The sequence below is a fragment of the Cervus canadensis genome, chromosome 18, assembly GCF_019320065.1.
Source record: "Cervus canadensis isolate Bull #8, Minnesota chromosome 18, ASM1932006v1, whole genome shotgun sequence".
NCBI classification, from domain to species: domain Eukaryota; kingdom Metazoa; phylum Chordata; class Mammalia; order Artiodactyla; family Cervidae; genus Cervus; species Cervus canadensis.
The window spans coordinates 16,668,499-16,737,524 of NC_057403.1; the positions used below are offsets into that span (position 1 = coordinate 16,668,499).

Consider the following 69,026-nt stretch of genomic DNA (forward strand, 5'->3'; position numbering starts at 1 on the left):
CAAGCATGTGTACCTCTCCTCTTCCACCCACAGAGCCCCAGCCAGGGACATCCAGCCTTGACCATGTGAATGACAAAAGGATGGCCCGGGTCTCCCTAAATCACCATATGGAGATTACCTGCCAACCTGAAACACCCCCACCTTGGACTATCATGTGAGTGAGAAACAAAATCCTTGTGTGTCTGAGCCTGCACGTCATAGGGTCTGTGATAAAATACGTGGAAACCACACTGAACTATGCACTTAGTAAACATTAATTATCGTGGGAACAGTGATCCTAAGGTTTCCCCAAGAAGGAGCCTGGGGATGGTGAAGTAAATGTCCAGGCGCATGCCTCACATACTTGAGCTTACACACACACACACAGACGCATGCCCCACACACTTAAGCTTACATACATGCATATATACACACAAACACACCCCAAAGGCACACTGGACTGACACACAGAATTTGGCTTTTATTCTGGCCTTCACATGTCTACTGCTAAGACGACACAGATTAGAGGTACCCCATCCCCTTGACCACCCCAGTGTCCCCACTTCCTCCCACCCCACCCGCCCCACCCCACCCCTCTACCAGGCGCCCCGGGTGGGGCTCTGCCTACACCTCCCCGCGGGCATGCAGCATGAAGTGCCCGTGCAGCTCCCCGAGGCTGTCAAAGGAATCTTCACACTCTGTGCAGTGGTAGGTGCCCTCCTCCTCCTCCTCTTCCTCCTCCTCATCCCTCCCGGTGGGTCGGCCCTCCCCAGCCCGAGGCGCCCCCCCCTCTTCCTCCCCGAGGGCCCGGCTTTCAGGGGCTGGTGCTTCTTGGGGGGCTACCGCAGGGCAGCAGAGCCGGCAAGGTGGGGTGCCCGGCGGGGCCTCCCCGAGGGGTGAGCGGCCACAGAGCTGGCAGGGCTGGGCTGGGGGGCCAGGAGGCTGGGCCGCACGGGGGGCCCGCCGGGACGGGCCCCCACGGCCCCCACCCAGGCGCTGCTTCACCTTGTAGCCGGGGTCATATTCGGGATCGTCAGTGGTCTCCTCCTCCTCCTCTTCCTCCTCGTCTTCCTCCTCGGAGTCTGGCTCTGAGAGAGTGTATTCCGAGTCAGAGGAATGCTCAGGGCCTGCGGCGGCGGTGGGGAAGGAGACAGTGCGTCACCGGACAGCGGGCTGCGCCTGGCTGTCCCCTCGCGGAGACCCAGGCAGACTCGCTGCAGTATTGGGCCCAACCCTGCTCTCCTCACCAATGAACCCTCATCGCACAAAACAGTCCGGCACACCAGAGGTGCTAGGAATCTGTGCATCAAGCAAATGCACATCTTTTAAGAACTGCATCTTAGGGGGTTAAAAAGAACAAAGTAGGAGAAGTAGGAGTAATAAAAACAACAGTGATAGTGTCCACTGCTATTTTAAGAACTTTGGGGGTTTTTTTGGCCATGCCATGCAGCATGCCGGATCTTAGTTCGTCAACCAGGGATCGAACCTATGCCCCCTGCAATGGAAGCACTGAGTCTTAACCACTATACTACCAGGGTATTCCCAAGAACCTTATTTTTTGTAAATACTAACTCAACTCATCTTTACAACAACCCTGAGGGAGTTACTATTATTATCCCTAAGTGACAAATGGGGAAACTGAGGCATGGAGGTGCGGTGACTCACCGGCCTCCAGTCACACAGCTAAAAGGGAGAGCTAAATGTGGGTGATGGCCTAGCATGGCTCATTTTAGGGAGGCAAACACTCAAGCAGCTATTTCAGCAAATTAAAACACATACATATACATACTTTGAAATACATGGTTTTATATTAATATATATGCATCAGGGCATGCTCAGTCACTTAAGTTGTGTCTGTCTCTGCGACCCCGTGGCCTGTAGCCCGCCAGGCTCCTCTGTCCATGGGGCTCTCTAGGCAAGAAAACTGGAGAAGATTGCCATGCCCTCTCCAGGGGATCTTACTGACCCAGGGATAGAATCACATCTCCTGCATTGTAGGCAGATTCCTTACCACTGAGCCTCTGGGAAGCCCAAGAATACTGGAGTAGGCAGCCTATCCCTTTTCCAGGGGATCTTCCATACCCAGGGATCGAACCCACATCTCCTGCACTGCAGGCAGATTTTTTACTGCTGAGCCACCAGGAAGCCCTTTAAAATATATATATATAAGCCCTTGATATACACATACATATATATATGTATCTATGTATACAAAAGACATCTAGTAAAGTGAGTTAAAATATTTGTAAAAATAGGTGTATTACTGTGATTTCATGGGTATGAAGGACATACCTAGGACAAATTTTACGTTTAAGTAAAGTAAGAAGTGTAAAGTGGATATACAGGGGAGGGCGACACCAACAGCTGTTATGGGGGGTGTGGACCCCAGCCCCAGAGGGAGCCCCTACTGTGGTAGCGATGGCAGTGTGGGAAATACCGGCTGCTTTAGGAGTGGTGGCCTGAGCCTGCCGAGGACATCTCCTAAGACTGCGACAGCTCAGCCCTGCATCCATGGCCCTCCGCCTTAGTTTCCCCCAGCAGCGTACGGGGGCCCCGTTACAACTGGGCCAGCCACATTCCTCACATCCCTCAACACCCAGGCCAGACCCCAGCTCAGGGCCTTCGCCTCCCTTTCTGCAGATGAACTAAGGCTTGATCCCTCCCTTCTGTCACATCTCTGCTCAGGTGGCAGCTCGGTGAACACCTGGTCAGTGAGTCTGACTGGCACTCCCTCCCGAGCACTCCCTACACCCCTCACTCAGCTTTATCTGTCTCCTCAATTTACTGCATGCAACTCCTGCTATGTGTTTACTGCCTGTCCCTGAGAGCAGGGGCTTTGTCTCATACATGGCTGTGCCCCTAGCATCTAGAACACTTTCCTTGTGCCTGGCATTCAATTTGACAGCCTTTTCTGTGGCTTTCCCATGTGCTGGGAATGTCTCCTGTTAGCCTTTAGGACCTTCCTCTCTGATGAGGGCACCCCAGATCTCCTGATCCCAGGCAGCCAGTCACTTCTGCCCTCTGGCTATCCCAGTCCTGAACCCTCAGGGAGGTGCCCATCCGAAGTTCTTCCCCACTGATCAGCGGACAGGCCTGGGCTGACTCACTGCTGGGTCCCCAGCATCACCCAGCTTGGCAGCCCAGGTTATGAATGTCTATCCCTCCCTGCGGCTCCCTCCGTCTCTTACTTGTTCCTGCCTCTGTCCTGCTGCCTCTCTGTCACGTAAAGAGCCTTGGCATGGGCTGGTCCCTCGGCCTGGAACGCTGTTCCCACTCTGTCTGCCTGGCGACCTCCTGCTCATCCTCAGGGCCCGGCACAGGCTCCGTCCTCCTTGAAGTCACCACCCTGATGACTTCAGGTGGGGTCTGCCCTCCTCCCTCCACCCTGGCCCCACCTCCCCATCACCGTCCTAAAGGCTGCAGCCGTCTGGGCCCCAGAATGTCTCCCCCATCAGGCTAGGAAGCCCTTGGGGCAGGGCTGACTCATCTGGGGTCCTCAATAGGACGCGTGGGTGGGATGAACAAGGGCCGCCCTGCTCTCTCCTCCAGGCCTTTGCCTCTGCTCCCCTCCCACCTGGGAAGACCCTTTCCTTCTTGGCTAGCAAACTCCTGCTCCTCTTTAAGGCCCCAGCTCCACCGTGAGGGCCTCCCGGACTGCCCAGGTGGTCAGTGCCTCTCTCGTCTGGGCTCCCTTTGCTCCCAACATACCCTGACCTCCTGGCCTTGGCAGTGACCATCTGGGTGTGGAGACTGGAAACTCCTGGAAGGCAGGACCTGGGTCTCATCCCTCTCTGCATCCTCTCCTTATCCTGAGCATAAGGCAGCCTGAGGAGGCATATGCTGGAGAGCTGGGAAGCACACTTCCAGCTTTGGGCTGGGGCCCCACTGGGGCCCCACCCCTCTTTCTCCTCCCACCTCTGACTTCACACCACCCCTCCAGGGTCTTCACTGCCCACTGTGACTTCACGAAGTTGGCTTGAGCAAGGCAATCAGGTAGTAACCTGTGGCTACCAGGCCTTTTGTGTCCACCGTGACTTCCAGGCCCACGAGCCCTTTCACGGCCACCATGCCTTCTCCACCTACGAGAGCCCCAAAGCCCAGCACGTCTCCGGCACCCACTGGACCCCCGATGCCCGCAGCGTCTCCCAAGCCTCCCACCTCCTTGAAGACCCCCAAATCGGCAGTGCCCAACAGCCCCTCGGCATCCACCAAACCATCCACAGCCCCCAACTCGGTCACAAGCCCAAGCAGTTCCAAATCTCCCAAATGGGCGAAGACCAAGACAGCCCCTTCTAACCAGCCCAGCCACAAGTCACGAGTCCACAGCCAGGCACGCACGCCCAGCAAAGCCAGCACCGACACCCGGGCCAGCACCGACACCAGGGTCAGCAAGGCCAGCAAGGCCAGTGGGGTAAGACGCCCCCAGCACCAAGGCACCCGCAGCCGGGGCAGAACTCCTGGCAGAAAGGGAAGCCGCAGCTCCAAGCGGTCAGCCAACAGGGCCAGCACGCCAAGCAGGATACGAACTCACGGTGCCAGACCAGGCATGCCCAGCAAGGTGAGAACTCCTACTGCCCAGCAAAAACAGGGTCAGGGGAAGAGTTACAGCCGGCCTAGAACCAACAACCAGGAAAGGAGTGAGAGCCAGCCTAGAAGTGTGAGCCAAAAGAAGAGCTACAGCCCCCCAGGAACCTCTGATATGGGAAAGAGTTCCAGCCCGGCTGCAACCCCCAGCAGGGCAAAGAGTTACAGCCCCACTCGAACTCCCTTCCAGGAGACAGGTTACAGCCAGTCTCCCTCATCGTCGAGGAGGGTGAAGAGTTACAGTCAGATGATTACCCCCAGCAGGGAATGGAGTTACAGCCCGACTGAAGTGTTCAGCAGGGTCGAGAGTCACAACCAGGGCAGTATGCCCAGCCGGCCCCAAAGTCACAGCAGGTCTAGCAGCCCCAGCCAGCCCCAAAGTCACAGCAGGTCTAGAACGCCCAGAAGGGCAAGAAGTCACAGCCGGGAGAGGGCCCACAGCAGGGTGAGAAGTCACAGCTGGAAAAGAAACCACAGCAGGGCAAGAAGTCGGACCCGCAAGGGAACTCCCAGTCAGACGGGAAGACAGAGTCCGTCAAGAATCCGCAGCAAGGGGAAAAATTATACCCAATCTAGAACCCCCAGAAAGGAGAGAAGTCACAGCCAGTCTAGAAGCCACAGCAAGGAGAGAGGTTACAGGCGATCTAGAACCCACAGCAAGGAGAGAGGTGACATATGGTCTAGAACCCCCAGCAAGGAGAGAGACCACAGCCGATCTAGGACCCCCAGTGAGGAGAGAGACCACAGTCGATCCAGAACCCCCAGCAAGGAGAGAGAGTACAGCCAAACTAGAACCCTCAGCAAGGGAAGATATTACAGCCGATCTAGAACCCCCAGAAGAGAGAGAGATCACAGACGATCTCAAACCTCCAGCAAGGGGAGAGATCACAGCCAACCTAGAACCTCCAGCAAGGAGAGAGATCACAGCCAAACTAGAACCCCCAGCAAGGAGAGAGATCACAGCCAATCTACAATCCTCAGCAAGGAAAGAGATCACAGTCAAACCAGAAACTCCAGAAAAGAGAGAGATCACAGTCGATCTCGAACCTCCAGCAAGGGGAGAGATCACAGCCAAACCAGAACCTCCAGAAAAGAGAGAGATTACAGCCGATCTCGAACCTCCAGCAAGGGGAGAGATCACAGCCAACCTAGAACCCCCAGCAAGGAGAGAGATCACAGCCGATCTACAACCCTCAGCAAGGAAAGAGATCACAGTCAAACCAGAACCTCCAGAAAAGAGAGAGATTACAGCCGATCTCGAACCTCCAGCAAGGGGAGAGATCACAGCCAAACTAGAACCTCCAGCAAGGAGAGAGATCACAGCCAAACTAGAACTCCCAGCAAGGAGAGAAATCACAGCCGATCTACAACCCTCAGCAAGGAGAGAGATCACAGCCAAACCAGGACCTCCAGAAAAGAGAGAGATCACAGCCGATCTCGAACCTCCAGCAAGGGGAGAGATCATGGCCGATCTAGAACTCCTGGAAAGAAGAGAGACCACAGCCGAACCAGCACGTCCAACCAAGAAAGTGACCCCAACAAGGAGAGCAATTCCAGTCAATCTACAACCCCCAGCAATCTCAGCAGGAAGGGATCCCCTAGCAGAGCACAGAGTCCTAATGAGAACAGAACACCTAGCGAGACAATGAACCACTCGTGGTCAGGATTTCTTAGCAGAGCCCCAGGCCCAAACCAGGATGATACACAAGCCGACACTACCGCCTCTAAGCCCATCTCACCTGGAGAAAGGTCCTCATCGTCTTCTTCCAAGCTGGCGTAGCCCCCAGTCTCAGCTGGCTCACGGGTCTCTGTCATGGCCGGGGGAGGGGACAGGAGACAGGAGCAGAGCAGAAGCTGGGCAGTGTCCCTCGCTGGCCAGCTTTCCACAGCCACACCTCGGCCACAGGTCCTCTAATGCGGATGTCGGCTCGTAGAGAGGGATACTGGACCGGGAAGGAGAGACCTGTGGCGACAATAAATTTTTACATAGCATCTGCCTCCCCAGGGCTCCGAGTGCTCAGTGTGGGTAAGGCAAAGATGATCCCAGCTCTGTCCTAGGCTGTCTACAGGGCCGTGACTGCAGGCTCTGTCCCTCTTGTAGGCTTTACGTTCCCCATCTGGTTCTCATTCAATGGGTATTCAATGAAAGGGTAATATTCCAAATTATTTAAAAAGGAGTACTAACACAAGCACCAATCAGGACTGAGAGTGGAACACGGGCCTCTTGCCAGGCATTAATCCTTTACTTGCTGGGCTCTGGGTAAGCCTGGAGTTGGAAGAAGACTCCAAATTGGCAAGCAGGGGTAGGGATTACTTGGTATACTGGTAATACACCAACCAGTCTAGAAGTCATTCTGTATTTAAACAACTAGTATGGCTGCGCTGAATTTGTGACTGTCAGCCCTAATTCTTTATCAGTTTACACCTTGGCAAGAGGATGTCTAGGTCTGAATCCTAAATCTGCCACATTCTAATTGTGCAGCTTCAAGCAAAGGGCCTACTTTCTCTAGTCTATTTCCTCCTAGGTACAAAAAAAATCTTCCAGAGCTTAATTTATGTACTTGTAACCATACTGAGACAGATTACTATCTCCTTTGTACAGATGAGGAAACTGAAGCACAAAGAGGATTAACAAGTAGCCCAAGGTCAAATCATGGGTGGGTGAACTAGGATTTAAAGCCATGTCATCCTACCTCTCAAAAAATGATCCTTGAGCTGAAGAGATTTTTTGAAAATTCAGTAGATTCATTGTATCAAATGCTGATAGGTGGCAGGTACTCCATTAATGGTGGCTATTACTATCTCCACCCCCAACCCTCTATAAACTCCAGTCATTTCAGACTCTCACCTCTCCCTGTGAACACCAAGATTTTTCACAACTGTGTCCTTAGTCACTCAGTTGTGTCCAGCTCTTTGTGACCCATGGACTGTAGTATGCCAGGCTCCTCTGTCCATGGGGATTCTCCAGGCAAGAATACTGGAGTGGGTTGCCATGTCCTCCTCCAGGGGATCTTCCCAACCCAGGGATCGAACTCAGGTCTCCCGCATTGTAGGCGGATTCTTTACCAGCTGAGCTACCAGGGAAGCCCCTACTTCACAACTGTGGGGCTTAGTAATCCTGCAGTTGCTGTCTAGAATGGGCTCCTTCCCGACTCTCTGCCTGGAGAACTCTTAATCTCTCTCTGAACCCACCTCAAATACAAGAACCTCTATACTTCTCCCCAGCCAAACACCACCTCAGCCTCTTTGAAGACACCTTCTGACTCTTCTACTTTCTCTCCCTCTTCATCAATACTACACACATACACACGGCACTTCTTTTGTCTCTCACTGTGCTTCTTGACAGCAGAGTGCCAGGCTGAGCAAATTATGAAGGGGCTGGCAGCCTCAGCTGCACCTCTTACATGCCAAGGCCTGTGCTGGGTATTGGGTAATATGGTGGAAAATACATGATCCCTTCAAAGCCTAAAGGGTCATGTTTAATGCTGGGGACTAAGGAGAAAAAGATTAAGATTGACGCCTGGAGGAGGCTGGGGAATGGTAAAGCTGGCATCAGTGGCAGGTGAGCTTTCTAAAGACACCTGGATTGGGCTTTAAGGACAGAAAGAATTCATAAATGGCAGAGAAGAGTTCTTTTTTTTTTTTTTAAAAGAAGAGTTCTTATAATACTCTATTGCCTATAGTGTTAGGCGCTCAGTCGTGTCCTACTCTTCACTACCCCATGGACTGTAGCCCACTACGCTCCTCTGTCCATGGAATTCTCCGGGCAAGAATACTGGATTGCCATTTCCTTCTCCAGGGGATCTCCCCAACCCAGGAATTGAACCTGGATCTCCTGCATTGCAGGCGGATGATTTTTTTTTTTTTTTCCCCATCTGAGCCACCAGAGACGCCCACTGCCTATAAGGGCCCCATTTAATTTGGGAATTCTACTTCATGCCAGGGTAGGTTGCCAGATTTAGTAAATGAAAATATACAACACCCAGTTAAATTTCATAACATAAACAGATGGTCTTTTAGAAATGTACATCTCAAATACTGCATGGAACATAGGTATATTAATCAATTCTTTCTTGTTTATCTGAAATTCAAATCTAACTGGGTGGTCTATATTTTAACTGGGAACCATACACCAGGGACAATCAGCTTCCTATGGGATTACCAAGAGACATTGCTCAGCAGTCCTGCCTACCCTTCCCCAAGCCCACAGCACACTAAGCCCCTTCCAGAGTATTCCAGATGTCAGATGGAAACATTCCTCGGTGCTCAAGTCCCATTCCTACAATGACAATGGGGGGCCAGACTGACTTCCACAATCTTAGAAGGGAATAAATGAGACTCCCTCACTACCATAACACAGTGCTGGAGACCCCACAATGTCCAACTCCCAAGACGCCAAGCGCGAACATAATGGGCACCTGTTCCCACAATGCCAGGGAGAGGAAACAAGAGCAAAACCTTAGGACTATAAGGACCAGTCCCCACAGAGCCCTGCTACTGCAATTTCTCCCAGGATGCCTTGGGCCTGTAACGACCACCTTCCAAGGCGTTCTCCGTCAAAGCACTCCAAGCTCCCAGGACGCTCAGAGGAAGGTGTGTGACAAAAGAGACGGTTCCCCGCAAGAAGCTAGGATAATCCCAGAATGCTCCAGACCCATTAACGACTAGTAGCCAAACTCCCACAATGCTTTAGGGCACGGCGTCCGGTTTTCCCAGGATGCCCCCAGAGCGGCACAGAGCAGCGTGGGGGTAGAAAAGGGAGCCTGGGTCTCGCCCTCGAATCATCACGGCCCAAGACCGCTGCCGACTCCTCGGTGACGGGAGCCGTCACTCCCATCATGCAGCGCTGCCGTAGTGCCCGCTTCCCAGCATGCCCCGCGCACCTCCATCCCGGACACTCACCGGCGCTGGCGGCCCCAGTTCTGGCTCGGCGGCAGCGGCTGCACGCCCAGGCTCTGCGCCTGCGCTGCGAGTGGGGTAGGAGGGAGTGCGAGGGGCGTGAAGAGCCTAGGGCGCTTGCGCGACGAGATAGACCATTCCTGTCGCAGAGTGGGAAAGGGGGCTCTCTGGGTCGGGCCATCGATGAGGCTCACGCAGGGGGTTCCGGGCTTTGCCCCTCGCTGTCCGGGTTTACTTGGTACAGTCTGCAGCCGGACCAAACTAGAAAAACGGCAAGGCTCGCGCGTGCATGAGCGCTCGCATGAACGCGCCTACGGATAATAGGATGCTGCGAGAGTGGGGTGGGGGTGCCGGCTCGGCCCGGATCCAGGACCTGAGGCCTGCTCATTTGCATAATCTTAGTGTGGGACAGTGGGAGGCTAGGGCGACAATGGGAGGCCTAGGGCGCTGGAGGGGTTGGTTTGCATATTCCCCTGAGGGGCCATACTCCGGAGCGCAGAGATTAGCATATGCGGGGTGTGATGGGGTGGGCATGGGGCGGGGCGGGGAGGGGGAGGGAAACTGACTCTAGCGCGTGCGCAGAGGGACTGCGGACTAGCGCGAAGCGGGCATCCTCGGTGTAATTGGGATCAGTTTGCATTCGGTGTCTGGGCACAAGGGACGAGACCCTTACCAACCCTCACAACCCTCCCTTCCCACAAGCAGGATAAACATTTATTGTTCTCTTGTGCTAGAGGGCACTATGGTTTCCGCAGCGAGCGTACCCAGCATCTATGCTGACGGCCTCCCAATCAAAGGAAGGAGATTCACATATAATCAGGATCACAACTGAGGGCTTAGACTTGGGATGAGGTAGAGCAGAGGAAGCTGTGGGAGTCACCGGAGGCCCACACCCCAGGGAGTCTTTGGCACAGGGAAGAGCAAGGACAAAGGCCTAGAGGCAAATTAAAAAAAAAAAACAAAAAACGCGGAATGGTTTGAGGAAGTGAAAGCAGTTTAGTATGCCTGGAACACAGTCACGGAAGGGAAGTTCCTCCAGGTGAAGTTAAGAGCTCAGACTTTACGTTGAGAGTATAGGAAGCTATTGCAGCATTCTTAAGTCTTCCTCAGAATGACTCACTTTCCAATTGAAAACTCTCCAATGAGATCCCATTACACTTGGAAAGAAAATCAAAGGCTTTATCAGGTCCCTGGGGCTTCCCTGGCGGCTCAGAAGTTAAGAAATCTGCATGCAATGAGGAGACTTAGGTTCGATCCCAAGGTCAGGAAGATCCCCTGGAGAAGGGAATGAAAACCCACTCCAGTATTCGTGCCTAGAGAATTCCATGGACAGAGGAGCCTGGTAGGCTTCAGTCCATAGCATTGCAAAGAGTCGGACCGGACTGAGCCACAAACACTTTCACTTCCCTGGTAGCTCAGCTGGTAAAGAATCCATCTACAATGAAGGAGACCCCGGTTTGATTCTTGGGTTGGGAAGATCCCCTGGAGAAGGGATACGCAACCCACTCTGGTATTCTTGGGCTTCCCTGGTAGCTCATCTGGTAAAGAATCTGCCTGCAATGTGGGAGACCTGGGTTTGATCCCTGGGTTGGGAAGAACCCCTGGAGTAGAAATGGCTGGAGAATTCCATGGAGTGGGGTCTCAAAGAGTCTGACAGGACTGAGCAACTTTCACTTCTCAGGGGCTATACACCTTGTCTAACCCCACTCATCTCTGACTTCACCCCCATCCCCTCCTCTATCCACTGGGGTCCTGTCTACCTGAGCCTTACCACCTTAGGCACTTGCCGTTGCTGTTCCCTTTGCCTGAAAATGCTTTCTCCTCTGATCTTTGAATAACTGTTTGCTCATCATTCATATCCTGGCAGAGGTGTCAATCTGAGAGGTTTTCTCTGATGTTTCTGAGATAGCACCTCCAGATTGACTCTAGAGAAGTGAGTGGGTTATGAATAAAGCAGGATTGGCTCTCAGAGCCAGTGAGATGATTGCTGAAGCTGGGATTGACAGATGCATGGGGCTTAATTGTCCTGTTCCACTTTTGTATGTTTGATGTTTTCTATAGTAAGTTAAAAGAAAACAGTACCCCATATCCCCTTACTCTGCCTTTTATCTTAATAGTACTTGTGTGTGTGTGTGTGTGTGTGTGCATGTGTACTCAGTCATGTTCAACTCTTTGCCACCCCCTTTGACTGTAACCCCACCAGGCTTCTCTGTCCATGGAATTTTCCAGGCAAGACTACTGGTGTGGGTTGCCCTTTCCTACTCCAGCCGACCCAGAGATCTAACCTGCCACCTCTTGGTGTCTCCTGCAGGCAGATTCTTTACCATTGCGCCACCTAGGAAACCCAGCAGTACTTATGGCAACCTGAAATTGAGTTTTGTTTGTTCTGCTTCCTTGCTGGAATGTTTTCCTCATAAAAGGAAAGAAGGCAGGAATGGAGTCACTCTTTTTCACTTTGGGTGCTCAGTGCCTAGAACAGGATCAAGTCTGTGGTTAGCACTAAGCTGTCTGGAACATCTAGCTTTTGCTTGTTTTATTCACCGTGGCATCTCCAGCCCTTTGAGCAGCACTTTGTACAAAGTAAGGTTAATATATTTTTTACTTGAAAATAAGAATCACTTGTTTAAAATTTAGATGAATGAATGAGGGGCCAGGAATGCCAGGCTCAGGAGCTTTGACTTGGTCTAGAGGTGAACGGAGAGCTGGCAGGGACAGGTTTTGACAGGGCAAAATGTCAGTAATTGAAAGGTCCTCTGGAGATTGATGTCAGGGGCGGAGATAAGGCAGGGGAAGTGTCCAGGCTATTGGGTGGGGATAGGGTAGCTCAGTGGCTACTGAAGGGACAAGACAGTGCTTTTTGGCTGAAAGACTGACCAGAAAAAACCCAGGTTTCTTGGGAGGGTGGAGGTGTCCTTGGAGATGTAAGGACCCTCTCCTGACCTATACAGTCCACCAGCAATCATCACCCTTCCTCCCCCTCCCTTAGTCCAACACCCCTCCCACATGGTGCAGGTCTGGGCAGAGGGACAGACACACAGCCACCCCAAAAACTTGTTCTCTCCTCAGTTTAATGGTGGTTAGTGGGATTGCCAAACCCCCTCCCCTTCCCCCTCCCCGCCCCGTACAAAATGTGTTTTTTTGTTTTTTTTTTTTAAACAAGAAAAAGGGGGCAAAAGCCAGGAATGGGGGGAGGGGGTGCAATCTGATATTTTCATACAGATTTTTTATTTTTTTAATATATTATATATAAAACCATAGAGAGCAATGCACCCTCCCCCCAGACTCCTTTCCCCCTCCCCGGGGGGCCTGGAGGAGAGATGGGGAAGGCCCCCCCAGGAGTGGGTGGACAGAGACAAAGATGGATGGGACAGATGTGGGGGGGGAGGGGAGGGGAGGAGAGCCCAGGAGCTGGGGAAGGGGGACTGGAGCAAAGTTGGGGCTGTCTCCCTCACCGCCCCCATCAAAGTTATGACACAAAGACACAGAATCCCTGTTTCCATGCCCTCCCCCCACCCTTACCCCCACCGTGCAAACATGGCTTTGCAAAGAGGTGCCCAGAGCTCTGTGGAACTCCTACAATGGCTGGCATGGGGTCTGGAACCCCCAAAGAAATCTCTGTTCCCCTTCCCTGCCCACCCCACCCTTCCCAGAATCTGACCCCTCCCCACAAGACCTGGGACTGCAGCCTAGGGGCCTTGGCCTTCCCCCAGTTATCTTACCCTAACCCAATCCCTACCGCCCTCCCTGGACTTAGGGGGTCTGGACCTTTGGCCCTTGCCCCCACATCGGGGGACCCAGACCTCTGGGCCCTTGCTTCTGGCCCTTGTAGAGACCCAGGCAGCCAACACCCCCATCCCTGTCCAAGCGTCTGAGGTGTTAGTGGTGGGGGGAGAAGCCCACCATCCCAGACTCTGGTAAATGTCTTTGCAGCTGGCAGTGGGGTGGACCCCAGCCCAGGCCCAGGCCTGGGGTGGAGGTGGGGTCAGATGAAGAATTCTTCTTTCCTCTTGTGTCCATCGCTGCCATTGAGAAAGGCTTCTCTCGCTTCTCCCTGCTCATCTAGGCCACTGGCCTCATGGGTCAGATAGGAGCCTGAGGGGTGACAGACCCCCCCCCCGGCAGAGGCCACAGATACGTGTGGACCCAGGAGTTGGACGGGGAGGCAGACAAAATACATCAGATGAAGAGGGAGAGATGGAACATACAGGTTGAGGGTCAAGTCCAGTGAAGAGCAAAACGGGCAGAGAAAGAGAGAAAAGCAGAATTAGGAGGACTTCACAAGTTCACTGAAAGATCAACCCTTATCCGTCCTCTAGGTAGTATCCCCTTGCTCCGCTCCCACCGAATTCGCCAATTAGGAATTCTTTATTCAGCTCCAACCCTTCACCCCTTTTAGGATCCTGGACCGAAAGACCCGCCCCTTACGGGATCTGGGTCTCAAGTTTCCAATCCTGGGTCTAGGCTCCGCCCCCTTGCCCTGACTCTACGCCCGCCCTCTGTCAAATCGGGCTCTAGGCCCCACCCCCTTCTGGACGCCACAACCAACCACACCCGTCGCTGAATTTGACCCCGCCCCCACTCACCCTTCTGCCGTACCGAGCACCAGACCATGCCCACCAGCACACAGATGATCAGAAACACCAGTAGCGCCAGGATGCCGCCCACAATGGCGTAGGGCACCGACGTCTGAGCCTCTACCACCGCACCAGGGTCTGCCAGAGGGACAGGGCGCAGGCCCAGGTCATTAGAGGACGGTCCCAGCCCGGGCCCATAGCTGGCAATGTCTTAAACCATTCTGCACGCCACGTCCAACCGCGCCCCCTTATGTGCCACGCCTCGCAAATTACCGCCACCTGGTGGGCCCTTCCCCTGGCGCCTTTTTTTTTTTTTTCCAATTAGCAATAATTGCGCCTCAGATAAACCTCATTGGCTACAACACTGCCACTGAGCAAAGCTCCTGGCGCCATTCTTGATGTTCCACTTCTTCAAGGAATGCGTGTTGGTTTGTACACTGCCTGACTTGGGCCCCAGTCATTTCGCTAATACCTACCTGCCTCCTCCCCCCAGAGAAAAAGAAATAGCACATCCTTTTTCTTTGACTTCAGACCTAAGTCTCTTCGCATCTTGTTTAAAACGCTCCAGGTATTTAAACCGCTGATCTAGGGCCCATCCACTCCAAAATTCCTGCCGCACCGTCATAGGAGCTAAATACATAACACTTCTTTGTGCTAGCGACCTCCAACTGCTTTCTATATTTAGCTCAAAATTTTTTACAACAACCCTATGAGGTAGGTGCTGTTGTTTATTTACACTTTACCGATGAGGAAACTAAGGCACAAAGTTACCTGCAACAGGACGCTGCATAACTGAATCTGAACCCAATCAGTCTGGTCCCAGAACTATAAGAACTCTGTGGGCTTTTGACCCCCTGGAATCATTCTTTGCATAGGTTGGAGCCTCAAACACCATCCAATCCATCCTGCCTGTTCCCAAGGCCCAGTCCCACCCAGGACGGCGAGGAGACCCCGGGAGGCCTCGTCCCTACGCTGAGCCCTGCCCTCAGGTCCTCACCGTAGACCACGAGCACATAGAGCGCCCTCGCGTGGCCGTGCTTGTTCGACGCCTCGCAGGTGTAGGTGCCATTATCCGCGGATACCAGGCCGGGCAGCGTAAGCGTCTCCCCGACTGCCTCCGCCCGCTCGGGCAAAGACTCATTACCGCGGTTCCAGCGGATCTGGTTAGGCCTGGGCGGGGATATAATGAGAGGTAGGGACGCAGGTGTCAGCACCCAATTCTGACGTCTCAGAAATCTAGATATGCGACATCTCCAAATAAGAGAATCCTTACTAGACCTTTCCTTCCTTGAAAACCAAGAGTCCCGAGCCCAACTTCCACCCATCAGCAAGATCTCAGGAAGCCTAGCCCCATCCCCACCCCCAGCCTCTTCCACCCTGAGAACCCAGGAGACTGGGGACCCACAGCCTCCTTCCTCACCATCTAGCCCCAAATCCCTTCTTTCTCAGGATTCAGAAGGCTGGGTCTCAGCCCCCTCTGTTCTTCCAGCTTCAGGTGTCCAGGTCACCTATTCTCCGCAGGACCCAGGAATCTCGGACCCCAAAGCTCACCTGGGGTTCCCCGTCACAGCACACGTCAGCACCAGTGTGTCTCCCTCCCTCACCACAGCTTGGGAGGCATGGATCCGGGCCGTCGGGGAGTCTGTGGGCAGGAGTGAGATGGGAAAGTGGTTATCTGGGTTATGCAGGACTAGGAATTCTTCCGGGGACAGGTGGCAGGCGCACTGGAACCCTCTTTCCCCGCCGGGCGCTGGCCTGCCAGGCACTTACACTGCACGTCCAGCACGTACTGCGTCTGCTTGCTGTGTCCGGAGGGTAGCGCCTGGTTCTGCGCTTCGCAGATGACGATACCGCCATCGTCCTTGCGGTCTACACGAAACCGCACTGTGCTTGCCACGCTCCAGACCTTGCCATTTTCCTGGCCGCTGGTCACTCCTGCCAAGCCCCGCCCAGAAACCGTCAAGTCAGGGCTATGGCTCCGCCCACTGAAGGCACAACCTCCCACCTGGCCAATTCTAAAGCAGGCTATTTGCCAAGCTCCACCCCTTACCCACAGCCTCGCCTCTAGTCCTCCGAACCACGCCCCTCTCCAAATCAAGCCCACAACCCCGTGTCTCTTCCCAAAGCTCCTCGCTCTCTCACCCTACGCCCTCTCATCTAATAATTCATTCAATGGGTATGTACTGAGTGGTGGTTTAGTCGCTAAGTCATGTCCGAATCTTGCAAGCCCATGGACTGTTAGCCCGCCAGACTCCTCTGTCCATGGGATTTTCCAGGCAAGAAGAATGGAGTGGGTTGCCATTTCCTTCTCCAGGAGATCTTCCCAACCCAGGGATTGAACTTGGGTCTCCTGAGCTGTAGGTGTTCTCCTGCGTTACAGGCAATTTCTTTACCGACTGAGCCACCAGGGAAGCCCAATATATTGAGCAGTAGTGTCCGCCAAACCCATGCACTCTTCCTCAAGCCCCATCCATATATAAACAAGCCTTTCCCAAGCCACACCTCCGGGAACCCTGTCTCGTAAGTCTCGCCCCTCTCCAGCCCACTCCCATCCCCACCGCCAGGTTGTACCTTTCAGTTCCTTTCGGTCCCGGTACCAGCGCAGGAGAGCAGCCGGGCGGGACCGTGGAACAAGACAGCTGAGCTCCACCTCGCCGCCCTCCACCGCCTGTTCCCGGACCTCCACTATAGGATTCTCTGGGGCCACTGCCACAGGGAGAAGGGGACAAGAGGGAGGTCAAGAGAGGGACCAAGGTGGGCTCAGAGTGACCAAACTGCAGGATTCCAGGGAGCAAGGGGAACAAAGCGTCAAACACAGAGGCAGAGGGTCAGGGAAACCGGCCATATTTACTGGGAGCAGATGTCCAGGAGGTTAAAAACAGCCAGGGTCAAGTCTCAGGATAAGGGATGAGCAAAGGAGAAAGGAGACAGGATGGATCTGAGGCGGGGCAGGACGTTACCCAGTACAGTGAGCGTGGCAATCTGGTGGTGGGTGTCCTCTGTGTAGAGCTGGCAGAAGTAGCCCCCTTCGTCCTCCAGGCGAGCATCTGAGAGCCGGATCCGTACCCGGCGCGGGGAGAACTCCTCAAGTTGGAAACGCTCATCCTTCAGGGCTAGAGAGTGAAGAGGTGGGAGTGAACTTGGGGAATCCATACCTCAGAAGTCCCACCTTTCCTCCAGGAGCTTACAGTTCGGCCCTCTCTTTTCTCCAACCACACCCAGGTGTCTAAGGTGCCCACCTAGTTACTCTCTTGGGTACCCAGAATGTTTCAGCCCCTCTCACCCAAGGAGTCCAGGCCCCAGCCTCCTCCTCCCTCAGATCCAGGAGACCAGAGTCTCAGCTCTGTCTTCAGTCAGTCCCAGCCCTCTCCTCTTCCAAGACTCAGGCTCTGGAACCCCAGCACGCACCTCGGGTACCATTGAAGAAGAGGGTCTGCCGGGCGGGGTTCTGAATGACAACTATGGATCCATCATACTGGTGCAGTCGGCAGGTTATCTCGGCCACCCCGCCCTCAGCCACTGTCACATTCTCCGTCTGTACTTCCTGTCCTGCCCCTGGACCAGAAGACAGAGAAACAGGGTTTCAGTCTTTGCTCTCTCCCTCGGATCCTCACCCATCCAATCTTCCAATACCTCTCCTTCCCCTCCCATGCAGTTCATTACACCCAACATTTCCTGTGGGCTGGAATCCAGGAGACGGATAAAACCTGCCCCCTGCTCTAGAGGAGCTGCAGTCAAGATCCAGTGGCTCTAAGGAGTGGGTGAGTGGGGGAGCACAGGTCACACTGGGAGCCCAGAGGAAGTGGAGACTAAGACCACCCAGGGAGATGAGTGATCAGAGAAGATTCTAGAAGAAAGCTCCACTGGATCCACATTTTAAAGAGTAAGCAAATAAATAAATAAATAAAGAGCGAGCAATCCACCGGCTATGGGAAACTGTTGTGTGTTCACCAAACCCCATCTTTCACACCTGAGCACATGTTTTAACTTGTCTGCAGAGATGGATGAGATATTCTTCCCATCCCTGTAGAGTTAGGTTTGCTGCTCTTCCCGTTTTGGTTTTTTTTTTTTTTTTTTTTTAAGTCTGTGTAGCACAGCTTGTGGGATCTTAGTCCCCCAAACAGGGACTGAACCCCCACACTCCGGAAGTGGAAGTGTAGAATCTTAACCACAACCACTGAACCACTAGGCAAATTCCTGCTGCTCTTCCCGTTAACAAAGCACTCTGACCCTGTGAATCTGGGGAGGGCTTGTGACTTGCTTTGATCAACAAGCAAGTTGCTTCTAGAATTTGCTAGAAGTGATATTGAATGAGTTCTGGAGCCTAGATCTCAAGAGACCTCACAGCTTCCACTCATGCCCTTTTGCTGCTCTTACAGTGTTGGGTGAAGATGCCCGGGCCAGCCTCCTTGAGGATGAGAGACCACATGGAGAGAGAGAAGCCCAGCACCAAATGCCAGCCACGGGAGTCAGGCCATTCTGGACTATCCAGCCCCCGTGGCATCACCGGGTGACTGCAGCCACATGAGTGACCCCAGTTGAGACCAAGAGAAGAAGTGCCCAGTTGATCCAATCCAAACTGCTGACTCCCAGAGTCATTAGCAAAAGACATAATTGCTGTTCAAAGTCACAATGTTTTGGAGGGACTTCCCTGGTGGCTCAGATGGTAAAAGCATCTGCCTACAATGCAAGAGACCTGGGTTCGATCCCTGGGTTGGGAAGATCCCCTGGAGAAGGAAATGGCAACCCGCTCCAGTATTCTTGCCTGGAAAATTCCACGGACAGAGGAGCCTGGTAGGCTACAGTCCATGGGGTTGCAAAGAGTCGGACATGACTGAGTGACTTCACTTCACTTCACTTAACGTGGCTAAAGTTAACTGGTACAACACACTGAAGTAAAAGTCACTAAGTCATGTCCAGCTCTTTGTGACCCCATGGACTATATAGAATTGAATTCTCCAGGCCAGAATACTGGAATGGGTAGCCGTACCCACTCCAGGGGAATCTTCCCAACCCAGGGTTCAAACCCAGGTCTTTCACATTGCAGGCAGATTCTTTACCAGTTGAGCCTCCACGGAAGCCCTCAAGGGACAACACATTATTAGGCTACATTTCCTAGGATCCCTTGTGCTTCCGCGGGGCCCCATGACTGATTTCTGGCCAATAGGCTGTAGGCAGAAGAAAAACACCTCCTCCAGCCTGGTTCATCTCACCCGCAATCCTTCATGCTGGCAGAATGGGGAGGACCCCTAGGAGCCCAGAGGAGAATAGGATTATGAGCTGGAAGGAGTCCAAGGCCCTGACCCGCCCCGTGTTACCTGCCTGCAGAGGACTTGTAGCATGAGCGAGAAATACATTTTTTGGTTAAGCCATTGAGATTTCAGGTCTGTTGTTACAGCAGTTAACTTACTCTGATTAATCCATCAGAGGAATGAAGTAAGGGATTAGTAAGGGGGTGTTCCCAGCCAAGTAAACAGTGCAGAGTGAAGCTCAAAGCTGAGATTAATCATCATCAGCATCATCAATGTCGCTGTCATCTTCAAAATAACAATAACCATCATAGCAACTGTTTATTAGGCAATTTCTGTTCCAGGCTTTGTGCTAAGGTCATTACCTATATAATTTCCACTTAATCATCACAATACCTGAATAAGGGAGGCACTATTATCAATCCCCACTTTTTTTTTCCAGTTCTCATTTTTTAGATGAGAAAATTTGTTCCAGAGTGAGAAAATGACTTGGCCAAGGTCACAGCCTGAGAGTGGCAGAGGCAGGATCTGCCTCGAGGTCTCTCAATTCTGCATCCTGCACCCTCACCCACTCCTGCTTGTCTGGGTGAAATGTGTCCAGCATTGGTGAGGATTGTGGCATGTGCTTGTGAAGGGTCTCAGCCAAGCTACAAGATCAGCTTTTATCCTGAAGGCCAGGAACTGAAGCAGGAAAGGGCCATGATCAAATTTGATTATTCACTTTTTTTCTTTTTTTTGGCCATGTCATGCAGCACATGGGATCTTAGTTCCTTGACCAGGGATCAAACTCATACCCCCTGCACTGGAAGCAGGGAGTCTTAATCACCAGATCACCAGGGAAGTCCCTGGTTATTCACCTTTAAATTCTGGATAACTATTCTTTCATATCTCTTACATTCTGTCTCATTCATTCATTTGTGCTGCAGGGAGGTTTTCAGGGGCTGGGTGCCCAGAGATGAGTCAGATGAGGTCCCTGTCCTGGAAGGCCTTCAAGATTTATGGGGAGGTAGACATAAATCCCATCAGAAGTGTTTCACTCCCTGTAAGAGGGATAGGTAACCTGATTTGGGGGCTGAAGGGTGGAAAAGATTAATTCCGGAGAGCAGGGAGAAAGCAGAGACAGCTAGCTTCCTAGCAGTATACACTCTTCCCTTTCTCTTTAGTAAAAGGATCCTGAATGTATTTTATGGTTGCCCTGTGCTGTGTTCATCAGCTAAGTCATGTTCGACTCTTTGCAACCCCACACCATGGACTGTCCAGCCCACCAGGCTCCTCAGTCCATGGGATTTTCCAGACTAGAATACTGGAGTGGGTTGCCATTTCCTCCTCCAGGGGACCTTCCCAACCCAGGGATCGAACCCACATCTCCTGTGTCTCCTGCATTGACTGGTGGATTCTTTACCACTGAGCCACCCGGGAAGCCCTTAAACGGTTGCCCTACATCCAGCAGAAAGAGAAATTCCCCAGACTCCCTTGCAGCTAAGTGAGGCCGTGTGATAAAGTTTTGTCTGACTAGATATCAGGAAGTGTGTCCTGTGATCATTTGAGGGGACTTAAAAATTTTTTTTTTGCTATGCCAGGTCTTAGTTGCAGCATGTCAACTCGTAGTTGTGGCATGTGGGATCTAGCCCCCAGACCAGGGATCAAACCCAGGCTCCCTGCATCAGGAGCACGGAGTCTCCGCCACTGGATCACCATGGAAGTTGCAAGCGGACTTTTTAAAGAAAGGGGACAAGTCCTTTTTCCGCCTGGTCACCTTTGTGCTGCCTGAAACTAGGATGTGATGGAGTTCGGGAACTGAGAACTGGAAGATGCCTGGGTCTCTGGTGATGATGTGGAGCTGTCATAAAAGCCTCGGATACCAACTTCTGGCTTCTTTTATCTTTGAATGTAATGTTTTGTGAATTTAAGGCCCTCTTAGGGGTTTATCTAGCACTTTCCTGAATAGCAATCTTAATATGTCCAGTCCTGGCACCAAACATTTTCCTTCCCATGTTTTCTCAGTCTCAGTAAATGTCACAACCTGGTTTCTCAGGCCAAAAACACCTAAAAATCATCCACGTTTTCACCCTTTCCCTCATCTCTAATACCCACTATATCAGTAAGATCTATCCATTCTGCTTCTAAAATATATCCCAAACCTGTTCACCTTTGTCACATCATTCAGTGACACTATCTCTGACCTGGTCCTTCAAGAGCTACTTGTGAGTCTCCCTACTTCCACATCTGCCTCCCGGCAAGACCAGTCTTAACACATCAGCTGGATAGCTGCAGTGCGTGGGCTTTTCCTGTGGTGGAGCACAGGCTCTAGAGTGCGCAGGCTCAGTAGTCACAGCTCATGGGCTTAGTTGCCCCGAGGCATGTGGGACCTTCACTTAGACCAGGGATCAGACCCAGACCTCCTGCATTGGGAGCGTGGACCACCATTAGCCACTGGACCACCAGGGAAGTCCCCAGAACTCTTTCTATTTCATCACCACTGTTTTATATCCTGTATGGAACTTTCACTGAAATTGTTTTATTCATTTGCACACTTGTTGGTTGTCCCCCATTACTCGAATATACACCCCACGAAGGCAGGATTGTAATCTCTTGGGTTTGTTGCTGCACCCTAGTGCATGGAAGTGTGCTTGACCCTTGATAAATGTCTGGGGAAACTGATGCCTGAATCTCACGTGCTAGGCATTTCAGCCTCATGATAACTTTGTGACATGACATTATTCTCATCTTAAACACTTGGGTTGATCCCAGCTGGACCACTTGCCATCTGTGTGACCTGGGACAAATGGCTTAAATTTCCTGAGCCTCAGATGCCCCGTCTGTAAAGTGGGGATGACGCCAGGGCCTGATTCACAAGAATCAGCCCAGAACCTGAGGCTCAGGGAGCCCTCTGTGCTGCTGTTATTACAACCTCCAGAAACATGCTTATTCCTGTGAAAACCAAACTGGCCTGTTTGCACATCCGGGCACTTTTTAAAAAAACATCCCGAAGGCTACCCGTGGATCCTGGTCCTCAGGACTAGCCCTAGGGCTAGCCCCCCATTTTACAGATGAAGAGAATGAGGCTCAGGGGTCCCAGGCAAGTCAGTGGCAGAAACTCAACATCTCTTGGGAGCCCTCAGGACCTCTGGGTCTGCAACCCACCCCCCAAACGTATCCCCTGCTCTCTGCTTGAGGGAGCACATGGGGTAAGGGTGGGGGGCTTTTGTTTTATTCCCTCCCCCTCCTGAGGAGTCAGTAACCAACAGTGTCTGTGCCTGGAATATTAATGTCCCAGGAGCTTTTGTTTCGGGGTTGGGGGGTGGTGAGGCAAGACTTTCTGGTCAGCGAGGGGTTGAGCTTTGGTGACTGGGGCACTGGCCCTTTAAACTGCCTGGAAAAAAGGGACTAGGGAGGGTTTGGGAAAGAGTGGCTGAGCAGGTGATGTGTAGAGACCCAGAATCCAACACTCTCCTCCTTTAGACCCAGGAATCCAGCCCCCCAACTGCCTCCTCTCCCAGGATCCGGGAGTCCCAGGTCCTAGCTTCCTTCTCCATCAGGATCAGGAATCTGGGTTCTCAGCATCTTCCCTCAAATCCAGAAGTCGCAAGCCCCCAGCCTTCTCCCTCCTCAAACCCAGGATTCTGGGCCCTCAGCCCCCTCTTCCTTCAGGAACCAGGGGTCCAGACTACACAGCTGGTGGATGCTTCCACGGAGACTAAAGAGAGTGGGGGGAGCACTTCCTGGGTCCTGAGTCAGCGAATACCCAAGGGAGTCTCAAGGTCACAGTTCCGGGAAGGTCACAGCCGCCCCCTCCATAGCCTCTCCCCAGGGGGCTCATGGCATCCTGCCTCCTCCCCCCCATCCTCCCCTAGGGAGGTGGTACATCCCTGCGTCCTGACCGAACCCCCCCCAGCCCCCCATCAATGGCGGAGTCCGAACATCCTCACACAAAGCATCGATTCTTCCCCAGCTCAGCCTTGTGAAGGCGCCTGTATTCGCAGGACCTAGGCATCAGGGTCCCAGCCCCTCCTCCCTCAGAAACCTGGAGTGGGACCCCCGCCCAAGACTTCCTCTCTCAGGACTCAGGAGTCTGCACTCGCGCCCCACCCTCCATCAAGACCCAGGAGTCTGGGATCCCAGTGCCCATCTCCCTCTGGACCCAGGAGTTCAAGCCCCCCAGCCCCCTCCTCCCTCAGACCCAGAGTCCAAGACCCAGCCCCTCCTCACCCTAACACAGAACCCCTAGACTTCTGCTCCCTCAGACCCAGGACTCTAGGCCCCTGGCTCCAGGATCTCCTGGGAACTTTTGGCTCCAGGGCCACAGCCGTCAGCCCCCAGAGCCACAGCCCTGACTCCCCAGGCCTCTTGTCCCCCTTCCCTCTGTGAGGCAAGCATCAGGTGGGGGCGTCGGGGTGAGTCAGCAGCCTCGCATACAAAGTTCCCCCTGTGGCCCCCACGTTCCTGGGATATTCAGAACTCCCTGGATTCCGGGCCTCCAGCCCAGTCAGGGGGTGGGGGAGTCCTCCGGAGGTTCCCCCTGGGTGTGGGGTCAGGGGAAGAATTCCTGTGCTCCGGGAAGGGTGCACTGAGCCCTCGCTGTCTTCTCTTCCACCCCCAGCACCCTCTATATTCACCCCCGTCCAGAAGAACCCGGGCTCTGCCACCGCCCTCTTTCCCCACTGGGTGTCTGCTCAGGCGCCTCTGCGCCTGGTTCCTCTAGAGGACCTACGGGCCTGGGGTCTGCACAGGCGGGAGCCAGTGGGTGCTCGGGTCATGCTGCCACAGGCCACTGGGCACTGGCGAGTCCGGCCCCCCACCCCCACCCCACCCAGAGAGAGAAAGCTGCCTTTGTGTTCCCCAAGACGGGGACAGGCCAGGCTCGCACGACATTAACCCACCCCAGGCCCCAGCCCTGCTGCGTCTAAGGTCTTGGAATCCCTCGGGGAACCTGACCCCCTGCTCTGGGGACGCAGGCATCCAGCTCATGGGCGGGTGAAGGCCAGAGGCAGAACCCTGCTTCTCAGAGTGGCCGGCCCAAACTTTAGGAGGCGGGGAAGAGCGAGTCCCTGGGAAGGGAAACATTATTCGGGATTAACAAACTCTCCCTCCATCAGCCCACCCCCCCCCACACACACACACACACTCTTAATAGCCTCTTCATCTTTTCCTTGGATCTGGAGGTCTGTTTCCCGTGCTCCCTTCTGAGCCATCCAGTCCCTGGCCTGTGGGTCTCTGTTTCTGCCTGCCTGCATCTCTGGGCAGGCAACCCATCCGTCTCTCAATCCCTCTCGCCCGCCCACCCTGGACCCTTCTTTCTATTGGCATACATCTCATCATCCTTTTCTGATATTCCTGGTAGATGAGGGAGCCAGGGAGAAGAGAATACATTTTTGAAATGGTGTAAATGAACCCCAGCTCCTGTCCCCACTCCTGCTGGCTGGCCAAGGTGAGAGGGGAAGGGGAGTGACAAAGAGGGGAAGGTGAGGACCACGGACACCTCCAAGAATCCGGTGGCCAAAGCCATTCAGAAATAGCCAATGAAAAGGAAAGCAGGCAGGGCCCCCTGGAATCAGATACTTCAGCTGCCTACCCCACGCTTTACAGGAGGGGAAGTGAAGCTCAGAGTGGGATGGGGCAGGGGCAGACCCAGAACTACACCCGAGCCAGTTCCAGAGTGCTTCCCATGACACCTAGCTCTCTCCCAACTGGTAAAGTCCCCCGTCATTTCATCTAGAGAAAGTTGACAGAAGGGATTAGGGCACCAGGAAGCAGAGACTTTAAAACCACAGGAGGACAAGCCTGGAGAGCTCCCTCCGAGAAGAGCTGGCGAAAAGATTCTGGACCTGGGGAGGTGGTCCTCTTAGGCAGTATTCGGATTCTGAGAACCCAATCTCCCACGATTCTAGACCTCAGAGGTGTCAAGATTCAGGATCTCCGAGAGGTAAAGGTTTCAGAGTTTTGAAGGTGTCAGGAGGCTAGAATGCAAATGCCAGCGAGGCTCTAGAATTTTAAAGGTGTCAAGAGTCTAAAGACTTTGGGCTTCTGGAAGCCAGTGGTTCTAAAACACCCTCAGGTTCTCTGTTCACAGGATTCAATGGTTCTAGGAGTCTATGAGCTGGCCTAACAAAGAAAGAAAAACAAAAGTGGATGGAGATGTAGCTTAAGTACTAAAGCGCCCATCCAGGAAATTGTGGCTTGTCTGCCACAAAACAAGGAGGTAATGGTGAAAGTTCTGAAGCAATGACAGAAGACTACAGCAGAAAGCAAGGTGGAGGGTGACAGGCCCACTCTCAGCCCGTCACTTTGCCCTGAGGAAAGGAGAAGCACACTTGGCCTCAGCTCTGGAGTGGGGAAGGTGTCACTGCACCCAACTTGCCAGCAACTCCTTCGGGTGTCCAAGCTGGAGTTCCTTTCCTTTCAGGTCACCGAGTTCAACACCCTCACTTTACAGAAAGGCAAACTAAGGCCCCAAGAGAGAAGTGTGCTTGCCATTGGCTACGCTGGCAAATGGCATGAGCCAGAATTTAAACCCAGGCAGGCCCCCAAACCTGTGCCATCTGGTCACAGCTCCCATATTTCTACAGGACCTCCGGCCCTCCTACTTCTGCTCAGCTACCTCCCTGTTATCCGTTCCCCGCCACCCCAAGCGGCTTCCCCCACCGGGGAGGGGGTGACCGGTGGCAGGAACCAGGCACACACAATGTGAGAGTGTGGGTGTGGGGGGTGACATTTCCTGACCTTGTCCTGGGTCTCAGGGTCACCCTGTCTTAGAGGACTCCAGCTTTTCACAGTGCATGATAAGGGTACGTGGAGGGCTCCCTGGATGTCCTGGAGGGGGCTTTTCTGTAGATAGTGGCCTGGGTGTGTGAATGGTTGGGGAGGGGCAGCGTTTGGAAGGCATCTGTTGGATCCACGTGTGTGCCCACATGCCAAGGTTCCCCACACACTTCTTCTCATACACACACACACACACACACACACACACATGCACACATTTCCCTCCAGGGCCCTTCAGGATGCCCTGCCTGACTCAGTTCCTCTCCAGGGGCACAGAGAGATGCAGAAATGAAGGATGGTGATGGGGAAGTCCAGGATGGAGGATGTGACGGTAGATAGGGGAGGCAAAGAGACCAGGGACAGGGACACAGTGGGACAGACAGACAGGAGAGAGTGGGGAATGAGGCAGACAGATGACAGGGAGGGCTAGAGAACCAGGAATGACAGAAGGAGAGGGGACAAGGGAATGGGACAGATGGGGGACAGAGCAGCAGAGGTGACAGAGACGGGGCAGAGAGGGAGGGCAGAAATACAGGGGCACAGAACAGGGAATGGAGAGGATGCTGGGGGGCGGGCAGAGTGACCCAGTGAAAAGGGACAGGGACCAAGGGACAGAGGTGGGGGACAAAGACAGGCTAGAGAGCCGGGGGACAGGGAGACAAGGAGACAGGGGGACAGACAGAGAGACGGACAGTCTTGGAGACAGAGGGACAGAGGACAAGGGTAGGGGGACAAGGAGAGAGACTGAGGGACTCAGAGACGGGCGGACAGAGGGACACTGGGATCGGACAGAAGGACAGCGGGGCCGGCCTCGAGAAGGCTGGCTTGGGGCTGGAGGGGGGTCTCGGGCCCTTTGTCCCTGCCGGGATCAGGGCCTGTGCGGGGTTGGGGGGGCTGCGGCACGGTGGCCGGGCCTGCGCCCCCTCCCCCGCTCGCGGCTCCCGGCTCGCGGCTCCCGGCCCGCGCTGCGCTTTGTCCCGGGGAGGGGGGCCCGGCCCGGCCCCGCGCGCATTGTTCGGCCTCTGCGGCCCCGCGACCGCCCGGCTGTCACCGCGGCGCGCCCCCCGCCACGACCCGGCCAGCCGGCCGACCCCGGCCCCCGACCCTACCTGGCCCCGCCGCGGCCGCCCACAGCAGCAGCAGCGGCCACTGGAAGCGCCGGGCCCGGCCCATGGTGCCGCCGCCGCCGCCGCCGCCGCCGCTCGCTCCCGGCCCGGCACCTGCACCGCCCGCGCCGCCCGCCCCGCCCCCCGCGCCCCGCCCCCTGCCCGCCCGGGGGGCGGGGCGCCGAGGCCTGGGCGGGGCGGGGCCGGCGCGGGGGCGGGGGCGGGGAGACGCGGGGAGGCCCGGGGCAACGCGGGAGAGGGCACCTCTAGAGGATGTGGGGAGTCGGAGGGGCAGCTGCGCCCGAGAGCTCGGGGGCCCGGGGGCGGGGGCGAGCAGGGGGCGTGTGCAGGGGGGACTCGCGGCCAGAGAGTGCGGGCGCTGGGTGAGGGCAGAAGTGGTGGGCGATGATGCGGAGGGGAGCGCGGGCAGGTGCTGTGAGGGGCAGTGTGTCGTAGGAAAGGTGGGGGTGCGGTTGCAAGGATGCGCCAAGGTGCGGGTGGGTGCGGAGGGGAGGGAGTTGAGTGAGGATGTGTGTGAGGCTGTGAGCGTCCAGGGAGAGGGAGTTTGCTGGGGAAAGTGAGTGGGAGAGGTGCTCCCCGGACAGGTGGAGGTATTCCGTGGGTGAAGGTGAAGTGGGGGTGCACATATTCCACAGGGGAAGTGAACGCATTCTAGACGGGGAGTGAAGGTGTGAGCATGGAGTGGGGTATAGGAAAGGTGAGAGTGAGACGTAGTCTGGGGACAGGTGAGTGTGAGGTTGAGAGTGTCTTGTGACAGGCTGTGAGCTGAGCCACCTTGAGAGCGAAGGCAACAGCCTGCTGTCTGGGCAGGTCCTGGACCTCCCAGGGCAGGGCTAGGCTGGGCTGGGGTCAGGTCTCACCCTTCCACCGGTCCTCACCCGGAAACTCCGTGTTTCTGCATCATTCCTGGGGTGGGAGAGGCTCTGGTGGACGCCCAAGCGTCTAGCCTCCCCACCCTGCGTCCCTACTCTTCCGGCCTCGACTGTCTATGCGCTCTCCCATCGTTGGTGCTGACTCACTCCTCCAGACTTGGGTCCCTTTTCCCTCCTGGGAGGTGAGTCTCCCCGAGCCCCCTTCTGTGGGACTTTGTAGACCTGGTGCGGGGTTATCAGTCACCCTTTTGAGCCAGGAAGAGTGAGAAACCAGAGAAGGTAGGAGACGTCAACCTCTTCTACCATCGTTTGACAATCAGGGAAACTGGGATATGCCCACTGTGAGAATGCTTTATCTCCATCACTACCCCAAACTCCTCCATTCAGGCCCTCCATCGGACTTCAGCTCCTGGTACCCTTCCTGTTCTCAGTCCCCAGAATCCTCTCTCTCCTTGGGACCCAAGCTCCCATCAGTCTCTATGTGCCCAGGACCACAGCTCCAAGTGACTTCTTTCCAATTCTCACTTTACCTTTCTGTAAATTGGAGAAAGGTGTTGGGTTGGATAATCTCCAGTCCTCCCAGAGCTCACAGTCTGTGTGTTGAGATAGGTGGGAGAGAGGTGTCCAACTTGGATTTGGGATACTGGGTTAGGGAGTAGCTAAGGGTTGTTTTTCCTCTCAAGAACCTATAGGTCCCCCACTCATGGTTCTAACCAGTGTCTCCAACTCCAACTCCAGAGGATGTTGGTTTGGCTCTCATCAGTATTTTTTGGGCCCTACCTTTTCTTCCACATGAGGTTGTCCTGTCCCAGTCCTACTCCAAGTTATTGTATCCGTTGGGATTTTCATGCAAGTGACAGAAAATTCAACCCAACTGGCTTAAGAAAAAGAGGATTGTTTCACATATAAAAAAAGTCTTGGGTATGATTGACTCCAGCATGATCTGTCCTAAGGATAAATGGTCCCCTTATGTAGTAGGATGACTGGTCAATACCCCTGGGACCACATATTTGGGGCTTCATATTTGCAGAGGGGTAGAGAGAAAAAGGCTTCCCAGGTGGCACTAGTGCCGGCCAATGCAAGAGATGCAGGTTTGATCCTGGGTCAAGAAGATCCCCTGGAGGAGGACATGGCAACCCACTCCAGTATTTATGCCTGGAGAATCTCATGGACCTCTGAGCCTGGCAGGCTACAGTCCATGGGGTCGCATAGAGTCAGACACGAATGAAACCACTTAGCACACACTCACATAGGTATATGCCTGAGCTTCCCGGGTGTTGCTGGTGGTAAATAATCCGCCTGCCAGTGCAGGAGATGCTAGAGATGTGGGTTCAATCCCTGGGTTGTGAAGATCCCCTGGAATAGGAAATGGCAGTATTCTTCAAGTATTCTTGCCTGGAGAATCCCGTGGACAGAGGAGCCTGGCGGGCTATGGGTCATAGGGTCACAAAGAGTTGGCCACGACTGAAGCGGCTTAGCACAGCATACAACACAGAGAGAAAAAGACAGGCAGACTGAGGGAGCCAGGCAGTGGGATCCTGAGCGGAGATAAGAGACTTGAAGAAGCTCCTTCAGCAGAATGAGGAAATATTTTTTTTCCTTAGAACCCTCCTTGAAACCTTCCATTGGGTCTCCTTGGTCCAGATACTGCCACCTGCCTATTACTGAACCAACATCAATGGCCAGGAGATGAGATGAAACTGATTAAAGTAGATATGAGCCACAGGCTCCCTCTACCCCCAGGTCAGAGGTGACATTAGATTTCTCAAGCAGAAGTAGATACTGGGGAGACAGTTGCTGTCCCTGCTATTTTGGGTGGCGGGGTGGGCTGCGCACTGTGGGCTTGACCATTCTTGGGTTTTTGAAGTCTTGGGATGGTTCAGAGTTTGTTATTTGTTTTCTCAGCATCGTTCTGCAAGATAATAGAAAATATATTGGTCTCTGCCCCTGGTTCCTGACACAGAGCTCCTGAAACCCTTGTAATTACCTAAGTGATAAGAACACCAGGAACAGCTTTTGTTCTAATAGTTAGTCTTTGACCCTAGCTCCTAACTCAGGTCTCCTGAAAGCCTTGTCATTTCTTGGGTGATAAGAGTGTCTTTTGTTCTAATATGTGACTTATGGTGGACTCCTAAATGAGGGCTGGTCCCCCAAAAGACCCAACTATGATAACAAACTTGAGATCTTCAGCTCCACTCCCCATTCTCTTGAGATGGGAGAAGGGCTGAAAATGGAGCGAAGGATCCATGATGCCTTCGTTATGAAACCTCTGTAAAAATCCCAACAGTATAGGGTTCAGGGAGCTTGTGGGTTGATGAAGTGACACGCATGAAAAGAGAATGGAAGCTGAATGCCCCTGGGCACAGACCTTGCCCTGTGCATCTCTTCCATTTGACTGTTCATCTGTATCCTCTATCGTATTCTTTTATAATAAAGGTAAGTCACTGTTTTCCTGAATTCTGTGAGCCACTCTAGTGGGTTAATCAGACCTGAAGAGGGGATCATGGGAACCTCTGGTTTGTAGCCGATTGGTCAGAACCACCGCAGTCTGGACTTCTCATTGTCATTGGAAGTGGAAAGTATGGGACTGAGTCCTTAATCTGTGGGATCTGAGGCTATTTCTGGGTAGACAGTGTCAGAATTAAGTCATAGAGCAGCCAGCCAGGGTCACAGAGAATTTCCTGGTGGGGGGAAGCACTCCCCACATTTGATGACCTGAAGTGCTGTGAGTGTGATCCTAGTGTGAGAGTCAAGGAGAAACACAGAAGAAAGACACAGTAGGGAGAAACTGAGTTGTTCCCTCTACAGAAAGGAGACTGGATGGGCATTTCCCCCCAGTACGCGTTCCCTCCTCCTTTGTCCTTTCCTAAGAGAATCCTGATTTTGTTCAGGCATCAACTTTTCTTTAACAGCCAGCTGATGTGCGGGAAGTCCTAGGAGTAGGGTCTGAATATACTTTGTTAAATAGTGTGGCTCCATGCCCACTTCCAGTGCAAGGGGTGGGGCATGAAACAAATCAGGCAAATAAAACGCGGGAAAGGCAAGTCACCCTGGAAGTTTTGGGATAAGCTTTCTTTGTTTTAAAAAAGAAGAGAAGAGATGGCCCTTTGTTATTGCTTCCAAATGTGGGTGTGATGCCTGGAACTGCAGTGGCCTTCTTGGGGCCATGAGGCAGATATGCTTGAATGGATCCTTTAGGACATAATGGAAACATTGAATAAGTCAAGCCAGGAACTGCTCTAACTCATGATCTCTTCTGTGAAATCATCAATTTCCTCTTTGTTTCAACCATTTTGAGTTGGGTGTCCTTTTAAATACAGCCCTGACCGCCATATTGCCTGCAATTCAGATAGAATACATGGAGGCAGCCCTGCTTACAGATTAAAACATTTTAAGTGGTAGTTTTCTTTTTCAGTTGCTTCCCCATCCTTGTGATAGGATCTCTCTCATAGAGGTTGTTTTCTCAGCTCCGCCTGAGTGGGTTGCCTACCATGAGAATTGCCTGAGTGGTAGATGCCTATTTACAACATGCACAACTGTATGTCGTGACTTTGATATAAACTTTCCTGGCCATAGCAGAGGAGGTTGTTGGCAGAGTCCTGACCCAAACTGGACTCCACCAGAGAAGAGTGAGAAGAGTCTGTTCATTAAAATATTATAACCAGACAGAAGTAGTTCTTAGTACTTGACATTTCAAGGGCATGTTTGGCTACTGTGTTTGAGGCAGGAGGTAGTCTGTGAAGAGACAAAAATAAGGTGAAAGCCCAGTCCATGAAGGAAGTCACACACTCAGAGTAAGAGAGAGTGACACAGAGAGGCAGATTTTGCAAAAGGGAGACAACATTGATTTCACCCAGCTTTTCAATTCTGTTTCTTGTCCCTGATGCAGCCCAGAGACCTAGCTCTTGCCTGGATTCTAAACTTCCAATAATGCTGTCATTTTTTGCTTAAGTCAGCTCAAACAGATTTTATTTCTTGCAACTGAGATCCCTGAACAAAAACTTGGGAGCCATTAATGATGAGGTCCCGATCACAAGGTCTGGTGTAGAACATTATGAGAAATTTATCTCTAGCCTCAATAGCTGCACCATGGGACATGTATTTCCATCCTTTGATCCCCAGTGTAGGGCATCATGGGAGACAGAATCCTACCCTCCAGCCTCTGCCACAGGGTCTCATGGGAAATGCAGTCCTAGCCTCACTTTCAGCTGTAAGTCATCGTGGGAAATGTATTCCTAGCCTCCAGTCTCTGCTGTGGGAGTATCATGATGAATGCAATCCTAGTCTCCAGTTATCACCCAGGGGAGCAACCTGAGGGTCCCTAACCCACACCTCAGTTGTCTCAATAAAACAAGTACACTTCCCTTAGACAAAAAGGTAAGGAAGTCATACTCCCCCTCATTTCTAATAAAAACCTCACTCCGGGCAAACTTGTTAAACACACACACACACACACACACACACACAGAATTGATTATACCTTCCAGCTGCTTTTTCTTTTTCTTTTTTTTTTACAAGACAGGAACAAGAGAGCGTTAACCACAAGACACCGGTATAAGCTGACGGGTCTTCAAAATTGGGACAAGGGTTGCTCTGTAGCTCATTACCATCTCATTGTAATATTAAGATCTCCGCCCCGGGCACCATATTGGTACAATCCAATTCCTGTCCAGCCACCAAAGGGTCACTCAAGGGCAGAAAAGAGGAGTGCATTCCAGGAAATCAGTACTTATTTCCACAAATCAGTGTGACACGAGACCCCCGCCCCTAATAACTCTTCTTCACCCTTTTCTATAAAAAGCTTGTCCCCAACTTGTAATCTGGGAGAAGGTATCTTTAGAGCATAGGAGATCCAACCAGTCAATCCTAAAAAACGTCAGTCCTGAATCTTCATTGGAAGGACTGATGTTGAAGATGAAACTCCAACACTTTGGCCACCTGATGTGAAGAACTGACTTATTAGAAAAGACCCTGATACTGGGAAAGATTGAAGGCAGGAGGAGAAGGGGACAACAGAAGATGAGATGGTTGGATGGCATTACTGATTGGATGGACATGAGTTTCAGCAAGCTCCGGGAGTTGGTGATGGACAGGGAAGCCTGGCGGGCTGCAGTTCATTGGGTCCCCAAGAGTCGGACATGACGAGCAACTGAACTGAACTGACCCCTTCTCCATTCCTGGACCATTGAATAAAAATCTGCTTTGCAACAAACTTCTGGACTCACTGGTGTGGGAGGGTGGCGGGGCGGGGGGTGGCGGAGCAGGAAGTTGGGGTCGCTTTTCAGTAAGTTTCTGCTGCTGTAGGGAATCACAGCAGAATGGTGAAAGTAGCCTCAATTTTAATTATGCAGCATCTCAGAAAATGTCATCTTAGCCTCATCTCTGCTTAAAGGTATCATGGGAAATATAGCCTTAGGCCAGGTTTTGTTGTAAGGTACCACCCAGGATGTCCTCTTTCCTTCCCTCCCTTCCTCCTTTGTTCATGTCCTGGGCTCTAATCTAGAAAATGGGAATACAGTAGTGAGCAAGTAAAAGGATTTACTCTTTATGGAGATTCTTGTGGGGAAAGTTAGCAAAAACCAGACAAACAAGTGATTATTCTAGCCAACCATTGCAGCATAACAAAATACCCCAAAACTCAGCCATGTGAAACCACAATCTCTTTATTTTATGATTCTGTGGGTCAGGAGTTTGAACAAGGCACAGTGAGGTCAGTGTGGATTGACTCCTCAACGGACTGGGGCCAACAGCCAGAAATGGATGAGCTGCTTCATCTGGGGCTATATATCAGAAACCTTGGTTCTGTGTGGGTTGAATTGTGTCCCCCCAAAATATGTTGAAATTCTAACTCCCAGGTTCTATGAATGTGACCTTATATGGAAATAGGGGGACTTCCATGCAGGGGGTGCAAGTTCGATCCCTGGTTGGGGAACTAATATCCCATATGCTGAGGGGTACAGCCAAAAAGTAAAAAAAAAAAAAAAAAAGGAAAGAAAGGTAGATTGGTATATTAAGATGAAGTCAAACTGGATTAGGGTGAGCCCCTAAATCCAATGACAGATGTCCTCATACAAAGAGAGAGATTTGGAGACTCACAGCCATATTGACAGGAAAGAAAGTCATGTGATGACAGGCGGAGACTGGAGTGATGGATGCAGCCACAACCCAAGGACTGCTGAGGATTGCCAGCGAAGAAGGCTGAGTGCTGAAGAATTGATGCTTTCGAACTGTGGTGCTGGAGAAGACTCTTGAGAGTCCCTTGGACAGCAAGGAGACCAAACCAGTCAATCCTAAAAGAAATCAACCCTGACTGTTCATTGGAAAGACTGATGCTAAAGCTGAAGCTCCAATATTTTGGCTGCCTAATGAGAAGAGCTGACTCATTGGAAAAGACCCTGATGCTGGGAAAGATTGAGGGCAGGGGGAAAAGTGGGTGACAGAGGATGAGATGGTTGGATGGCATCACTGACTCAATGCACATGAGTTTGAGCAAAATCCAGGGGATAGTGAAGGACAGGGAAGCCTGGCGTGCTGCAGTCCATGAGGTTGCAAAGAGTTGGACATGACTGAGCGACTGAACAATAACCCAGAAGCAAGGAAGAGGCCACAAAGGATTCTTCCCCAGAGCTTTAGAAGGAGCACGATTCTGCCAACACCTTAATTTTTTTTGTTTCTGACACCCAGAATTTCTGTTGTTTGAAGCCACCTTGTTGATAAGCTTGTAGTCACTTATCATGGCAGTCCTAGGAAATGAAATCAGTTGGGTTTTTCAGTTCTCCCGCACTTTGCATCTGCTAGGGTTGCCATGTCCAGGGTAGCTCCTTTGTTCATTTGGCTGGTGCCTGGGCTGAGATGGCTTGGACCCTCTGGGGCTCTCTCTCCATGTGGCATCCATGCCCGAGTAGCGTGGGTGTCCTCAGGGCATGGCAGTCTTGGTGCATGAGGACATGGCGATTGGCTTCCCATGGTGCCACTTCCACCATATTCTAGTTTTGTAAAATTTATTATTATTTATTTGGCTGTGCTGGGTCTTAGTCATGGCATTCCAACTCTTAGTTGTAGCATGTGAGATCTAGTTACCTGAGCTGGGATCGAACCTGGGTCCTCTGCTTTGGGACATGTAGTCTTAACCACTGGATCACCAGGGAAGTCCAAGAGGTGATATTGACCCCATCCTTTTAGGCCACCACAATGACAGTTGGTGATATATGATTTGTGTGTGAATGTGCTCAGTCATGTCCAGCTCTTTGTGACCCCATGGACTGTACCCCAGGCTTCTCTGTCCATGGGATTTCCCAGGCAAGAATATTGGAGAGGGTTGCCATCTCCTACTGCAGGAGATCTTCCTGATGCAGGGATTGAACCCTTGTCTCTTGAGTCTCCTGTGTTGGCAGGTGGCTTCTTTACTGCTGAGACATCTGGGAAGCCTGGATATATGATTTGAGGAGATCTTAAAAAAGAAGTCCTGTCCCTTGGAGCGGGGACGAAGGGGTAGGTTGGGAGTTTGGGATTAACATATAACACCACTCTATTTACAATGGGGCTTGTCTAGTGGTTCAGATGGTAAAGAATCTGTCCGTGATGCTGGGGACCTGGGTTCGATCCCTTGGTCAGGAAGAGCCCCTGGAGAATGGCTCCCCATTCCAGTTTTCTTGCCTGGAGAATCCCACGGACAGAGGAACCTGGTGGGCCACAGTTCATGGGGCCACAAAAGAGTGGCCTGAGCAGCTAACACTTTCACTTTCGTGTATACGTATAACTGAATTATACTGCGGTACACCTGAAACTCACACAACATCATTAATCAAGTATACTCCAATAGCAAATAAAAATTGAGAAAAGAAAAAAAACCCTGTCCTCCACCTGCCCCCAGATACCATGGAAAATGTTCTTTTTCTTCATTAAACCATAGGGTCTCGGGGAAACACAATTTTATCTCTGCGGGCTTGCCTCAACAAATCATGGAAAACATGAATTCTGCCATGTTGTACTCAAAGAGTACCATTGAAATGGTAGTTCTCACAAAAAATAAATTAAAAAAAGAAACAAAAGAAATGGTAGTTCTGGCTTTTTCTCAGTTGGCCTGAGAGCATCCTAGGAAATATAGCCTAGCCTTTATCTTCTGCCCACAGAGCAGCAGGGGGATGAAGTCCTGTCCTTAGTCCTCATGGCAGGGCTCCCAGGGGTCATCGCCTATTCATCTCCTGTCTCAGAGCCCCCTAGGAAACGCAGACGTGTCCCTTTGGAGCAACAAAATAGTCTTGACCTTTGGATGTGGGAGAAGAGACTGGAAGGTTAATGCTTGGGTCGGTGAGTTGGAAAGTTGCATTTGGAGGCCAGAAATAGATGTGGAGGTGGCTTTGGGTGGAAGGCTGCATGGGACAGCTCCCAAGGCCGGGGGTCTCAAATGCCTGGGTCCTACCATATGACCCCCTAATTCCAGGAGCCTGTGAGAAGGTGCCCCCCCTCCCCATTCATCCTCTCTGGAGAAGGGCAGATCTGGCCTTGTTCGCTGGTTCAAAAATCTTTATTTCAGTATAAAATATTAAATAAAACAAATATTAATTAATAATAACAATAGCCACAACACTATCAATAATCACATGAGCTCTCTCCTGCTGGCCCGCAGCCTTTTGTTAGCTTTTCTCCTTTGGTTCTCACAGTTCTCTCTCTGGGCAGCTGGGAAAATTGAGGCCCAGAGAGGGCAGCCCGCTGGCCTGAGGTCACATAGCAAGTTGGTAGGGCTAGGAACTGAGGGAAGGGCAAAGGGGTCCCCTGGATCCAGCCAGTGTGGTGGGAATGTGGGGTTCAAGTGCAGAGGAGAGTGGCTCCCCAAAGTCTGGCAGTCAAGAGCAGGCTGACAAAGAAGCTGAGGTGGGCAGGGCTGGTCTGGGGGGCACCCCCCTTGCGGGGCTGGGTGTCCCTGGCTGGATGGTTACAGCCATTTCCAGTACAGCAGGAGACGTTGACGTGGGTGAGGTCGAAGGCTTCAGCCACGTGGAGGCTTTGGCACCACGAGGGGGCTGCGCAGCCTCTGATGGTGTAGCTTGGGCTCCTCAGTCCTGAAGAGAGAGATGGACCATGTGAGACTCTGAGCTCTCGGGGCTGGAAACTGGAGTGCTCCCTGGGTGACGCGCCACCTCGTGGTGGGTGCCACCTGGAAAAAGCAGTTTTAAGTCTGGTCGGGAGACCCCTGGGCTTGCCCTCAGACCCTTCCAGGGGCTCTGTGAAGTCAAAATTAGTCTCATAATAATGCTACAACTTCATTTGCCTCTTTTTTTTTTTTTGCTCTCACAAGGGGTTTCCTAAAAACCCAAGGGCATGCGATCTTGCAACAGACTGAATGCAGAGGCAAATATGAGGGTCCAGCTGTCTTCTATTAAGCCAGACATTAAAGAGATTGCAAAGAACAATGTCCATCTTCTCACTCACGTTTTTTTCATTTTGGAAAATGTCTCCTTTTTTATCCCCCCCATAAAAATAGGTTCACATGTCATGAGTTTTCGATTGTTCTTTTAAAATGAATAAATACATTTTAAAAAGTCTCTTGGTTTTCATTTCTAAGGCAGTAAATAGCTACAGATGTAACTGACACAAATAATAAGTTTTAAGAGCATCAAGGAAATTTGAGACCCCAAAGTTTGAAAAGCTCTGGAATAGAGGAACCTGCCCAGGACATCTCAGGATGGAATCTCATGAGGTCCACAGAAGTCCCACCCACCCACGGAAGTTCCACTCCTCCACAAAGAAATCCACTTGTCTGTAGTGCAGATATCCGCTTCCTAATGAAGGCGTCTTAAGTCCTTGCTACACTTTGCACCCTCCTGAAGGAAGACCTACCTTTTCCAACAAGATGATCCACCTCAATTAAGTCCAGTTTCATAGGAGGGTACCTCTTGCAGAAACCCCCCCACCCCCCATAAGTATCCAAGTATCCTCACCTTTAGTGCCTGTGGCTTCCAGACATTGATTCATAGGGCCGCGGCAGTCAATGAGGAAAGTTTCTTCAGAGGAACACTCGTGGGTGCTGTTCCCCTCACAGCTGTAACACTGCAAGCCGTTTGGTGGCAGGTTTTGAAGCTCCAGGACTTGGGAGAAGATCAATGACAGAGAAACCAAGGAAATTAGCCCAAGGGGTTTCCCACCATTAGGTCTCCAGGACTCCCACCTCTCAGCCAGAGATGTCATGGCGCTCCCTCGTGGTCAGACCTTGGAACAGCACCCTCTTTGGGCGGCGTGGGGTTGGGGGTTGGTTCTCTGAGGCTTGTGACAGAAATCCCGACTCCCAGCTCCCCATGAACCCTCACCTGCCTAGACTCTGGGTAAGGCGAAACAGTCCCTGCCTTCAGAGAACTTACGATTTAGAGCTACACTGTCCCCGGACTTTCCTAGTGGCCCAGTGGTTAAGAATCCACCTGCCAATGCAGGATGCCTGGGTTCGATCCCTGGTCCGGGAAGATCCCACATGCCGCGGAGCAACTAAGTGTGGGAGCAAGAGCTTTGGAGTCTGGGCTCTAGAGCTGGAGAACCACTGACTACTGAACCCCGCGTGCCCTAAAGCCCGTGCCCCGCAACAATGAGAAGCCCACATACCGCAACTAGAGAGTAGCCCTGTCTCTGCAGTTAGAGAGAGCCCATGGGCAGCAACAAAGATCCAGTGCAGCCATAAAAAGAAATAATAAATAAATAATAGAGCTACACTGTCCCATATGATAGGCACTAGCCACATGTGGTTGCTTACGTTGACACTAAAATGAATACTAAAATGAATATGGAATGAAATCCAAAATTCAGTTTAAGTGCTCAACAGCCATATGTAGTAGAGGCTTACTGCATTGGGTGATACAGAAATTTCCATCACCATGGAAAGTCCTATTGGCCAATAATTGTTTGCAGAGACAGAATAACACAAAGGATCTAGATTATACTCAGGGAGGGCAGAGTTAGGGACATCTTTCCTGAGGATGATGCTTTAAAACTGAGATCTGATGGAGAAATAGCCAGCCAGGCAAGCTCCTAGGGGAGATGTGTTCCTGGTGGAGGGTACTGTATGTGCAAAGGCCATGAGGCAGACACATGCTGGGTTACAGAGAGCATAGTAGAACCTTCTGACAGCATTTTAAAAGCAAGCGGAAAGCATTGAAGTGTTTGAGGAAGAGGGACATGCTTTGATTTACATTAAAAAAAAAAATCACTCTTGCTGCTGTGTTGAACGTAGGCTGTAGGTTAGCAGGAGGGGCAGCAAGGTCATTGCAACAATCTAGGCAAGAGGCCATGATGGCTGGGACCAGCGTGGTGGGCAGTGGAAGGATTCAAGAAGATGTAGAAGTAAGCACAGGTCTTGGTGAGGCTTTGATGGTCTCCTTGAATTCCCACAAAATCTTTCTTGAGAAAGGGCTTAATAGGCCCTTTTTTTTTGTTTTCAGAGGAGGAAGCAGAGTGGAGGGTTTACGAGCAAGCAGCCTGAATGCACCTCTCTGCCCCCAATCCTAGGTCTTACGCCAGGTCCCCTGGCCCCTTACCTGGGCCCACATTGCATTTGGTGGTGTTGCAGCACTGCAGGAAGTGGAAAGTGTGGTTATTGTGGAATCCGGTGGGGCCTGGGCAGCCAGGAAGGATGCCACAGCCTCTCACGTGGCGCTCATCCCCTGGACTCTCTGTGGGGACAGAGGAGGTTAGATTGTTGCTGAGGAGCTGGGACTGGATTTGTCACCTGTCCATCTTCTGCTTCATCCTTCACTATAGGGCTCTCACTGTATGAGGGGCAGCCACATATCTAACCAAGATTCTAGCCTCCGTGGGTATCGTCGGGGCTTCCCAGGTGGCACTAGTGGTAAAGAACCTGCACTGCCTGGCAGTGTAAGAGACATGAGAGATGCGGGTTCGATCCCTGGGTTGGGAAAGTCCCCTGAAGGAGGGCAACCCACTCCAGTATTCATGCCTAGAGAATCCCATGGACAGAGGAGCCTGGTGGGCTATGGTCCATAGGGTCACCAAGAGTCAGACATGACTGAAGTGACTTAGCATGCACACCTGGGTATAGTCATGTGGCTAAGTTCTGGTCAATATGATCTAAGTAAAAAGGTTTACAGAACTTGCAGAAAGGAGAAACTTTACAAAAGCAGGGCCACCCCCTTTTTGCCCCTTCTTTCCTCCCTTCCTCCTTCCTGGAACTTGGATATGAGGTCTGGAGCTCAGGCAACCATCTTGGACCATGAGGCAAATGGAAGCAACAGGTAAGAAATGAGAAAGCAGCTGGTGACTGTGGAACTGTCTTAGTGGCCCTGGACTTCCCGTCACTGGGCTTCCTGTGTGAGTACTAACTTTCTACCTTGCTTACCTCCCTGTGATTTGGGGGGGTTGTTGTTAAGTGCAGCCTTTGGGAGGAACAAAGCTGGGAAGGGGAGTTGCTGGCACGTTGGGGCTCACCTTTCAGGCTCTGGTGGGTTATCACATCCACGCACTTTTCTCCAGAGTTGCGGCACTGCAGGCTCTGGTCCCAGCCCCTCTCACAGCTGAGGTCCGTCGAGGCACAGGAAGCACATTCGAGGTAGTGGTTTCTGGGAACAGTAGCATCTGGGCCTGTTTGGGGAGGAGCAGGAGGGTGAGACCCCACGGGAGGAGTCCTAGAGACCCATCTTGCTAGAGGACTCACCTGCACACCGGTTCTTCCTTATCCCACTCTTCAGCCAGGCAACAAGCTCTGCCCATCCTATCTCCTAAATTTTCCTAGGATCCATGCCCTCCTTTCCAGCTCCATGACCAGGTCAGACCTCCTTCAATACCAGCTTCCTCCCTAGCTTCCTGGTTTCCATTCTTGCCCTGCCCATCCCAGTGCCTCCCACATGGCTCTAGAAGGATGCTTCTAATACTCAAATCGAACCCTGTCTCTCCTCTGCTCAACTCTTCCATGGGTCTCCAGTGCCTCAGAATAAAATCCAAGAAACTCAGCGTGGCATTCAAGGCCCATCAGAGACTGGTTCCTGGCCACCCTTCCTGCCTCATTTCTCTCCCCCACCTGCTCAGACTCTACCCCCGCTTCCCTCAGTCCCCAAGTGTAAGTGCTGACTCCCACCCAGCCTTTGCTTCTGCACAACACTTTACCCTGCTCCCTAATTTCCCTATCTCCTACTCATTCTTCAGGAGTCATCTTCCCTAATTTTTACCTCCTCCAAGAAGCCCTCCTTGACCTCCTAGGCTGAATTAGGTGCCCCTCTGGGCTCCCTAATCCCAGCTCTGTCTACTCCGGATCATCTCTGTTTGGACTAAGTCCCAGGTAGAGCCTCGGCTGTCTTGTGTGCCAACATGACCCAGCACAGGGCCAGGGCCAGAGAAAATATTCAATAAATATTTATTAATTATTTTTTGTTTTTGGCTGTGCTATCAACATATGGGATCTTAGTTCCCCGAATCCCTTAGAAACCCGCAATCCCAGCACTGGAAGCACGGAGTCTTAACCACTGAACCATCAGGGAAGTCCTACAGCAATAGGACTTCCCAATCGAGTCATAGGTCAAAGTCTTACTTGACTGATCTGTGATAACTTTGCCTCTCACATGGACCTTCCCGTCTAGGCCAAGTGGATGAATTACTTTTTCCTGGAAATACCGGAGTGATTCCTCTGCCCAGACCTTGGCTCACACCATCCCCAAGCCTGGCATGCCCTCTCCTTCCTGACCCCAGATATCCAAGTTTGAGTTTGAGCCAAGTCTTAGAGAAATTAGAGAACTGTTTCAGCCAAGACACTTAACCGGCAGGCCAGCAGCTGTAATTAGGTGAATCACTTACCTTCAAAGCCAAATCTTCCCCATCCCTTCTCCAAAGAAAAATAACTAGAAGAAGGCCAACAACCTATATCTTCTCATATGAACCACCATGAAAATGAAAATATAAATTGCCATCACTGCCAATATAACTGTCTCATACCACCCATGGGTCTCCTTTGTGAGTTCTTCTTATGTCACTCTTCTAAATGTGGATGATATCCAGGCTCGTCTGAGGTCCTTTTTTCATTTCTTATGCTATATACTCTCGCCCATTGAATGTTATCCATTGACATTGCTTCATCTCCACCTATCTGCGGAGAAATCACAAATCTCTCTCCAGGCAAGACTTTCCTCTGAACTCCACACCTGTACGCCCATGGGCCTCCTGGCGGTCCCCTAGCTATCTGTCAAACACCTGAATCTCTCCCTGTCCCCAACAAGACTCTCCATTTCTCCAAACTGCTGCTTCTCCTGAATTCCACGTCTCTGAGGTGGCCCCATCTGGTCTTCCAGGGTAGAAACTTGGCAGGCTCCTTGATCTTCCATACCTAGGCATCAATCTAATTACTCCCACTTCCCTATCTTCTGTAATCCTTTTGCCATATTGCTTCTGATCTCCATTAAGCATGTCCTATTGAGCTCTTAATTTTAGACCCTGTTCTCTATTTCCTTTTGGACTCATTTTAAAATGGATTCCAGATTTCTGCTAAAAATTATCCTTTCCTCTATTTTCTTGAAGATATTGATCATAGCTGTCTTAGACCTCCCCTGTCTAATAACTCCAATATCTGATTCACAAGTCTCTTTCTGCTGTGGGGTTTTTCTCTCGGTTTCCCCAGTCGATTGGTCCTTTCTATTTTCTTCAGGATACCTTGTATGTTTTGATTAGATGCCAGACATAGATAACAACTTGTAAAGGCTTTAAAAGATTTTATCTTCTGCCAAAGAGAGATTAGGTTTTCTTCCTGTAGAAACTGGATGTAGGCATTTTTGTGCTACGCTTAGTCACTCAGGCATGTCCAACTCTTTGCGATCCCATGGACTGCAGCCCACCAGGCTCCTCTGTCCATGGGGATTCTCCAGGCAAGAATACTGGAGTGGGTTGCCATGTCCTCTTCCAGGGGATCTTCCCAACCCAGGGATCGAACCCAGGTCTCCTGCATTGCAGGCGGATTCTTTACTGACTGGGGCTGGTCAATTTCTGGTTTTGCCCTTATTCTTAGGATGTGGTCTCAGAGGAAAGCCTGAAACTTCTCTTTCCAATTTGGCAACTTCAGTCTCCCAGCATCACATGCTCGCTGGAATTCCTGCTCAGTTCTGTAGTTTCCCAGATACTATTTTCTGTGGAGTTTCTTGGAGTCTAATGCTATGCACGTATGGCTTGCCAATGACTTGAAGGAAATCTGCAGATTTGGGGACTCCCTTTTCTGTGGTTCCATGCATTCCAGGATTTTACTTCTCGTTTTCCAGACACTCTGGCAGCCCCAGATTTCAACCTCTGCCTTCTCAGTCTAGCGACAATCTCTTTCTATCTGCGTTCTGCTTCCCTTCCAGAGCAGTGAATTGGCAAGTGCCCTCAAGGTAAAAGCCAGCTTGTCTGTGGAATGCAACTTCTGTGCTTCCCTTATTTCAAGGATTGGAGCACCTCTATTTCCTCTCTCCATTTGCTGCTCTTGAGTGACTTCAGTGATTGTTCATAATTTATCCAGCTTTTGTAACTGTCATTGGTGGTGGATTGCGGGGTGGGGCGGGGGAGGTTGGTCTCAGACAAGTAACTCCACATGACCAGAACTGCATATCTGCCCTCACCATCTAACCCATCATTAAGTTATGCTTATCTGCCTGCTAAATAGCTCTTAAACCCATCCACTTTTCTCCATCTGCTGATCAGACAGACACTGTCTTCTTCTTCTTTTTTTGTTTTTAGCCACACCATGTGGCATGTGGAATCTTAGTTCCCTGACCAAGGATTGAGCCCATATCCCCTGCACTGGGAGCATGAGGTCTTTGCCAAGGAAGTCGTACACTCCCTTCTTTATCTGGACAACCTCACACACCTCCAGGTTGGTCTCCCCTAATCTACCTTCCCTCCATCATTTCTTCCTTCCAATCTGTCTTCCACTCGGAGGTCAGAATGCGTGCCTGCTAAGTTGCTTCAGTCTTGTCTGACTCTTTGCAACCTAATGGACTGTAGCCCGCCAGGCTCCTCTGTCCATGGGATTCTCCAGGAAAGAATACTGGAATGGGCTGCCACATCCTCCTTCAAGGGATCTTCCCGACCCAGGGATTGAGCCCATATCTCTTATGTCTCCTGCATTGGCAGTTGGGTTCTTTACCAATAGTGCCACCTGGGAAGCCTGAGGTCAGAATAACTTGTTCATAAATACAAATCTGATAGTGACCCTGTAGCCTTTCATGACCTCCCAGTGTTCCCCAGATGAAGTCTATGTTCCCCACCACAGTCCAGAAGGCCTTGTATAATGTGACCTTGCCAATTTCATCAGTTCCTCTTGCCCCATCTTGTCCTTCCTCCAGCCATGCTAGTTTCACTCTCTCCTGTTGCTTTTGTATCTGCTGCTCCTTCTGTCTGGAAAAACCCTTTCCACTGTCTTTTTAACAGCCTGACTCCTCCTCCCTCAAGATCCAGCTTCGCTGTTGCTTCCTGTAGGAAACCTCCTTTGGCCTGAGTCATTTATCTCCTCTAGGGTCCTACAGCCCCTACTCATAGTTATCCCAGCTCTGATCACTCTCTGGTCCCCGCGTCCCCCATCTCAGCCCGGATGATTCTGGACTGTGCTTCCCTATTACAGCTCTGACTTCTCTGGTCTCAGTTTCCTGTGTCAGGGTCCTGACACTTTTCTCTGTGCTTCCCTGATACCAGCTCTGACTGGGGGCAGGGCAGTCACTGTCTGGTGATGGTCTGTCCTGCCCCCTCCCCCACCTCCCCCCCTGCCATATATACAAACACTACTGGACTATGAGCCCCAGAGGGGCAGGGCTCAAGGCTATCTTGGCCATTGCTACGTCCCCAGCATCACAGAAGAACGGTTGTGTCTGACTCTTCCTGACCCCATGGGCTGTAACCCACCAGGCTCCTCTGTCCATGGGCTTCTCCAGGCAAGAATACTGGTGTGGGTGGCCATTTCCTTTTCCAGGGGATCTTCCTGACCCAGGGATTGAACCTGGGTCTCCCACATTGCAGGCAGACTCTATCTACTGAGCCACCAGGGAAGATCTCCCAGAAGAACAGGATTTGGTTTAACCAACCATTCTAGTCACCAGAAGCAAGGTAAAATGGCTTTAGAAACTGGGCTGACATAGGTATATCAGTTATTTTTTAGAGGTTTTTTGTTTTTTTTTCCAGCACCTTGAGGCAGGTGGGATCTTAGCTCCCCAACCTTTACTGACTGGGATTGAACCTGCACCATCTGCAGAGGAAACGTGGATTCTTAACCACTGGACCATCAGGGAATTCCCTCAGTTATTAAGTCACTGGATTGACAGCTGCTGCCTAAGCTCCCTGGTGGACCCCTGACCATTCCCAACCTTGTCTTTAGACCCCTTGCCTGCATGCTAAGTTGCTGAGTCAAGTCCAACTCTTTGTGACCTCATGGATTGTAGCCCACCAGGCTCCTGTGTCCATGGGATTCTCCAGGCAAGAAAAATGGGTTGCCATTTCCTCCTCCGGGGAATCTTCCTGATCCAGGGATTGAACCCACGTCCGTTACATCTCTTGCATTGACAGGTGGGTTCTTTACCACTATCGCCACCTGGGAAGCCCATTAAAATCCCTATGTCCCCAAGATCCACTAAAGGGGAAACACCAGGCCCAGTAGGAGGCCTTGAGGGAAATAGGTCCCAACTGGTCAATGTCCTCTGCACTGACCAGTACTGTTAAATATTTTGGTTGTTATCTCTGATTACAAGTGTTCCTGAGACTCAACTGTTAGTGTTTTCCTTTGGCAGATCTAACAGAAAGAGGAAGCCGACATCCTCTCTCTTGTCACTTCCTTGAAAATAAACATCTGATTCAACTCCCACCAACAGATGAAAGTTTGAGGTCAGGATCAGTGAAAATCTAGCAGAATCAGGGCGGATGAAAAACAAGGGAAGAACTCAGTGCAGACACAGGTGCTCTGTTTACTGATGTCATTGTGACTGGACTGGTCTTAACACATTTCCTTTCTCACCAGGGCCAGAAAGAGGAATCTCTGCTTGACCCTGCACCATGGTCTACTCCTTCCTATCCTTCCTCTCCTGTGAGAACTCGGAGGAATTTGAGCCTTTCTAAGTCTTTTTCTTACACTGACAGACCAGAGCCTAAAGTCATGAAACTCTACAAAAAGCCTTGCAAAAGTTTCTTCACATTCTTTTTTTATTGCCCTGCTCAAGGATTGATTCTAGGGAACTTTACCAGCCCATGGCAGCCTGTCTGGCTCCCTCCTCTTTTGACTTCTTTTAAGGACTTTGAGTCACTGGCATCTCTGATCTTTGTATCTTGGTCCCTTGCTAAGATACGAAGCATCTGTCGCCTGAACCATCTCCTGTCCCATGAGAACAATGAGATAGCAAAATGTCAGTGAGGTAACTCACCTACCACCCAAGTGGGTGTATGTATATACAGCTTCTTAAAGGCCGGTGATGCATCTTACAAATGACAACCACACATACACAGACATAGAAGCAGTACGGGATAGGATAGGATGGGATGAGTTTGTACTTGGGAGTGAGGCTGGTGACAGTTTGAGATGAGTTGGGGTTGATTGGAGGATGGGATTAGAGTTAAGTTCAGGAGGAGGATGGGTTTGAGTTGGAGAGTGTTGGGGATAAAATGAAGCTGGGGAAGGGATTGGGGTCGGGGATGGAAATGGAGTCAGGCTGGAGATGTGTTTAGGATAAGGAAAGATTTGAGCTGGGGGATTGGTCCTGGGGTAAGGCATGGAGCTGAGGTTGGGGTGGCCCCAGACTGGGGATAAGACCAGGGTGATGTTGAGGTTGGGATGGGGATGTTTTGGGGTTGGGGATGGCAAGGACTGTCCTACTCACCAGGGTTGGGCTTGTTGCACAAGTCTGACCTGCACACGGCCTCTGAAAGGGTGATGATCTGATTGCCAGTCCGATAGCTCATGGACCTGTTGGTCTTCTCTGGATGGGTACAGCCTTTTTCCACCACATTCACCTCGTTGCTGCCTATGAGGAATGTCTCTTTGTCACCCCCAGAGGCTCCCTGGACCCCACCAGCCTCTGACTCTCCTGGTTATAAAGTCACCTGCTCCCAGGACCGAACCCTGCCAGGCCTCTCCTCTTACTTGAGTCCAACTCTGTCTTTTCTAGACTTACCCATCCTCCCCATCAACCTCTTATACCAGAAGCCTACTCTCTCTTAGTGACAACACTATACCTGGGACATTCTGGATCCATCAACTCCTCCTTCCCAGCTTGGAGATCTTAACAGAGAGAGGCTTCTAATAGGAATCTTTAAAGGAAAATGCTTACCAAAAAGTATAAGAGAATGATATAATAAATAATGTGCATTAGTCACAAAACTTTATAGAATATTAGTATTTTGTAATATTTGTTTCAGATTTTTAAAAAGAGAGAAACCAAGTTTAAAAGATAGTTAAAGCCTCCTGCTTACTGCCCTCCTCCAAATCCCATTTCTCTTATTCCCTGTCTGAAGGCAACCACTGATATAGGTAATTCTCACACCTGTGTATGCAGAATATGTTATTGCTTATTTTGATTGTTAAATACTATTTCTAGTAAAAGGTGTCCAACTCTGCAACATACTTTTTTTTTTTCTCTTTTAATCTTACATTTTTGAGATGTATCCAGGTTAATACTTAGAGCCCTGTGTGTGTGTGTGTGTGTGTGTATGAGTCACTCAGTCCTGTCCGACTCTTTGTGACCCCCGTGGACTGTAGCTCGCCAGGCTCCTCTGTCCATGGAATTCTCCAGGTAAGAATACTGGAGTGGGTTGCCATTCCCTTCTCCAGGGGATCTTCCCAACCCAGGGACTGAACTTGGGTCTTCCACATTTCAGGCAGGTTCTTTATCATCTGAGCCACCAGGGAAGTCCCCGACAGCCCTAGTTCCTTCATTTCAGCTGCTGTGGGGTATAATGTGTGATTATACTTTAAGGTTTCTCCTCTGCTGACCCTAACTTCAGTCTTTCCAGTTTTCCGTGTCACAAACATGAGGACTAGGAACATCCTTTTACATGTGTCTCTAGGCAAGTGTGGCCAAGGTTCTTTGGGGTCTCTACATTCCTTGAAGTTTAACTGCTGCTTGTAGGGTATGTTAATCTTTATTTGTATCAGATATTGCCACGTGGCTCTGTTCCATGGATGAACCAAGTTACCTCCCTAAAAGCAGAGCCCGCAGTTCCACAACCTCATCGATCTCAGTACTGTCAGATTCTTAAATGCTTGCCCATCTGATGGGCGTGTTAGGGGCCTCAGTGTCTTTTTTTCATGCGTATTGCCCTGATGACTCGTGAGATAAGGTTTCTAGGTCCCTCCCTTTCCCTGCCCCAGCTCACCTTCCCACACACGCAGGACGGTGGTCCTGCAGAGGTCCTGACCAGGAGCACACTCTTCAACACTGCAGCTCTTCATGTTCTTACACTGTAAGCACCGTAGGCCCCATGAGGCTGGGGGCAGAGGGAGGCGACGGAAAAGAGGTGTTATTGCTCTGAGCCAGGATCCCGCCCCACTCACCCCCTCTACCGCCCCCTACCCCGGCCCCCTTTAAGCCCCAACACCTGGACCGAATCTCCAGGCCTTGTGCACTCAGGTTCAGGCTCCACTTTTGCCCTGCCTGGGTTCCAACCCGCTATGCTATCTTTAGGCCAACGTTTTACTTTTGTCCTTTACCCTATTCCCAGCCCACCCCCCCACCCCCCGCCCACAGGTCCTTCCTAAGTCCAGTCCTCGCTCGCTTTCCCTTTAATTCTAACCGAGGGCCCGGGCCATCCAGAAAGTGAGATTCCCACCCTCTCTGCGGGTGCAGACGTCTAGCCTAGTCCTTTACCCTCCCCCCCGCCCCCGCCGCGCGCCTGGGCCTATTCCACCTCGCGAGCTCTCCTAGGGGTGTTCTAACCTCACCGACTTCCGCCGATCTTTACGTTCTACCTTCGTCCCTGCAGCTCCCCCCACTAACGCCCACTGGTTCTCCTCGCTTTCCTAACCTCTCCCCAGCTTTCTCCCGCCACGCAGCCGTCCGAGAACTTCCAACTCCTCCCATCAGCCCTGCGGAGATTCTAACCCCACCTACCGGGGCCTCCCCCGAAGCTTTCCCCCGCCCCGCAGCGGCTCTCGAGCTGCTTAAACCCCGCCCACTAGGGGCTCGGGACCTGTCAGCCCCACCCACTGGTTCCGCCCCGAAGTTCTGACCCCGCCCACCACCTCCTCCCGGTTGCTATAGTCCCGCCCTCTGGCTCCCCTGCCGAGGCTCAACCTTGCCCCTCAGACCTCGCTTGTGGTCCCTTGCCCGCTCCAAATTCGGAGTCCCTTAAATTACTCATTCTAGGCCTCCCGCGGTCCAGAAAACCTTCTGGATGTCATTCAACTCCTACCCCCCCGGCCCGCCCTCACAGTTCCAACTCAACTTCCTTTCATTTTTCGACCCGTTTTCCATTTTCCAAAGAAAGGATTTAAGGGGTCCCGTCGGCTAGACTATAGTGAAAGGGAAGGAGCCTCGAAGTACAAGCCCTGTTTCCCTGGCCCCTGTCTCTGCCAGACTCAGCCTGACTCTCTTTAGACCGTGTGTAAAATGAGGCGCTGTCCTCCCGGTCTTACGAAAGTGTGTGTGGCGGGGCGGAGGTGGGAGGGGGAGGGATCTGATACAATGGAGGGGGCTGTAGGATCCGTTTCGGGTCAGAATCCCACTTACAAAGGCTGGCTGTGTGGCCTCGGACAAGTTAGTTAACCTGTCTGTGCTTGTTTCTCTGTAAAAAGGGGTCAAAATAGTTCTGCCCCCCCCCCGCCCCCCGCCAGTCGGAAATTGCCAAGAAGAAACTTAGAAGAGTGACTGGAATAAAGAGCGTATTCACTAGATGATGTCTGTCGTTAAGCTCTTTTGCTCAACAAATATTTCCTGAGTCGCTACTGTGTGCCCGGTTCTGTACCGTTGGCGGTGGGGGTGGGGCCGGGGAGCCGAGAACAGGAGAATTATTTGATTGTGGGGTGGGGACGGGGGACTGAGCCCTCCTCCTCCGAGTCGTCAGATTCTGAGCTCTCTTCCCCTCTCTTCCCCTCTCCCTTCCCCGCCGTCAGACCCCAGTCCCCAGCCTAGAGGTCCGGGCACCTTTGCCCCTACCTGGAATGTAGGCGTGAACCAACAGCAGTAGCAGCAGCGGCTGGCCCATCTCCGACGGTGGCTCCGGCTCGCGATCTCCCTGCACCTCTCAGTCTGGCCCCCGGAAGGAGACAGTTTTGTGGCCCTGGGGGCTCCTCCCAGAAGTTTGCGAAAGAGCGAGTCAGCCCCAGACGCGTAGGTCATTCCTTCTCCCCGCACCCCCACGTCCCCCGCCTCCCCTACCCACCTTCCCACCCCTCCCGCACCTTCCTCAAAAACTTCCCTTACCAGGGTGTGGCCAGCCGGGGGTACCGGAGCTGACCCTGCTCTGACTCACGTTGGCGGTAGTCACACTGTCCCCGGACTGCCTGGGTGTGAATTCCAATTTTCTCTCAATGCCACATCATCTAGGGGAAGGGACCACACTCTTTAAACTAAAACTCATCCCTTCGGGAAATTTGACTATTAGATATTATAGGGCTTTCCTTAGTCTTGTTAGGAAGGATCGTGGTTATATGGGAAAGTGTCTTTCTCATTTAGAGCTGCAGGCTGAAATATTTGGGGGCGAAATAATACAGTGTCTCCAATTTACTTTAAAACACTTCAACCAAGAAGCAGATATTGCTGTTATGACAATGGTTTTGTGGTTATGCGGAAAACTTGTTCTTGTACTCTACAGATGCTGAAATATTTAGAGACTGAATGTCATTGTTGGATTTGCATTTGCCTTAAAATACTTTAGGAAAAAAAAAGAAAGGCAAAACATCATTGTTTAGTTGCTAAGTCGTGTCTGACTCGTTGCAACCCCACAGACTGTAGCCCACCAGGCTCCTCTGTCCATGGGATTTCCCAGGCAAGAATACTGGAGTGGGTTGCCATTTCCTCCTCCAGGGGATCTTCCCAACCCAGGGATTGAACCCGAATCTCTGCACTGGAAGGCAGATTCTTTACCACTGAGTCACAGTTATTTATTTATTTTAATATTTATTTGGCTGCACTGGGTCTTAGTTCTGGCACGCAGCATCTCCGATCGTCTCTGTGGCATGAGAACAGACCGTGAGGGTTCCAGTTTCAGCTAGTCATTAGCTGTGCAACCTTGGGTATTTTACTAAACCTCGAGATTTTGATGTAGCATGTGGGATCTAATTCCCTGACCAAGGATTGAACCCAGTCTCCCTGAATTGGGAGCATGGAGTTTTAGCTGCTGAAACACCAGGGAAGTCCCCATAATAAGTTTTTAAAAGAGAAAAATAAAATACAAAACATGAAATAGCCTCTCCCTCCCAGTCAGAGCAATTTAATGCAGTAGAATTAAATGCCTGAAATGGTCACTGGCCCACATGGAGTGCCTCAACAACCTCTGTCAACATTTACCAAGGACCTGCTCTCTGCCAGGCACTTTAGAAGCAGTCAGCAGAAAAGTCCCTGCCCTTGTGACAGTAGGGAGTAAATATGTATTACCTGGTCTATCGCCGTCAGACTGTGGTAAGTAAAATGCAGAAAAACAAATCCGGTTGAAGGAGGCGCAAGGGTAAAGTGAGGTGAGGTTGGTTTTAGGCCAGGTAGTCCTGGAGGGCTTTCCTGAGGAGGTGACATTTGAACAGAGGCTGAATGTAGTGAGAATAGCTGTTCAGACAGATGGTCCAGGAAGAGTTCCAGGGAAAGAAAACAGTTAGTACAAAGGCCCTGAGGTGGAAGCGGACCTCATGAGACCTAGAAACAGCAGAGAGGCCAGTGTAATTGGAACAGAATGAAGAAGGACACAGTAGTAGGCTGTGAGTAAGCAGTAACCTCTACCACTGCAATAATGATTAAACTATTGTTATTCTTACTAATGCATCAAAGCCTTAAGGTACTCATTTTAAGATAAGATAAGAAAAGGACTTCCCTTGTGGTCCAGTGGTTAAGAATCTGACTGCTAATGGAGGGGACATGATTTCATTCCCTGGTCCAGGAAGATTCTACATGTTTTGGGGCAACTAAGCCCATGCCCTAGAGATAGAAAAGTGTATATTCTTGCACAGTGCCTGGCACTGTGGTAGAGCTCAATAATAATAATAATAGCAAGTGCTCAATAAAAACCGTCACTGCCATTGTTATCCCTGTTGGGTCCAGATTCTAGACTCTGGTCCTGCGTTTCCTCTCTGTGGGTAGGATAGGACAGGAGGTAGAACTGTCATGTTGACTCATGAAGACAGCAATTGTTGTGCTGACGACAGCAGGATAGTACCAGCTCAACCGATATCCTCATTGCCAAGCTTCAGTCTGCTCACGTGGAAAATTCAGCCCCTCTTGGGGTTGGTGTGAAGACTGAATGAGATATTGATGCAGATGAGGTGGGGAGATAGAAAGTTGGGGTGTTAGCCCAGGTGGCCTTGAGACCCAGTTCAGCCCCCTTGCTCCTGGGGGACCCTGGGCATGTGGCTTCACTCCATGGATCCTTGCTTTTCCCTGCTGTGAAATGGGTCTGGGGTAGGTGGAAGCATCTCTTGGTGAAAAGTAGCTTCAGGTTTGTAGGTTCATGGAGCTGTGTGGTCTGGCGCTGCCGCTTCCTGGCCAGATGACCTCATTGCTGTGGACTATTTGAAGACAGAGAAATAACTCAGAGCCCTCCCATCCTCCCACCCCAGACTGCTCTAGTTTCCTGAAATCTGTCCATCTGTCTCTCCCTTTCTGTCTTTGTCTTTTTTTATTTGGCAGCATATGGGACCATAGTTCTTGGACCTCACCCCTGCAGCGGAAGCACAGAGTCTTAACCACTGGGTGGCCAGGGGGAAGTCCTTCTTTGTCTTTTTCAATATGTTTGTTTTGCTCCTTTCTTTCCTTCTTTCTTTTTTTTTTTAATATTTATTTATTTGGCTACACCAGGTCTTAGCTGCAGCAGGAGAACTCTTAATTGTAGCATGTGGGATCCAGTTCCCTGATCGGGGATTCAACCCGGGCCCCTTGTATTAGGAGCATGGGGTCTTAGCCGCTGGATCACCAGGGAAGTCCCACTCCTTTTCTTCATCTCTCCCTGTCTCTCTGACTCTGTCCTCCATCTCTGTGTCTCTGGCTGTTTCTGCCTCGCTGTCTCTGTCTCTGACTTGTTCTCTCTAAGTGACACACTGCGAGGTCCAGTGACGTGTTATGGGAGGAGGCAGGCAGGAGGCTGGGCCGTGGACAGTTCCAGAAAAAAAAACTGCAGGAATGTCAGCTCCTTCTTCCTCTGAGTCACCTGGGTCTCACCCAGCTCCTACCTGCCTGTAGGGTCCGGGGCGAGGCCCACAGGTTTCGGGGGTTTCCCGGGGCTGGGGAGAGGAAAATCTCCTGCAGGGATATAGAGGGAGAGGGATTGAGAGAGATAGAGATGGACAGAAAAGGAGAGAGAGAGAGCTAGGGGCCAAACACAGCCAGAGTCAGGGGACATCAGAGAGGGACCCAGAGACTTGACATACACACACTCCTATATTTAAAATATGGCTTCTCGGGTGGCTCAGGCGTAAAGAATCCTCCCGCTGATGCAGGAGACGCCGGTTCAGTCCCTGGGTCGGGAAGATCCCCTGGAGAAGGAAATAGCAACCCACTCCAGTATTCTTGCTTGGGAGATTCCATGGACAGAGGTGCCTGGTGGACTATACAGTCCATGGCCTTTCAAAGGAGTCAGACATGACTTGGTGACTAAACAACAACAATATTTAAAATAGATAACCAACAAGGACTTACTGATAGCACAGGGAACTCTGTTCAGTACTCTGAACATCCCATTCAGATTCCTGAGTGGGAAAAGAAACTGAAAAAGAATAGATATGTGTATCAGCTCAGTTCAGTTCAGTTGCTCAGTCATGTCCGACCCTTTGTGACCCCATGGACTGCAGCAAACCAGGCCTCCCTGTCCATCACCAACTCCAGAAGTTTACTCAAACTCATGTCCATTGAGTGGGTGATGCCATCCAACCATCTCATCCTCTGTCGTCCCCTTCTCCGCCTGCCTTCTATCTTTCCCAGCATCAGGGTCTTTTCAAATGAGTCAGTTCTTTGCATCAGGTGGCCAGAGTAATGAAGCTTCAGCTTCAACATCAGTCCTTCCAAAGAATTTTCAGGACTGATTTCCTTTAGGATGTTCTGGTTGGATCTCCTTGCAGTCCAAGGGACTCTCAAGAGTCTTCTCCAACACCACAGTTCAAAAGCATCAATTCTTTGGCGGTCAGCTTTCTTTATAGTCCAACTCTCATATCCATACATGGCTACTGGAAAAACCATAGCCTTGACCAGACAGACCTCTGTTGGCAAAATAATGTCTCTGCTTTTTAATATGCTATCTAGGTTGGTCATAACTTTTCTTCCAAGGAGTAAGTGTCTTTTAATTTCATGGCTGCAGTCACCATCTGCAGTGATTTTGGAGCCCCCCAAAATAAAGTCTGTCACTGTTTCCCCATCTATTTGCCATGACATGATGGGACCAGATGTGTGTATAGGTATAAGTGAATCACGTTGCTATATCACTAAACATTATATATATATACAACATTATAAATCAACTATAGCCCAATGTAAAATAAACATTTTTTTTAAAGCCAAGATTCCAAAGATTGGCTGCACGACAATGTGAATGTATTTAAGGCTACTGAACAGTACTCTTAACATGATAAATTTTATGTTATATGCATTTTATCAAAATTAAATATTTTTTCCTTGCAAAAGAAGACCGAAGCTGAGAGCCAAGGACAGAGGCAGAGAGAGATTAATGAACAGAGTTAGCTAGAAGGACCCTCTGCTGTCTTCGAAGAGAGAAAAGTAGAGACAGATTGACAGACACTGCCTCTGTGTGTGTGTGTGTGTGTGTGTGTGTGTGTAACCCCCTCAGCCTCTTGTCACTTGACTGAGGACGTGACCCCCTCTGGCCTGGGCTGCTGGTGGAGGTGGGGCTGTAGCTATTATCTCCGCAACTCCAGGAGGCCTGACAGGCAATACTCACGGGCTTTCCCATCCTGGCCTGGCTACCTCCCAGATGGGGGACATCTCCTCTCAGGACATTTCCCTCTACAAAAATGAGGGACCAAAGAGGACCTACCCTTGGCAGCGGCAGAGCGGGGAGACCTTGAAGTCCACACCCCTTTCCCCCCATTTTCCAGATAGAGAAACTGAGGCCCAAAGCAGGAGACTGTAAATGAGGACCACCCCCTCTCGGTTTGACGGGGCGCCGGAGCCACGCCGGGTCTGTTCTGAGTGCTTTATCTATATAACCTGGCGAATCCTCACAATCCTCTGTTTTACAGTTGAGGAAACTGAGGTTGAGAGAGGTGTAGCAGGCTTGATCAGGTGGCCTCAGCCTGAGACGGCCTGGAGCGGGGCTTGGGTTCCCAGCCAGAGCTTGAGGCCAGGTCGCGGCGGTGAGAGCACCAGATCCTAGCCGCTAGACCGGTGGTCAGTGACAAGGGTCCTGGCCCTTTGGCTCTGCAGAAAATAATTTCCACCAAGACGGAAAGTTGTGACTCAAGTCAAGTAATTATTAAGGGGAAAAAGAGTACAGTATGTATGGATAGACATGCAGGTGGACTCAGGGAGAGAGTTCTTGAGTTGCACCTTCGTGCAGTTTGAATTACTTTCATGGGGTATTTCTTCTGGGTTTCCTTTGGCCAATCGTTTTGACTGGCCTGGTTCACAGTCCATATGTGGTGTATCTCAGGATCTTCCCATGTGTGCACACGCATCTCTTAGCCAAGATGAATTCTACCAAAAATGTGTATGGGTAGAGAGCATCTCTTGATGTAACTCCCCTTTGGCCTCCAAGGAGCATTTCTGCGTATGTATGGTCGATCTCCTGACTTTGAGGATGAGAAATATGTGGTCTAGGCAGGGCCTGACCTCCTCTCTTAATTGTCCTGCTATTCTCCTCTTGGAGTTTCAGCCCACAGGGAATGAATCTCCAATCACTTTACCCTGGGCGGGAGGGAGGCACACATCTATCTCTTGCCTTAGGCTGAGCAATGACCTCCCAAGAAAGTCCTAAACTCTGTAATCTGTGATGTTACCTCATGTGAACAAAGGGTCTCTGCAGATGCAATTAAGTCAAGGAGCTTAAGATGGGGACATCCCTTATCCTGAAGATCTGAGTGGGCCCTACGTGTAACCACAAGTGTCAATATAGAGGGGAGGCAGGTGGACATGCGACTACAGACAGAGTGAAGGAAACGGGTCAGAGAAAGATGTTTTGCTGCTGGCTTTGAAGATGGAGGAAGGGGCCACGAGCCAAGGAATGGAAGAGGAGCAGCTCTAGCTACTGAAAAAAGGCAAAGAGATCACTGCATGCCTACAGTTTCTGGAGGGAGTGCCGCCCTGCTAACCCCTGGGTTTGGACCCCTTACGGCTCATTTCAAGGATTTCCCATGTGGTCCAGTGGCTAAGCCTGCGCTCCCAATGCAGGGAGCCCTGTTTCGAACCCTGGTCAGGGAACTAGATCCCGTATGCTGCAACTAAAGATCCTGCATGCCACAACTAAGACCCAGTGCAGTCCATAAATCAAATATATAATATATACATACATATAAATGAATATATAAATGTATAAATACATGTAAAAAAAACTCATTTTAGATTTCCAACCTCCTGTGCTATAAGAGAATACATTCTTTTTGCTTTAAAGCAGTAAGTTGGTGGCAATTTATTATGGCAACAATAGCAAAAGAATACCAGAGGTTATTGGACTTCCCAGGTGGCTCAGTGGGAAAAAATCTGCCTGCAATGCAGGAGACAGAGACGTGGGTTATATCCCCTGGAGGTCGAGAAGATCCCTTGGAGGAGGAAATAGCAACCCACTCTAGTATTCTTGCCTGGAGAATTCCATGGACAAAAGTGACTGGTGGGCTACAGTCTGTGGGGTCCCAAGGAGTGGGGCGTGACTTCGGGACTGGGCAGGCACATATAAGAGGTTAAGTCACCTGCCTGTGATGACTTGTAAGTACAGAGTCAGGATTTGGACCCAAGCAGTCTGGCTCTACGGCTCACGCTCATAACTACCATACTGGGTTTGGGCAACTACCATGCTGTCAAGGGGAGACAAGAACCAGGAGCAGGAAGCCCCCAGCCTATTTCCAGCCCATCCTCCATCAGTCCTCTTTGCCATGCTGCCCTCTGGTTTTATGACATTGGGGTGGCCTGGAGAGAGGATGGCAGCCAGAGGAAAAACATTTGCTGAGTTTGTGCAACAAAAGGTTTTCCTACTTCTAGCTTTTAGCAGCTTACGTTTCCCCACTTAGGTGTAGTAGCAGAAATAATCATTGTGATCTGAGGGTTAATATGGCTAAATAGATTAAAAGCGCCAATCAGGGGTTGAAGGGTGTGCCTATTAAAAAAAAAGAAGAAGAAGCAAACAAAGAAAAAGATATGCTGAAATTCTAACTCCCTGTACTCAGAGTGTGACCTTATTTGGAAACAAGGATGTTGTTGCTGATGTAATGAGTTAAGATGAGGTCAGGGTGGAGCAGAAAAGTAGAAGTGTCAGTTGCTCAGTCGTGTCTGACTCCTTGCCACCTCATGGACTGTCGCCCACCAGGCTCTTCTGTCCATGCGTGGAATTCTCCAGGCAAGAGATACTGGAGTGGGTAGCCATCCCCTTCTCCAGGGGATCTTCTGGACCCAGGGATTGAACCCGGGTCTCCGACATTGCAGGCAGATTCTTTACTGTCTGAGCCACCAGAGAGGACCAGTAGTAGAGGAGGGTGGACCCCTAATCCAATGTGATTGCTGTCTTTATAAGAAGGTGGCCATGTGACAACAGGCACACAGGGAGAAGGCCATGTGATGCTAAAAGCAGAGATTGGAGTTGTAAACTGCCAGCCAAAGACCTCTAGCAAATCACTAGAAGCTGCCAAGAGGCAAGAAAGGATCCCCTGACTGATTGCAGAGAGAGCACAGTCCTGTCAACACCTCAGTTTGGGATTTCCAGACTCTAGATTGCAAGATAATACATTTCTGTCGTTTTAAGTCACACAGTTTGCGGTACTTTGCTGTGGCAGCCACAGGACACGGATATAGCTCCTGTGAATTGACAAAAAATTAGGAAAGGATGGAAGAAGACACACAATGGTGAAACTTCCCTGGTGATCCAATGGTTAAGAATCTGCCTGCCAATGCAGGAGATGCGGGTTCAGTCCCCGGGTTGGGAAGGTCCCCTGGAGGAGGAAATGACAAGCACTCCAGTATTCTTGCCTGGAGAATCCCATGGACAGAGGAGCCTGGCGAGCTACATACAGTCCGTGGGGCTTCAAAAGAGTTGGATGCGACTGAGCACACACAGCATGGTGTCCTTCCACACCACTTTCTCCTACAGATTGGCAAATATAAAACACCTGGATGATACACACAGTTAGGGAGTCTATGGGGCAATGGGCACTCCCCACACCACTGATGGGAGTGTAAATGGGTGGTCATTTTGCAATTACTCTCAAAATTACAAATGTAGAAAATGTTCATGATGTTGCAAAAACTTCACCACTTCCGGGAACGTGGAACTGTGTACGTACATTTTTCACTGCAGCAGTTTGCAATTATTCAGCAAAATGTACAAGAGGTTTGTACCAAACTGTACAAGAGGTATACTTATCTAACAGGAAAAAGAAAGAAGAAACTATGTAATTCAGGTTACCTAATTGTCAGGTGGAAAAATCTAGGGGCAGAAGTGTGTGTGTTATCTACCGTTGTTTGTCTATAAAAGGGGAGTGTGGGTGCCTGCTCAGTTGTGTCCAATTCTTTACACTCCCTGGACTATAGCCGGCCAGGCTCCTTTGTTCGTGGTGCTTTCCAGGCAAGAATACTGGAGTGGGTTGCCATGTCCTCCTCCAAGGCATCTTCCCAACCCAGGGGTTGAACCTGCATCTCCTGCATCGGCAGGAGGATTCTTTACCACTCAGCTATCCAGGAATATTTGCTTGGACATGCATTAGAGAATTGCCCTGAGGTCCCCCCCCTCCAGGTTTTAAATTAAGGGCAGGGAGGCATGGGAAGGACATTTCCCTGCCCTTCACAGTCTTTACTCAGAAAACCTCGTGTCTGTGCAGTCAGCAGCCTGTTTACTCAGCCCCAGTTATCAGCTAACCGTTGAGGAGGCTGGCTGCTAGTTATGAAGCACAGGAGCTGCTCCTTCCTCCACAAACCCCAGGCTCCCTGGGGACTGTTCTCCTTTCTTCCCACTGCTCCTGAACCAAGAGGCTGGGGATCCACCCGGGAAGGAGGTGGCCTCCTCCCCAAACTCGTCTCTGCCACAGCATCCCATTGGGAAGAGACACCGCCCCAGCCCAGCCCCCTGCCTTTCTCTTTAGGACTGGTACCTTTCCAAGGGGGCTCCTTGACTCTACACCCTGACTGAGGGCCCCACCCTGGAGTCTGGAAAGCCTGGCAAGGCCTGTGGAGTGACCTTGGACTGGTCCTTTCTCTCTGCTGGGATCTCTCCTCTGAGCCAAGAGGGGAGGCCAATCCCAACCTTGCCAGACCCACTGCCGATGATGACGATTTTAATGGGGAGATGATGATGAAATGATGATGAGATGATAATGCCACAGAGCATCTATTGTCCTCAGCGTTCTTCTCTGATGCATCAGCTCACGGCAGCCCTGTGACATAAGTCCTCCTAGGTGCGCTCTTTGACAAATAAGAATACTGAGACTCAGGGGGGTGAAGTGTCCAAGATCATCCAGCTTGAGGAGGCAGAACCGGAACTTGAATCCTGGCCTTCTTTTTCCTCAGTGCTCACCCCACCTCGGCATGGGCGCGTGGTTTCCTTGAAGCTTGAGCATCACTAGTATACATCACCCCCATGGGAATGTAGAAAACATAACCTTTCTTGAGGGCCCTGGGTTGATCCCAAGTTAGTGTCACCAGGGCAGTGATTTATCTCTCTTCTTATTGGCTTAGGGACTGGTGGAGCCCTGAGGGTCTAACTTATTTCCTTCCTGGGAAGTGTCAGCCAAGCTGTGGTCTCCTAAGACCTGATATAGATCCTGGGGGGAGGGCACGGGTCCTTGATGGAGGCCCCCGAGGTCAGAACCTGAGCTTGCAGGAGGATGGAGCTGCCCGTTGATCAGTTCTGATTTCAAATCATAAGGATTTCAGAGTTGAAAGAAATGGACCTCAGTGTTCAACACACCGAGGCCCCAAACAAGGGAAGGGGCAGCCCCAGAGTTACTTCTCAAAGGAGAGGCAGGTGGAGACTCAAGGCTGGTGAAGAGACATTCCAAGCATTGGGACTGAAAGGCCCTTTGTGGATGGTTGAGATGGACCTGATTCCCATTGAGCAGATGTGCAAATCAAGCCTTTCTGCAGAAGTGAGGGCAAGAGAGCAATGTGGGCCTCATCAGGAAGGGGTGGGGCGCCGTCTTCCCTCTCCCCTCTTGGTGGAGCCCAACAGTCAAGTCAGTGGGGCCTGGGTTCAAATCCTGGTTGTGCCAGCATCCTCATTGTGGCCTCGGACAAGGGCCTGGACTGTTCCGAGCTTTAGTTTCCTTCTTTGTAAAATGGGGAAACTCAGGGCTGATTGTAACCATATCAACTGTTAAAATATTGAGATACTTCCAGATTTGGTTGGTAGAAATCTGCTCTTCCAAGACCCTGCTCCCCAACTCGGGGCATGTCTGGGTCCTCCCAGATACCCCCAAGTTCTACTAACTAAAACGGAATCACCAGGTATGTGAAGGGGACCAGAATAGTGCTCTAGTAATGGGGCTGAATTGTTACTGTTGCAGGGCCTGCTCTGTACTGACTGATGGTCAAATATTTTAAAAAGATATTTATTTACTTTTTATTTGGCTGTGTTGGGTCTTAGCTGAGGCATGCGGGCTCAGTTGCTCCTCAGCTTGTGGGATCTTAGTTCCCTGACCAGGGATTGAACCTGTGTCCCCTACACTGAAAGGTAAATTCTTAACCACTGGACCACCAGGGAAATCCCTGATCAAATATTTTGGAATATGCCTCCTAGGGTTAACGATAATGGCTTGTAGGATTATTAGAAGGATCCAGTGAGTTAACATCTCCCATAAAATGACCAGCAAACCTATTAGTAATAATATTAATAACAGCAACATGCCCCCCCCCCAAAAAAAAGGGGAGGGGAAAAAAAGGACAATAAAGGAAAGAAGAAAACAAAAAACAACAAAAACAGGCCCATTGTCCTTCTTTGGCTTCACTGAATAGCCTCTGGCTTGTCCCCCAGGCCCCTCAGGACTCAGTTTCCCCATCTCCATGCTCTTTAGGCCCCTCCCCCGCTCCCAGGGGCCACCTTGGCAGGTGGGGCTCTATCTGCCCAGCCTATTTGCTCTCCCTCTCCCGGGGCTGACACCCTAGACAAGGCCGTTGAATAAAAGGCCAGGGCACCTTGGTCCTTCTTCCTCTTCTCCAGCCTGGATCATGTTCTGGCTCCTCCCTCCTCTAGTGCTCCTGGGAGCACTGGCAGTCCCAGAAGGTGGGTGCATTGTGTGTGGTTCCTCGGACAGGAAGAGGGTGATGGGAGTCTGAATGCCAGCTTCTTGTATCTTGGCTTTTTGTTCGGCAGAGGTAGCTGGAGGGGGGTGTTTGAGAGCGTAGTTCTGGAGCCAGGCTGCCTGGGCTCAAACCCTGGCACGGCCACTTCTTAGCTCTGTGACCTTGAGCAAGCCACTTAACCTCTCTGTGCCTTGGTTTCCCTATCTGTGAAATGAGGGTGACAATGACTCTGCCTCGGGGGGTTCTTGGGGGCAGGGCATTCACTGAACTAGTGTGTTAGAGGGGAGAGAAAAGTGCAAAATTAAATAACTTGAGACTTCTAGGTTTTCTTTAATTAACAGTAACCTTTTGGTGTTCAACTGTTTTTTTTTTTTTTTTTTTTTTGCAAAAACTCCTTTACTGTACTATATTCCAGAAAACTCCTCCCTTATGTTTTTGGAACAGTCCCTCAGAGCTATCTAAGAGGCTGTATCTTGGGCTTAAGCCCTCAGGAATGCCCCAAATAAAACATAATTCTCAACTTACAAAAATTTTTGTTTGAAGAGATTTTTAAGCACTTAGAACAATATTAGGCCATAAGTGGCCTTGCCTGAAGGTGAGTTATTATTATTATTAATAACTTATTATTTCTTTACCTCACCTGCCTATCTTCCCTCTGGTTATGATTCTGCTACCTTTGGCTCGGGATAGATCTTCCCTGGTGGTTCAGAGGGTAAAGAATCTGCCTGCAACGTGGGAGACCAGGGTTTGATCCCTGAGTCGGAAAGATCCCCTGAAGAAGGAAATGACAACCCAGTTCAGTATTCTTGCCTGGAGAATGGGGTCACAAAGAGTCAGACACAGCTGAGTAACCAACACTTTCACTTTGGCTCAGGGTAGGAATTAAATGGCCAAGACCCAGCCCGGGACCTCACAGTGTGATCTTGGGTTAAGACTCTTAAATCCATCTGGTTTCAGTTTCCTCATCTATAAGTAGACGGTGTGAGTCAAGGTCAGCCATACACCTTTTCAGGGTGTGTGTCTTAGAGCCTTGAGATTTCTTAGAAGAGCCTCAGAGAGACGTCTTGGGGGTTAAGACCTGCTGGACATCCAGGGTGGTCCTCAGCCCAGCCGATGAAGGGAAATGACACTGTTTTTTTAAAAAAGAAAAATGATTTGTTTATTTTTGGCTGGGTCTTTGGTTGCTGCAGGAGACTGGCGGGGGCTACTCTCATAGTGCGGTGTGCGGGCTTCTCATTGCGGTGGCTTCTCTTGGGTGGCACTAGCAGTGTTACCCCACAAGGTCTTGGTGGCACGGCCTCTGGGGTGTCAGGACTTCAGTCGTTGTGGCTCCCCGGCCCTAGAGCACAGGCTCAATAGTAGTGGCACATGGGCTTAGTCGCTCCACGGCATGTGGGATCTTCCCAAACCAGGGATAGAACCCATGTCCCCTGCATTGACAAGTGGATTCTTAACCACTGGACCACAAGGGAAGTCCAGGAAATGACTCTCTTTATCTGTTCAGTTCTGGACTGGGTGGGGGGTAAGGGGTGGGAAATGTTTGGAGAAAGAGTTCCATGGTGAGAATTGGTAGATTACATGCAGACTGTCCTAAGCTCCACCTTGGAGATGCTGATTTCAGCTCCCAATCTTTGCCCGCAATGTTTCACCCACCTGGAAGGCCATTCACCCACCACCAGGAAGATGTTCCTTGATCTTCTCCCAGGAGCCCTCCCATCACTGTTAGTTCTATTGGAATCACAGAGTGTTAGTCACTGGACCTCCAGGGAAGTCCCTCTTAGCTCTTTTCTTGACCTGTGTGTCTGTGTGTGAGGGTGTGCATTTGTTCTCCTTTCTTCCTTTTCAAATCTCAGGGTATAATCACCCCTCTCTCCCCACAGGGACCGCCAAGATGTGTCCAGTCTGCCCTTTGCTGGGAAAGTGCATGGAGAAAACCTGTCCTCCGGCCCAGGACTCCTGCTTGCTTAGCCAGTTGCAGCTGGGTGGGAGATTGGCTGGCCGGGGTCGGGGGTGGGTAGGGAGGATGGACAAAGTGGGTGGGCAGGGGTTGAAGGAGAGTGGCCTGGACCAGCTCCCCTGGGACTGAAGGTTTCAAACTTCACCTCATAGCTCAGCTAGCTCCGGGCTACTGGGATGGGAGTGGGGAGGTGGGGGTGGGGGTGGTGGTCTCAGCACCATCTGAAGCCCCAGACTAATCTGTGGGGATTGCTGCAGAGGGGGCAGAGGTCCCGGAGGGCTTTGGGGCGGGGGGGGGGGTCCTCTAACTTCCCGTCCTCAATTTCTGTCACCAGCAAATGGGACTGTCATCAAGAATGGGTCCTGCGTGGCCCCTGGGGACTGCCAAAAAGATGTCTACTCCTTGACCTATGGTCCCGGCTTGAGTCTCTGGATCCGCACAGCCTGTTGTGAAGACAACTGTAGCAGTGTTACCCCACAAGGTCTGTTGGCCGGGCCCTGGGGGTCACACACCCTGGTGGGGTGTTGTGGGAACTTGGCCTCTGTCTCTGGTGCTGCCTGGCTGATTGGGGCAAGAAGAACCTCGGTTTCCTCATCCAGAAAATGGGTGTGCAATAATTTGTGCAAGAATTGCAGACAGAGCAAAGCTGATACAGATAGGCACTCTATAAATTGTAGCTATACTTATGGAGTTATTGTGTGTGTGTGGGGGGGCTGGTGCTTAACAGAAGCCCCAGACTCTTCTTTCTCCTTAGGAGAGGGGTTGCCCAAAGGCTAGTCAAACAGAACAAGATATGTCATAGTTGGTGATGGGCTCCTGTCTAGGGTCAGGGGAAATGCTTAGTTTGCTGATGCTGACTCTGCACTTGCTCGACCTTGACAGGGAGCATCTCCTCGCTGGCTCCTTCCAAACTTGGCTCTGAACGGTGATAAAGATCACTTTTTGTTGCTTGGCTGTTTTTTCCCAGAGAAGGAGTTTTGAATTTGGCAGGTGTATCAGTGGGGAGACTCCAGACAGCTCCACACTTGGGGCTAGTAGCCATCCTTCTGGACCCCTGGGACTTCCCTCCTCTAAACTGTGCACATCAACCAAATACAACACCCAGGTCTGAGCTGAAATGGGGGTATGCTAGTCAACATATAAATTGCCCGTTAAGAGTATAACTGCATCAAACAAAACTCCTATGTGTAAAGAAAGGTTGTAGAGAGTACTTTAGAATACTTGGAGCAGTTGTCTCATTTTTTTTCATTCTTTTAAAATTTTTCTTTTAAATTTCAAAATAAGCACATACACATATCCATTCTTTTTCAGATTCTTCTACTGGTAATTTTTATTTTTTTGTTCCTTTAAAAATTTTTAAGTTTCACGTTGGATTTACAATGTTGTGTTAATCTCAGATGAACAGCAAAGTGATTCAGTCATGCACACACATATATCTGTTCTTTTTCAGATTCTTCTACTGGTAATCTTAATTGTAATTTAATTTTTATCTTTTGGTCATGCTACATGGCATATGGAATCTTAATTCCCTGACCAGGGATTGAACCCATGCCCTCTGCATTGGTAGCATGGAGTCTTAACCACTGGACCACCAGAGAAGTCAATATTTTTACTTTATTGCTCTTTAAGATTTTGTTATATTTTTATTTCATTTTATATTGCAGTATAGTTAATTTACAATGTTGTGTTAGTTTCAGGTGTACTAAAGTAATTGTCTCTTGGTAGGGCTTCCCTGGTGGTTCAGATGGTAAAGAATTCGCCTGCAATGCGGGTGATCTGAGTTCCATCCCTGGGTTGGGAAGACCCCCTGGAGGAGGACATGGCTACCCACTCCAGTATTCTTGCCTGGAGAATCCCCATGGACAGAGCAGCCTGGCGGGCTACAGTCCATGGGGTCTCAAAGGGCCAGATACAACTGGCCTTTGAAGTGACTTAGCATACACACATGCAAGATGCTCATAGCTGTCTGTAGAAATAAACTGTGAGCCATACAGGGAATGAAAGCTTTTCTAGTAGCCACATTCAAAAGTAGGAAGAAGCAGGTGAAATTAATTTTAAGAATAGATCTTTGGGTACCATATCCAAGCTATTATTTCAACATGGTGATAATCACTATAAAATTATTAATGAGATACTTTTACTTTCTTTTCCCAAACTAAACCTCTGAAATCTAGGGTGTGTTTTATACTCAGAGCACATCCCAAAGGGAACCACCCACAGTTTAAGTATTTAATAACCACGTGTAGAGAGAAGCCATCTATTAATCAGCACAGTTCTCTACTTTTCTGTATCTGCCAATGTTTCGGTATAAACCCATGTTAAAACAATCTGTGGCTGTTTTTGACTAAGGAAAAAAAAATATGCTTAAATAGCTTCCTCTTGAATGTTCCATATCTCTAAGAAAGCTCTGAACACTAATCAGATGGTGGAGAACCTGGAATTAACCAGATGGTGGTGAACTACTCTTTTGTAAAACACCACAATATTTTAAAACCTAAAATAACAGGATCACCTTTTCATCACATTTGGAATTTGGGGTCTTAGAGGGAGGGCTTTTGTCTGTGTGGCCAATATCTTGAAAACAGGGCCTGGCACACAGTAGGTGCCCAAGACATGTTTGTGGAATGAATGAAAGAACCCTTGGACTTCAGCCTGAAGGTTTGCTTAGGACAAATGAACAGCACGGGGCCAACTCCACCTTTGATTCCGTTCACTGCTCCTTGGAATAAATCTTCAAGGACCAGAAGGTGGTGTCTCAGACCAGACTGGTCTCACTTTGGAGGAAGATTGTGGTGGGTAGAAGCAGCAAGAACAGAAGGTGGGAAAAGAGGGATGAAAGGGGGGTCTCCCTCAGCCCCATCTCACTCTCATTACAACCACTCCCACCAGAAGCAAGACCCAAAGCCCAGCCCAACGGGGTGCAGTGTCACTACTGTTCCAGGAATGAGTCGGCCCCGTGTGACTCCCTTTCGGTCATGAACTGCACTGGAAACCAGACTGTGTGTTTCACCCTCAATGGGACATGGCATGGAGGTAAGGGTTCCCTTCAGGAGGTCAGTTGCATGGCCGGCCTCCACACTATCTGCACAAATCAGGGTTGAGGTTCATTTGCATGTGTGTTCTGGTTATTTATTGCTACTTAAATGTCTCTCACCTGTAGTGCCTTAAAAACCACAACAATCATTTTATTAACTCTACGGTTTCTGTAGGTTGGGAATTCAGGAAAAGCTCATCTGGAAAGTTCTGGTCTCTCATACAGATGCAGTTAGAGGGTTGCTGGAGCTGACACTGAAGGGCAACTAGGGGCTTAATGAGCATCTCGTACGTGTAGAATCTGGGCCTTTCCATGTGTTCTCTCCACATTGGTTACATTGGCTTTCCTACAGCATGGCTGCCTTTATATAGTGGCCGGAGCTCCAATACATTGATTCATGCAGCAAACAAGGCAGTAGTTGGAGGACTTGGCCCACCTCTCTCTCTGTGTAATCGCAAAGCTTCTCTGTGTGGCTTCTCTTCATTGGGCTTCCTCACATCATGGCTGCCGCATCTTTACACGGCAGCTGAAGAGTTCAAGAGCAAGTATTCTGGCAAACAGGGGGGCAGCTGCATGGCCTTTTATCACCTAGCCTTGGAATTCACACCCTGTCATGTCTTCTATGTTTTATTGATCGAAATCATCACAAAAGACCATCTGGTTTCATTGGAGGGAAGGTATAGACCCTCACCTATTGGTCTTAAAGAATTTGCACATGTAGTTTTATTTTATTTTTTAAGTTTTAAAAAAATAAGTTTATTATTATTAAGCCTTAGATATGCATGCTAAGTCGCTTTAGTCATGTTTGACTCTTTGCGACCCTATGGACTGTGTAGCCCACCAAGCTCCTCTGTCCATGGGATTCTCCAAGCAAGAATACTGGAGTGGGTTGCCATTTCCTACCCCAGGGAAGATTTTTTTTTTTAATGTGTACCATTTTTTTTAAGTCTTTATTGACTTTGTTACAATATTTCTTCTGTTTTATGTTTTGATCTTTTGGCTATGAGGCATGTGGAATCTTAGCTCCTGGACTGGAGATTGAAACGGCATCCTCTGAGTTGGAAGGTGGAGTCTTAACCAACGGACTGCCAGGGAAGTCCCTGCAGATATATTTTTAAATCATCATGTGTTTGCAAATGGTTGGAGCAGAGGGTTTTTGAACAAAAGGCTTGGAACACAACCACACTGATCAGAGACTTGATTACCTGTGAAGAGTCAAAGAGAGAAGTGGTCTGGGCTTCTGCTCCTAGCAGTCTGGTGGACTAGATTCTCTGCAGGGTCTTTCTGTTACAAGCAGTGGCATGCTTGGAGGGTGGGCGTGAGAGGAACAAGAATGGTAGGAGTGGTCTACTCTGGTGGAGAGAGGTATTTATCACCACCACCATTTAGAAATGCTGGTGTATGATGACAATAAAAAGCAGACTGACTTTCAGTTGATTTTATTGTTTTTAACTGCTCCGCAGGCAATACACTCTAATTTTTTAGCCTGCTTCCAGGATGAATTGCTCCCACCACCCACCCCCCTTGGTATGCCACTGTTTACAGATGAACTAGACGCTGTACAAAACTTTCCCCATGATTCTGGGAGCTTGAGGGAAATTTCCAAGGGTCCCCAAAGGAAACTAAAATGTGAGCAGAAATCAGAAGGAGATCAGTGAGTGAACATGTAAGGCAAAGTGGCCCTGAGAGCAAATACTTATAACAGCCTGCTTTAAGGGACTTCCTTGGTGGTCCTATGTTTAAGACCTCACCTTCCAGTGCAGGAGGTGTGGGTTCGATCCCTGGTTGGGGAACTAAGATCCCACATGCTTCTCAGTGTGGGCAAAAAAAAGAAAAAAGCCTGCTCTAAGTGACTAGATCTTGGGTCCACAGCATGGTTGGAGAGCTGACTCTTTAACCCCTATGTAAGTCAGGGATCTTGGAAGGAAGCTGAAATGATCCCAGGTTGGTAAAACCCCCGGCTCTCAATATTTTGTTGTTCAGTCACTAAAGTCCTGTCTGACTCGTTGCGGCCCCATGGACTGCAGCACGCCAGGCTTCCCTGTCCTTCACTATCTCCCAGAGTTTGCTCAAACTCATGTCCATTGAGTTGATGATGCCATCCAACCATCTCATCCCCTGTCTCCCTCTTCTCCTCCTGCCCTCAATCTTTCCCAGCGTCAAGGTCTTTTCCAGTGAGTTAGCTGATCTGACTTATCTGACAAAGTATAGGCCATGTGATCTCAGTATAAGCAAAGGCAAATCCTCTCCAGGGAAAAGCTCCCAGGACTCCCACAGATTGACATCAACCCCATGTGAGCTCCCAATCCAGAGCCCATGAAACACACAAGGAAAGAAGCCACCATGAGTGATAGCAGCGACAACAAACAACGGATATAGGTCCACAAGGAACTCAGCTATTACAATTAGCAGCCACAGAACATAGTGTAGTTATATATGACATATATGAAGGAATAAAGTTAGAATCCTGCAAA

The 69,026-nt window shown here is 50.6% G+C and overlaps 4 protein-coding genes and 1 non-coding gene across 7 annotated transcripts in view; 1 reads left to right on the plus strand and 4 right to left on the minus strand.

The window, feature by feature from the left end:
* Positions 1–440: 440 nt before the first annotated feature.
* Positions 441–9,621, minus strand: ZNF428 (zinc finger protein 428). Its single transcript, XM_043436946.1, has 3 exons — positions 9,466–9,621; positions 6,303–6,526; positions 441–1,106 (listed from the first exon to the last, which is right to left on the minus strand). The coding sequence occupies exons 2-3, from the start codon at positions 6,376–6,378 to the stop codon at positions 604–606; spliced, it is 579 nt and encodes a 192-aa protein (XP_043292881.1). The 5' UTR covers positions 6,379–6,526; positions 9,466–9,621; the 3' UTR covers positions 441–603.
* A 2,892-nt stretch (positions 9,622–12,513) lies between these two features.
* CADM4 (cell adhesion molecule 4) lies at positions 12,514–27,292 on the minus strand. The gene is made up of 9 exons (XM_043436941.1): positions 27,154–27,292; positions 17,445–17,591; positions 16,997–17,149; positions 16,608–16,742; positions 15,807–15,971; positions 15,588–15,678; positions 15,034–15,206; positions 14,046–14,174; positions 12,514–13,554 (listed from the first exon to the last, which is right to left on the minus strand). Exons 1-9 carry the CDS (start codon positions 27,215–27,217, stop codon positions 13,445–13,447), a joined length of 1,167 nt encoding a protein of 388 aa, XP_043292876.1. The 5' UTR covers positions 27,218–27,292; the 3' UTR covers positions 12,514–13,444.
* Positions 14,284–14,418, minus strand: LOC122421866. Its single transcript, XR_006263668.1, has one exon. It is a non-coding gene; the product is annotated as a U4 spliceosomal RNA (small nuclear RNA).
* A 9,259-nt stretch (positions 27,293–36,551) lies between the features above and the next one.
* PLAUR (plasminogen activator, urokinase receptor) lies at positions 36,552–50,512 on the minus strand. Of its 3 annotated transcripts, XM_043436739.1 has the most exons (8): positions 50,396–50,414; positions 50,129–50,262; positions 48,351–48,461; positions 46,856–46,999; positions 40,473–40,625; positions 39,566–39,700; positions 37,985–38,131; positions 36,552–37,105 (listed from the first exon to the last, which is right to left on the minus strand). In XM_043436739.1, exons 2-8 carry the CDS (start codon positions 50,175–50,177, stop codon positions 36,852–36,854), a joined length of 993 nt encoding a protein of 330 aa, XP_043292674.1. In that variant the 5' UTR covers positions 50,178–50,262; positions 50,396–50,414; the 3' UTR covers positions 36,552–36,851. The 3 variants fall into 3 exon arrangements, with proteins under 3 accessions (XP_043292674.1, XP_043292676.1, XP_043292675.1); XM_043436741.1 differs by lacking the exon at positions 46,856–46,999 and having other exon boundaries at positions 50,396–50,512; XM_043436740.1 differs by lacking the exons at positions 50,129–50,262; positions 50,396–50,414 and adding an exon at positions 48,911–48,932.
* Positions 50,513–61,448: 10,936 nt separating this feature from the next.
* LOC122420882 overlaps positions 61,449–69,026 on the plus strand; it is a 14,295-nt gene continuing 6,717 nt past the window's right edge. Inside the window, exons 1-4 of the mRNA XM_043436442.1 lie at positions 61,449–61,541; positions 63,442–63,543; positions 63,853–63,999; positions 66,408–66,551. Coding sequence (XP_043292377.1) covers positions 61,487–61,541; positions 63,442–63,543; positions 63,853–63,999; positions 66,408–66,551 — 448 coding nt within the window. The 5' untranslated portion in view covers positions 61,449–61,486. The remainder of the gene's footprint in view (positions 61,542–63,441; positions 63,544–63,852; positions 64,000–66,407; positions 66,552–69,026) is intronic.

Bases quoted from the DNA above. Each gene is read 5' to 3' on its own strand.
- CADM4 (XM_043436941.1), bottom strand. From the start codon at position 27,217: ATGGGCCGGGCCCGGCGCTTCCAGTGGCCGCTGCTGCTGCTGTGGGCG. The intron at 14,175-15,033 runs GTGAGGACCTGA...TCCCTCTGGCAG, and splicing joins CTATGTGCTCGTGGTCTACG to ACCCTGGTGCGGTGGTAGAG. The intron at 13,555-14,045 runs GTGAGTGGGGGC...GTCACCCCTCAG, and splicing joins GTGCTCGGTACGGCAGAAGG to GCTCCTATCTGACCCATGAG.
- PLAUR (XM_043436739.1), bottom strand. From the start codon at position 50,177: ATGGGCCAGCCGCTGCTGCTACTGCTGTTGGTTCACGCCTACATTCCA. The intron at 39,701-40,472 runs GTGAGCCCCAAC...CTGTCCCCACAG, and splicing joins AACCCACCAGAGCCTGAAAG to AGAGTCCAGGGGATGAGCGC. The intron at 38,132-39,565 runs GTAAGGGGCCAG...TCTTCTCCCAAG, and splicing joins CAAATGCAATGTGGGCCCAG to TCCTGGAGCTTCAAAACCTG.
- ZNF428 (XM_043436946.1), bottom strand. From the start codon at position 6,378: ATGACAGAGACCCGTGAGCCAGCTGAGACTGGGGGCTACGCCAGCTTG. The intron at 1,107-6,302 runs GTGAGATGGGCT...CCGCCGCCGCAG, and splicing joins CGATGAGGACCTTTCTCCAG to GCCCTGAGCATTCCTCTGAC.